The following is a 72089-nucleotide window of genomic DNA, read 5'->3' on the forward strand; positions in this document are numbered from 1 at the left end:
ACCTAGCATTAAATGATACGAGCGCTTGGTGAAAGACCTAACATTAAATGATACGAGCGCTTGGTGAAAGACCTAACATTAAATGATACGAGCGCTTGGTGAAAGACCTAGCACAGAATAGTACGAGCGTTTGGTGAATATAGAATATCATTTGACTAATGTTCAAGAACGAACGGATATACTACTACACAGATATACTTAAGTTTTATTTTAAAATACCAAGGAAAGGATATCCTTGGTGGAACGCCTGTACACAAATTGTACTATATGAAGACGCTCGTCCTCAACATAAATTCTTTCCAAATGAAAGAATCCAATTCTAAACGAGTCCCCTATAAAAGCCGAACGGTCAAAGACCATTCAGTAACGAACACACATTATCTTAGGAAAATTTCATACTTAAAAATCATTTATCTCAATTCATTTCTCAACATCTATTTTCATAAAATCAAACACCCATACCATAGTAAATAATCATACTTCATATAGTCAAAACATATCAACAATCATACTTCAGATACATTCAGCAACTCAACAAACATAACGTTCACAAATGGACCACTGATTCCTCTAAGAATCCTTCTACCCTCAACGCTCAACAATTCTCCAAAACTAAACCAAACAAAATGCCAGAATTGGGCTCAGAATGAGATTATGAGCTCATGCAAACAGAACTTGGTTTGCATGTTCCAGAACACGAACGACTAAAGGAGAAGAAGAACTTACCAATTCAGAACTCGAAACCGGTCGGTTCAAATTGAAGCTCTTGACACCGGTGGAGTAGCAACGGTGCCTGAATGGTGATCGGAGGAAGCAAAAGTGAGAATTTCTTATAGAGAAGATGAAGGAAATGTAGAGAGAAGGAGGAGAAAAATCAGATTTTCAGAATCTGGGAAAGAAGGGTGCATGCAGGGAGAGTGACGTGAATTTCTGAAAATCCAAGTTTTGCTTTCAACGTCAAAACGAGCGTCCGCTCATTTGCCAACACCTACCTTACGCCAGTTGAGTGTCGAACCCCTTCGCTTGACACATGGAATCCACTCAGAGGGGTTTTGAGTGCGTTTTTAATGAGGTCTGACATTTATAGATTTATGGTTTTTAAAAAAAAGTATTTTCGATTAAAATAGTATAATTGATAAATAATATTTTAAATAAATTAAATGAAATTATGTTGGAGTTTTTTTTATTTATATAGGCTAGTAAATAAAAATAATTTTTAATTCACATATGTTAAACTAACTTTATGTATCGGTGATTATCCATGCAACATATCGATTAATTGTTATATAAATGCTTCTATTATTATACCTGTAAAAGTAAGTATCGTTATATCTAAATATAAAGATATGTATATTTATATCTATAACATTCGTTATTTTAAATAAATCAAATCTGAATAATAAATACAAATTGAAATTTTTGAAAAGATTATTTTATATCCGTGAAAAGCTTTATGGAAGAAAAATTTTGGATATTGAAAAGATTGATAAAGGTTGATTATGAATTTTATAATAAACTAATAGTTAAGTTATCGTAGGAAAATGTTAAAAAGTTTAAAGTTATTTAAATTTTGATTATAAATATATGTTTTTATTTGTAGTTAGTGAACTAAAGTAATTTTAAAGAAAATTATTTACATCAACAATACTTTATGTAAAATTAGGAGGATTCTTTAAAGTCTTTAAATTTAAATTTTATAGACGGAAAGATGTTACTTGTAAAACCCTCAATATTTAGCAATAATAATTCGGTGTTAAATCAAATTAATGCACACTATAATCAATGCTTATCTCATTAAAACCCACTTCAAATCTGCTAAATCCTTCTGCTGGGCACAGAAACCAAGCCTCATCATTCTCTGAAGCACGCACCACGTCACACACTCAGAGCATTAAAAACGCACCAAGCGCTGCATGCACGCATGCCACTTGTCACGTTGGAAGTTTCGGAAGTCAGAGTGGAGGTGCAGGTGTCCGAAAATGAGAAGCTCGTTCGTCTGGAATTGGAAGGAACAAAAGTGAATTTCGAAAACCCTTCCTCTCACCTGCATCACTCATCTTCTTCCTCAGAAACCAAACCTTTCATCTTCTCCAACTTCTCTCTAAAACCAGCAAACTTCTCTCTACTGTAACCTCTCATTTTCTTCTCCAAACCCCATTTCAGAACCATAGGAACGTTTCCAGAGACGCAGACGTTAGTTTGGATCGAACAGAATTTGATTCTAAGCTGGTAAGTTCCTTCCTCTAGTAGTTCGTCCATTAGGGTTTCATTCTAAACCATGTCTTAAGTTCATGCATGGACTGTTTCTGAGCAATCTCTGATTTTGGTGTTTAGATAAAGGGTTAGATTTAGTAGAAGGAACTTAAGTGGCTGTTGCGTATAGAAGAGCTGTAGTTGAACGTGTGGAAGTCATATTTTTAGGGCGTACACTGCTATCCAGGTAAGGGAAGCTTATATGTTTAATTTATACTTGCATGTTGTGTAATCTGGATTGCATGTATTAAAAGCATGATGTTGGAGCTGTATGGATGACCACTGTTATGGAATATGATTTCTGATTTTGATTTATCTGTCATGAACGAGCACTGCTTGTATGTATTATATATGTTGTGGTGGTTTGAAATGTATGTTCATTTGATTATGTATGAACGGAGTATGGTTATTGCATAGTTGGAATGATTAAAATGTTGAGATCTGTATGATGATGATGTTTAAGGTGAATTAAATCTGGAATGAAAGTTATAAAGTTTATAAATTTGAAATCTGGAAAATTCTACTAAGGTTGAGAAATCTGAAATTTAAAACACTTCCCTATGATAAAAGACGCTCGTCATCGTACGGTCTTATACCGTTCGGTTTTCCTGGAAAATAACTTAGAATGGAATTCTTTCATTTGGAAAGAACTCTGCTCGAGAACGAGCGTCCCCATTTGAATGTTTGAGCGTTCGGTTCAGCTCAACTGTATATAAATATTTGAAACTTTATAAATACGTAAAGTTCGGCCTTATGTCGATCGTTCGTCTTTGATAGCGTTCGGCCTTATGTCGAGCGTTCGTCTTTGATAGCGTTCGGTCTTATGTTGAACGTTCGTTCTTAATAGCGTTCGGCCTTATGTCTAACGTTCGTCTTAAACGGCGCACGGTATTCTACCAAGCGTTCGTCCGAAATAGCGCTCGGTCTTATAACGAGCGTCCGTTCTAAATCGCGCAAGGTCTCATATCAAGCGCTCGTACTAATTGAATAATTATTTGATAAAAATATCGTTCGTTCTAAAGTATTAGACATTCATTCTCCGTACGTCCGTTAAATCTCTGGCCTTAGTTTTCATTATGCAACCATCTTCAAATATGATTCTAAGTATTCTTGACACTCCATTGTGTATTAAATCTGGTTCATGTTTTTATCACAAATATTTTCTAAGTACCAGTACATTTCAAGTCGAGTCAGTTCATCTAACTGGCCAAATAGAAAATTACGTTTGTTGTATATTTCCCTGAGTATCCAGTAACTTTATTTGGACGTTCGTCCTACTTCTTCAATGGATTGAGCGTTCGTCATTTTTGACTCCTGAACCTAATGATGTAAAAGATGATGGAATATGATAAATTAAAGTGTGAACACTATGAGAACTGAATTTATGATGTTGGATTTTGGACGAGCGTTCCAGGGAGGAACGTCTCATATATATATATATATATATTGAAAGATTGAATTGGTAAAGTATGACTGTGGATAGCTAATGCTGGCTTGGTCCATCCTGATATTCCGTGATGCTCATCTTCACGTAGAAGGGAGTAGTCATGTGTGGGAATGGCAGGAGGTTCTATTCCTTAGGGGTACTTTGGATAGAGCTAACCTCGAGTGGCAGCTGTTGAGGGTATCCCAGTTACTACATCACTCGGGTGCAAGGACGCCTGTAGCTACACGGTTCATACAGTCCGGACGGTCGTCTATTATTCATATAAATTACTATGTTACATTATGTTAAATTGTATGTTGTGCGTGTGCATCAAAATGTTGATTGTGCATGTTGAACGTGTGAATTAAATATTATAAGCTTACCCTTTCGTTTTCCTTGTGTTGTCAATTGTCCATGTACGTTCGTCCTGTCTTGCAGTGATCATCCGTTGTGGATGTGAGCAGATGGTGATGCGTCCCTTGAAGTCATGCTGGAAGAAGAAAATTTGGATGAGGCAAATCTGGTGGAAGTTGAAGTAAAGGCCGAGCCTTAGAGCGCTCGTTAGTTTAGTACTGTAAATGTTAGCGTAGTTTGAACGTTCGGCTAAGTGTTTTGTAAAGTCGTTCGTCCTATTGGTTTCTGTTCACTTTGAACGTACGCTATTTTTGTATTCAAGCCGTTCGGCTTTTGAATTCTGCTTTCTTAATGTAAAGACTGTTTACTGTTTACTGTTAATCGTAATTAATTCTGAATTATGGTAATTACTGTATGTTGGGATGATACATTACTAGAAAAAATCTTGTTAAAAATAGTCAACTATATGTCTTATTAAAAACAAGTTATTAACAAAATAAATAGATACTTAGCACTATAAAATAAAACATGATAAAAAAATAAGTCATTACTTAAATAGTAAAAAAAATTATTATACTATATTATGACCGTTTACTAATAGTAAAAAAAATAGTACATTTCAAAATATATATCTGGATTAATTCGAAAACTTGAAAAACATATTATGAATTTAGTAATGCATTTTAGATTGTGCAACTGTAAATATGCTTTTAAATTTCACAATTCAGATCAGGTGTGGACCTATTAGGCTTTTCCTACACCCTCATGGAGGTGTAAAAATAAAAGACGGGTGAAAAAAGTAATTCTTATATTTGTTGGAACAATTAGTATAAGGCCTTAGAGACCTATGCCCTTCGGCAAGAACACTCGACCCAAATTCCCTAGGTAGGGATTGATGAACTTGGTACCGATTTGGTTTTTATATTAATTTTAAACTAACCCACCATTATTTAAACATCTGTATTATGATAAATGAGATTATTAAATCTAAACTTCAACCAAATCAACTTATTTTAACTGGCTCAATATTTTATAGCTAAAATTGAATCATATAGTGATGTGTATTAAAATATTTAGTAATACATTAAATATCAAGGGGTGGTGGCGCAGTTGGCTAGCGCGTAGGTCTCATAGCTTTATCGAGTTATCCTGAGGTCGAGAGTTCGAGCCTCTCTCACCCCATCTTTCGTTTTAACGAATTGTTGTACTTATGGTTAACAATAAACTTTTTCTACTAAAGGTATTACTGGACTGCTGGTGGTAAGATCAATGCTTGCTAGATATTGCACGAGAGATGTGTTTCAAATGTTTCTTCACACCTTAATTTTTCTTTTTCTTTTTCTTTTTCTTTTTCTTTTTCTTTTTCTTTTTCTTTTTCTTTTCCTTTTTAGCTGGTATTATAAATGCACAAGGCTGGTTTTCAAGTCTAATCTAACACTTTCCCTTCTCATTCATGTCATTAATAAGTTTGTATGTATGCATGCCTTCTTAGAGTGGCATGTTTAAATGAAAGACTAACATGAATAATGATTTCTGTATTCTTATTGGCCATTTCTTATTCAATTCAAATCTTTACAAAACTTTCTCCCCTTACACCCCAAGAAAAACAGCCAGGCTCATCGATATTGGTCATAGTAAATATGCTCAAACTTGATTCCATATACAAAAATGGGGTCCTTAAGAAAGGGAATCTTTTATGGATTTTTGCATGCTGAATTTGAATATTTGTCTAGAGTCCCTGGAGCAAAATCAGGCACCTAGTTACCATTTTATGATCCAGAATAAACCATCCTTGCTTCAGAAAACAAAGATCAACTGAGCAATATAAAAATGAAGTGGTTGTCTAGCCAATCCTTTGTTCAACTGATATGGGAAGATAACTGCATTGTCCATGCATTCCAAAAGCTGATAAAATATAATATTAAATACTAAAATCAAAGAAAATAAACTGATTCAGCAATACACTTGGTATCCTAGAGACACAAGTTCACTATAAAAAAAGTACTCTGTCCAGAAACTACAAATAACCATACAAACATCCTAGTACACAATCTACTATCTTAAATACACACACGACTTTATCATGCCGTTTATAATACTTTCTAATACATTTCCTATTATACATACTTTTGAATTATAATGCATAATTTTCATTTTAGAGCAAGTTATTTTTAATAGCATATACTCTTATCCACTAATCCAATAATGGTAGAAGTTCTTAGTTCGGACCATATGAAGTTGTTCGGTCTTAGATGATACTCATCTTCCCATGACCTTTAAGTGCAAGGAAAACTAGATATTTCATTCCAATTGATCTCAACAGAATTATATACTGTAGAGTCACATGAGGATGTCTCCACTCCCCGAAAATCGTCTTGCAATATACTTTCTTGTTTCTGACTTGCTTCTTGGTTGGAAAATAGAAGATGTGTGTCACCATCTACAACATCATATGATGTTTTAAACCTTTTTGATGAATGGTATTCATCTGAATTAAGATATTCAGTACACATAGTTGAACTATCTTCAATACTATCGTCCTGCAATGATTTCAAAAGAAAATAAACAGATGAATTCATTGCTAAAAGTGCTCAAAAGAATATAACAATATCACAAACTCAAGAAAGAGTGCAGTTCTCAAGTCCTATGGTCTATGTAGGGGAAGAGATTCAGGAAAGGCAAAAACGGGTATAGAAATAGATTGCCTTATCTTAAGTCTCAATAATAACCCATCAATCGATCATGAATCAGAACAAAACATCAAAGCCAACTCAAACCAGACATTTTTTTTGAGTATCTTTCAAGAATCTAAACAAGAAAATCCTTCTACATTTTGAAAAATATGACAAAATTCAAATCACCATAAAGCACACTACAACTTTTAACTTACTAAATCAGCGTGAAAGTTCAGAAACGAAAGAAGATACACTCATCAATGTTATTTGGACTTTGCAGAATAAATATTTACCAGTTTAGGGACGATTTCTGCATCTATATAAGAGCTTTCGCAATATGCTCTTTTCAATGACTTTGATTGAGTGACTAAATTTTCATCAGCTAATAATGAATTCCAGAGTTCAAGTAGAATTTGTGTAGTTTCAAAAGGAATTTGCTTAGGATCTAATGGGGTCTGCATAGTTTCAAGAGGAGTCTGCATAATTTCAAAAGGGTTTTGTGTAGTTTCACAAGGAACTTCCATAGTTTCACAAGGAGTCTGCATAGTTTCACAAGGGATCTGCATAGTTTCACAAGGGATCTGCATAGTTTCACAAGGGATCTGCATAGTTTCACAAGGGATCTGCATAGTTTCACAAGGGATCTGCCTAGTTTCACAAGGGATCTGCCTAGTTTCACAAGGGATCTGCCTAGTTTCACAAGGGATCTGCCTAGTTTCACAAGGGATCTGCATATTTCAGAAGGAATCTGCCTAATGTTCTTTTCATTTCTAAAATAGGCATCGTCATCCTTCTCAAATTCAATTAGTAACTGTTCGATTGGGGAGATGCGTTTTTCCGTTTGATGTGTTGCCTGACAGATTGTTTCCATTCCGGTAAAAGTACCTCCCTGGAAAAGAAAAAGTCATATATATATATATATATATATATATATATATATATATATATATATATAATTAGAAGAAGAAGTATCAATTCTCGGCATGTTCGCATGTCACAGTGTATATATATGTTCATGAAAGATCCTTCAGCTTACAGATGGAACTCCTTCTGCTATTGCCTGATTTTCGTAGTCAGAAACCACGCTGCTACTGGATTCCTCTTCATCACAGATCAGTGCAGCAGTTCCTTCTTCGGTCGTTTTCCCAGGTTTCTTTATCAAGCAGCATAGCACAAAAGCATTCTGAAAAAATTGGAGTATAGTAAGCATTCATTTGCCACAATTCACAAAAGTAAAAGGCCAAGACAAATCAGGCAAACGTATGATGAAAATTAGTGACGAATTTTGGGTGTTCTTAGATAGAAAGACTCAATTAAAAACATCCAGCAAGTCACTCCGTAAGCTTTGTCGAGAAACTAATTATTACCAACAGTCAAGATTAAAGCACATAAGTCACATGAGATATTTTAAAATTTACAAACTGTTTTACTAGTCAAACCCAGGCTTCAAATACTCATCTGGGTTCGACTAGTTTACACTCCTACACACTGTAGTTTAGGACAGAGATTATTTCCAAGCAGAGTTACAAGTTTTTAAAAAAATGAAATACATACCTGGTTCTGGAGAAAGTTAGGAGCATGATATTCGTGAATAACCCAGTTGGAATTGACAGTGACACCTTTGGAAACATGACCACTCTGGAAAACAAGAGTCTTCTTGGTCCCAATGCCAGTGTTGGTGTCCCCTTTTCTAACATCACGGGGTTTTCCCGTTGGTTTCCAGAACCCACTCTTTGTTGTCCTTTTAAACCTTTTACTATTTGAGTACTTCAAATTAACAGGACTGAAGAAAAACCATTTTGAGTCTTTGAATGGTATTACTGATTTTGCTAACATCTCTATTTAAAACAGTAAAAGTTGAAGCAAAGATCAGAGCAAGAAAAAGGACAGTGTTGATTTCATGAAGAAGCATGGAGAGTTTGGCTTTCGATTATTACCTGGTATTTCCCAAGGATCCACATCGGAAAGATCTATGTCAGTCAAGACATGGACAAGGGGATCATCATCGAGCAACTTGTGTTTGAGGTAGAAGTCGACAAGTTCTTCATCTGTGGGACGAAAACCCATTCCTACAATCTCCATTGGTTTTTGTCAACACTTCACTTCACTGTGTTTGTGTTGTCTTATGAAACTGAATTTATAATGCCACGTTCACTGACTTAACTCCTTCGTTAAGAAGTTGTTGTCGGAAAATAATATTTCAAGATTCGTGTTTGAGGCATACTTTCAAACTTTATAAAAAGTTCCTAATATAACTCTATAAAATTAATTAACATATAATTTAAGTTAGATCACGCATTTATGTTAACTATTACTGAATAGCTCTAATAATGCATCTAAGTGATCTTATTAGTAGATTATTTTATAAGAAAATTCAACAAATATTTGAAATGTTATCGTGATTTTAAACCCAAATACATAAATATTTGAAATTTTTGTTTCTCAATGTGTGAAGTAACAGATACAATAAGAAATTCAGTGACTTGTATTGCACTAAAACCGCGTAAGAATGAGAATCTTTTCTCTCACAACCCACGGCACTTTCTACGAAATGGACAAAATGAAATTTAACATATTTTATCATTGGTTAGGGATATAATCTGTTATGAGTCTCTATCAGAAGGATCAATGGCTTTAAACCTTGGTCCCCAAGTTTCTCCCATGTCCCACCATTTCAATGTTCTTTCAAGACTACTGGTAGTGAATTTCTATGCATCTTTTTCTTTTTATTTTGGAGGTTTTTTATTAGAAGAGTCATGCATGTGCTAGCAGCCAGTGAACTCTAACTATCCATGTTATCACCTCAATTATTCTTTTCCCTTCCACGTTTTTTCAGTATATGCGTAAATACCTTTTCATATTCAGCTTTTCCCCCAGCAAGTTATTACTTTTTTATGCATTTTACTATGCAAAATTTATTATTATTACTTTTGATTTAGATTATAACAATAACTGCTTTTACATGTATTTATATTTTAAATAATCTCAATTTTATAAGGTTTACACTCTTTAAAATTAACTATTGATCAAATTATGTTTTCAATGTAGGGTGAGATTTGATGGAAATGAACTTTTCTATGAAGGTTCCAGAAAGAAATTGGTAACAGTTAGCATTGCTGAAAGTGGTAATATGAATTTATGAAACTGTGAGACTTGCTTCCCAAGTTTACCATTTCATCGAATCTTTTTAGTCAATTCTCCTTGTTGCCCCCACCATGTCCTTAAGGTGTTTGTATAGTGTTAGTTTCTTATGCTCCCCACTAGTTTTTGTCCCCTTAAAAATTGGTAACTCATTCCGTCAAAGGATAACTAGTTTTATGAGCATATGGTTATTGTTAGGGATGACAAAAACATGTGGGTGTTACTCCCTCCACCACCACATTTTCTCCCTCCACCTCCCCAATTCTATTACATATTTTTTGAATTACAAAACTAACCTTTTATAATTACAAAAATAACCTTTTTCCTTTTTAATCCTAATTATTTACTTTTATAATTAAACTAATAAATAACTTTTTATATAATTATAAAATTATTAAAGAATACAAAAAGTCATATATAAAAATATATATTATACAAAAACCCTAACGTGCAAAATAAAAAAAAATCTAAATATATACTAATAAGAATAAAGATCCTCAAAAATACATTATTAAAATACATCAAAATATATTCAAAAATAATATATAAAAAAATATAAATTATATTATTTAAATATCTCCAAAATTAATATAAAAAACTGTAAAATATAAACCGTAATCTTTAAACGGATGTGAGCATCCGTTTAAGGGAAAACGGATGTCAACATCCGTTTAAGCAAAAACGGATGTCGACATCCGTTTAAGGGAAAACGGATGTCGACATCCGTTTAACATCCGTTTTCCCTTAAACGGATGTCGACATCCGTTTACGGATGCTCACATTCGTTTAAAGATTATACTGTTTATATTTTAGGGTTTTATTACGCACCTTCACGCCCTCTCACGCCTTTGAACCATTACCTTGAAGCACCACCACAGTCACGGCTGAAGATGAATTGTTTTCTCCACTTTCAATCTTACTAAACACAAAGTCCACCATACTCTCACGTCACAATTATATAAAAGAGAAGAAGAAGTGGAACATGAGAGACAACCCAAAGATAGTGGAACGTAAGAGACAACCTGGGAAAAATAATAAAGAGAAAAAGGAAAGAATGATAAAGAGAATGAATGTACGTGAAATTTTAAATAATATTAACCCTAAAATTTTAATAAAGGTAAAATAGGAATTAAAAAATAAAGAAAAGGGTAAAAGGGGAATGGGGTGGTGGAGGAAGCAAGTTGTGGTGGTGGAGGGAGTAACACCCAAAACATGTTAACCTAGTCTATTTAAGCTCGACCCACCAATCCGACCAAAAGAATGGACTGGGCTCGACTAATCTTTGAATTAAAAATGGGTTAAAATTTACAATCCGGTCCACCGAACTATTGGGCTATTATGCCAATTTTGATTTTTTTTTCTGATGTAATATACATGGAAATTTATATGAAAACGAGTTAAAACGGATTGAAAAGGATTGTTGAGTTACAGGGTTTCCGAAATGTCGGACTATGATAATATAGTTAGACTATGTTAAAATGAAGTCTATGTTAATATAAAGGATCGTGATTTAGGTTTCAAATTTTTTTAAGGTTTAATGTCTCAATAGGTCCCTATTTTTGTTCAGAATTTGAAATAGGTCCCTTTATTTTTTGGCGTCTCAATTGGGTCTTTTTTTTGTTAATTTGATGCAAATAAATCCTTTCCGTCAATTTCATCAAACGGCGTTAATGAATGTGTGACGTGGCCTTACACGTGTCAATACTGTCCTCAGGCCACGTCACACATTCATTAACGCCGTTTGATGAAATTGACGGAAGGGTGTTGCTCCCTCCACTACCACACCTTTCTCCCTCCACCTCCCATTTACTATTTTGTCCCTAAGTAAAATTTTATTTTTAGGGTTATTTTTAATTTTACCCATTCACAACCTATTCCACTATGAGTAAAATATTTTTCTTTCATTTTAACATTATATTTCTTCCTCTCTTTCTTTTACAAGTTGCAATGGTTGGTGGTGGTGGAAAGAATTATCAAGCAGTCCCCATCTCGTGGTGTAGTGTCGTTCTCGTAGTACAGTGTGTGGAGTGGTGCAGTGTGTTGCTTGCTCAAGGTGCGTATTCAAATAAACCTTCAAATAAAACCCTAATATAAAAAACCTAACCTTTAAGACATCCTTCAACGGATGTCAAAATCCTTCAACGGATGTCAAAATCCTTCAACAGATGTCAAAATGCTTCAACGGATGTCAACATCCGTTTAAGGTAAAACGGATGTCGACATCCGTTTTTCCTTAAACGGATGTTGACATCCGTTTTTCCTTAAACGGATGTTGACATCCGTTGAAGGATGTCGCCTCCATTTAAAAGATACGTTTTTTATTTTAGGGTTTCTTTTATTAGTTTATTCTTTATTTTGGAAATATTTTAATAATTTAATTTAAATGTTTTGATTTATTATTTTTGAATATATTTTTAATGTATTTTAATAATGTAAGGAAAATGAAGAAGAAAGAAACGGAGAAGACAGATTGGGTTGCAGAGTAAAACGAAAGACAAATTATTAAACAAAAATGAGAGATGGAAAGATTGGGTGCAGGAATAAAGTAGGAGAACTAGGTTTGAAATAAATTAAAATAGTAAAAGTAAAAAATTTTAATCTTAGAATATAATTGGAATTAAAATAAATTGGGGAGGTGGAAGGAGAAAGGTGTGGTGGTGGAGGGAGCAACACCCTTGACGGAAAGGATTTATTTGCATCAAATTAACAAAAATAAGGACCCAATTGAGACGCCAAAAAATAAAGGGACCTATTTCAAATTCTGAACAAAAATAGGGACCTATTGAGACATTAAACCTTTTTTTAATAAAATTGAATTACTCGATTGTCGGACTGATCTGATTTGACTTATGGGTTGGCTTGTCAGGCTATCCAGTTTGACGGACCGGATTAGTTTGGGTTTCGAATTGAAAATGTTGTCCTTACTCAGTTGTTTTGGTCGAGTTGGCGGGTTGACATGTATCTTTTAGTCTAGGAGAGTTACTCTCTCCACCACACCCTTTACCTTTTTCAATTTTTTCTTAAAACCCTAATTTTTTACTCTCTTATTCACTCAACCGCACACCACCCCCACACTCTTACTTTCTCTCTTTCTCTCTTATTCTCCTCTTCTTCTTTCTTCAATTTCCCATTTTTGTCAAGGTTCTCTGTGAACATGTGTTTTTTGTGTACTGGGTGTTGTGCTAGGTGTTGCTATATGCCTTTGTTTTGTCTTAAATGAACAAGAAAAGAAACGCGAAAGGCGACAACAAATATGGGGTATCCGTAAAACACTTAAACGGATCTCGAAATTCGTTCACAGATATTGACATCCGTTTACCCTTCAACGGATGTCGATATCCGTCGATGGATTTTGAGATCTGTTTAAGTGTTCTACGATACCCCATGTCCATTTAAGGGTGGATCTGTATTCACACCTGAGAACCTGCTGTTTGACACCATCACTCACTGGACCACTTCAACCACCACAATAGCACAATTAGAGGGGAGAAGAAACAAGAGAAATCTGATTTCTGTGGGAATGCTTGGGTGTGGGGTGCATTGATACAGTGGGTGGATGTTGATGAAAATAAATACATTTTAACCACCACGAATTAAATATTTTATAGGGGCAAAAGAGAATTGAGGAGATGTAGGGAAGAATGTGTGGTGATGGAGGGAGTAACACTCTTAGTCAGGTTGACAGGCTGACTCGCGAGGCTTGGCCTTTTTAAACAACCAGGGCTCATTGATATTGGTCATAGTCAATATGCTCAAACTTAAGATTCCAGATACAAAAATGGGGTCCTTAAGAAAGGGAATCTTTTATGGATATCTGCATTCTGAATTTGAATATTTCTGTGGAGCAAAATCAGGCACCTAGTTAACATTTTATGATCCAAAATTAACCATCCTTGCTTCAAAAAACAAAGATCAAGGGAGCAATATAAAAATGAAGTAGTTGTCTAGCCAATCCTCCGTTCAACTGATATCGGAAGATATCTGCATTGTTCATGTATTCCAAAAATTAATAAAATATATTATTAAACGCTAAAAGCACAGATAATATATTGATTGAACAACACACTTGGTATCCTAGAGACAAAAGTTCACTACAAAATGTACTCTGTCCACAAACTACAAATAACCACACACTTCCTAGTTACACAATCTGCTATCTTAAATATACACGACTCCATCATGCAGTTTCTTATACTTTCTAATAGATTTGCTATTATATATTCTTCTAAATTTTATTGCATTATTGTCATTTTACAATTTGTTATAAAGTGGCTATTACAGAGCAAGTTACTTTTAATAACATATACTCCTATAATTAAGTACCACTAATCCATTAATGGAACTATGTTCTTAGTTCTCATCATATGAAGTTGTTTGGTCTTGTCTGATTTTGATCTTTCCATGACCTTTAAGGGCAAGGAAAATTAGATATTTCAATACTATTGATCTCCCAAAGGTTTATTTGTTGTAGAGTAATAACATGATGTCTCCATTCCCCAGAAATCATCTTGACATATACTTTCTTGATCCTCTTGATTTGCTTCTTGTTAGAAAATTGAAGACATGTGTCAGCCATGTCCAATATCATATGAAGTTGTTTGATCTTGTCTTATTTTAATCTTTCCACGACCTTTTATGGGCAACGAAAATTAGATATTTCAATGTTATTGATCTTCAAAGGGTTTATTTGTTGTAGAGTCATAGCATGATGTCTCCACTCCCCAGAAATCATCTTGACATATACTTTCTTGATTCTCTTGATTTGCTTCTTGGTTAGAAAATAGAAGACATGTGTCACCATGTCCACTATCATATGAAGTTGTTTGATCTTGTCTAATTTTGATCTTCCCATGACCTTTCAAGGGCAAGGAAAACTAGATATTTCAGTACTATTGATCTCCAAAAGGTTTATTTGTTGTAGAGTCATAACATGATGTCTCCACTCCCCAGAAATCATCTTGACATAAACTTTCTTGATTCTCCTGATTTGCTTCTTGGTTAGAAAATATAAGACATGTATCAACATGTCCACTATCATATGATGTTTTAAGCCTTTTTGTTGAATGATACTTGTCTGAATGAAGATATTCAGTACACATAGTTGGAATATCCTCAATATTAGCATCCTGCAATGATTTGGAAATAAATGAACAGATGAATTCAATTCTTGAAGTACTCAAACAAATACAACAATATCAATAATGGAAAACAGCGGTATTTGTTCCCTCCTCTGCTAACCCAAAATGGGCACTATGCGGAAGCGTAAAAATAAAAGTGTATGCGTAGGGAAAAATAACACCAGAAATTTTAACGTGGAAAATCTTCTCGGAAAAAACCACGGGACCTAGTTCAGAAAATTATCTCCACTATGAAAGTAGGATTAGAGTGTTTCTCTCACTCTCTAAGGATCTTTCAATAAATCTCACCCTCTCGGATAGTATAAAAAAAAACTCTCTTTTGCACACTCACAGTTTCTACTACACAGTGTTTTTCACCTCTCGGTGATGTTTCACTCTTCACAGTAGTACCTGTGGCTTTCTCTCTTTCTCCTCTTGAATTCTTTATTCACCGTTTGATTCTTGGTGAGTTGTGTTTTGTTGCACATTTTGCATTCATTTTATAATGAATGAAGGAAGAAAGGACAAGAAACATAGTTGGTGCATTGGAGCAATTTACGGAGCTTTAGTGAAGGTGGAAGACATTCTTCCTCAATATATGGTATATGAAAACATTGACCCTTCTTTTCCGTATGTGGATGAGTCCCATTTTTGTTTTTATCCAACAATCACAAACTAAAGAAAAAGTGTAGTTCTAAAGTCCTATGGTTTATGTAGGAGAAGAGATGCAAGGAAAGGCAAAAATGGGTATAGAAATAGATTGCCTTATCTAAAATTTCAATAATAATCCATCAAACAAAAAGTATCAAAGCTAACGCAAATAAGACATTTCAGTTGTATCTTTTAAGAATCTAGTGGAGAAAATTTATATACATTGTGAGAAATCTGACAAAATTCAAATCACCATAATGCACAATGAAATTTTAACTTAGTAAACCATGAAAGTTCAGAAAAGAAGGGAGATGCACTCATCATCAATATTATTTGGATTTTGCAGAATAAATATTTACCAGTTTAGGGACGACTTCTGCATCCATACATGTGCTTTCGCAGCGTGTTCTTTTCAGTGACTCTAATTGAGTGAAGCAATTAAGAAAACTGAACATGTTTTCTTCATCAATAATAAAACTCGCATGAGAATTCGGCAACTCCTCTTTCTTTATGGTTTCAAAAAGAGTTTGCGTAGTTTCAAATGAATGTTGCACAGTTTTAGATGCTATCTGTGAATTTTCATATGGAATTTGGGTAGTTTTAAATGTAACTGAGTTATTTTCAAATGGAGTTTGCAAATCTTCATTTGGAATCTGGGTAATTTCATACTGAGTACTTTGAAATGGAATCTGGTTATTATCAAAAGTCTGAAAATTTTCATATGGAAATCAGGGTATTGTCAAATGGAATCTGGATATTTTCAAATGATGTCTGTGAATTTTCATATGGAATTTGGGTAATTTCATATGGAATTTGGGTAATTACATATGAATTTTGGAGACTTTCAAATGGAGTTTCCAAATTTTCATGTGAAATTTGGGTAATTTGAGATGAAATTTTGGTAATTTCAGATGAATTCTGGATACTTCCCAAGGTTCCACATCGCAGAGATCTATGTCAGTCAAGACATGGACACGGGAATCATCACCGAGCAACTTGTGTTTGAGGTAAAAGTCGACAAGTTCTTCATCTGTGGGACGAAAACCGTATCCTACGATATCTGTTAGATTTGGGGAACACATGAGTTCAATGTTTTCATTGTTTGCGTTTGTGCTTATGTTAGGGAACTGAATTTATCATGCCACATTCACTTCAATGTTCTTTCAAGACTATTGGTAGTGAATTTCCACGCGTCTTTTGCTTTATTTTGGAGGTTTGCTGTGCTGCTCACTTCTAATCATGAACGTGACTCCAAAGTTTGAAATACTTTTTAACAATATGGAAGAGTCATGTGATTGTTGGGTTTGGAATAAATTTAAATGGATTGTAGTTAATGAATTCGTCGTTCGAGTCTTATGGACAGATAATGTATTAGTCGTTGGAGATGGTAATTAATGGATTAGTCGTTTATAATAGTTTATAGTCACTTTTGTTTGTTTTGAGTACCACAGTAAAAAATATGTGATAAATTGGATAGTTGAATGCATGAATGAAACAACAAGAGGTGAATCAAGTTTTTTCACAACATTACAAAGTGGTCTCAAGAGTCAGTTTACTTAAGTGTTTTAAAAAAGAGAGAGCTGATATGGCCAGAGTCCCTACCCAAGTTCACAAAAGCAGTCAACTATGATAATTTGAGTCTTCAAATGAAGTCCTTCTTTGTTCTAAAGGCAATTGGGAGGTGTTGGAAAATGGTCACGAAGCATGGGATATATTGGAGAAGGCGTACGAAGGCGATGTTTGAATGAAGCAGGTGCGACTTCAAACACTCAAGGGCGAATTAGAGAACAAGAGGACGAAGGAGACAAGAGGAATTTCCGAGTACATTAATGTATGAATGAAACAACAACCGTCACAGTTTTTCCCAATAAGGGTTGTTGTCTGGAGTACAACTCCAAGTACAAATAGTGAACTCCAATTATTCTTTTGTCATCACCTCAATTATTCTTTTCCCTCCTAAGCTTTTTCAGTATCTGTGTAAATGGCTTTTCATATTCAGTTTTTCCTCCAACAAGTTATTACTTTTTCTATGCATTTTACTGTGCAAAATTTATTTTTATTGCTTTTGATTTAGAGTATGACTATAACGTTTCTACATGTAATTATTTTTAAAATTATCTAGACTTTAAAAGGTTTACACTCTTTAAAATTAACTATTGACTAAATTTTATTTTTCAATGTAGGGTGAGATTTGATGGAAATGAACTTTGCTATGAAGGTTCCAGAAAGAAATTGGTAACAGTTAGCATTGCTGAAGCTGGTAATATGAATCTATGCTGTGCATTCTCTTTGTTGTTCCACCACGTCCTTAAGGTGTTTGTACATGGTTGGTTTGTTATGCTCCCCACTAATTTTTTGTCCCTTTAAAAATTGGAAAATCTTTCTGTCAAAGGATAAACAGTTTTATGAGCACAAGATTACAGTTTATGTTAAGATACCACAATACTGGTAGGAGTTAATTGTTATTCCTTTTTCACATGTTGCAAGGATCTGCAATAAGGAGAATTGAATGAGGATTTGACTCCCTGAGAAAGAAAAATAATACAATTGAGATGGTAATTAAGTTTGAGTTGTTATATACCAGTTGATTATTTCACTCTTTTCAATTGTGGATTTCTTACGTGTATCTTGGTGAATGAAGGTTGGATGTTGGAGATGGCAAAGAAGTGAATCTAGAAGCTTGTTTCACTACATAGCATATACAAAAATCACGTATGATAATACTTGTACTAATTCTAAACTTCAACAGTTGCATCTTGTTACCTGACAATCACACTGGTGCGTTCTATGCACTGTGAACTTCACCTGTGATGGCTTTATATTAAATGTTTCAAAGCTGTTCCTTGAATTTTGTAGAAAGAAAAGGATTTTGACTATAGAAATTGATATTTGAGTTTGTTTCTCTAGCATAGTAGTTTTTAATACTTCATTTTAATGTTGTTGAGTTGGTTCTAACTATTGTCCGATTACTATTCGGTCTTGATTCCATCTTGAGCTTACTAACTCCATTATTCTTCATTATACTTTATGTCAAATGGGGAAATCCTTCAAAAGGCCCTTTATCACCAACTTTTAAGCTCATCCCATGACTGCACATTACAATTGATTGTTGTGTACTTCTTAATTGGAGTTATTTCAACTACTTTTGTTAATCAAAGGTCTAGCCAGAGTTATTTTGAGTCTGATACATAAAAAAAGATCACTTGTAGTTCATCAATTCCTTTAAATTATGGTTCTTAAAAGTATTTTACTCGTAAAAAACTTGTACCCTTGAAAGAAAAAATATTGGCTGGGGATTGTTAATTTTGTTGACAGAAACTCTGCTCAAAGATGATTCCATTTACTGATACTGGTCACATATGTTTACATTGAGAATCAATTTCAGAACTCATGCATAGTTCTAAAATAAAATTCTGGACTGAAATGAATTTGCAGATATATGTCAATCACCTTCAACAAATCAAAATCATTTTTTTTAAACCAATCCTACCCACCAAAACATCTTCAGTACTGGCCACATAGACTTGGTAAGATATGTTTCAATATGAATGGACACTGCTTTTAAGAACCACCAACTAGATTAGCTACAAATAAGAAAGTTCATCTAGGTTCAAAATAAAAAAAACAAAACAAAATTTGTTTAGCCTTAAGGTTTCTGTTATCACAGGTTTAAATAGAAAACTCCTATTAAATTTGATTTCCAAATATTACGGTGTCACCAAAATAGTCCCTCAAAGTCACCTGCTTTGTCTTTATGGAGAACTAGACTGGAGCCACAAAAGGACACACTTGATAACGATTATATATTTTTGAAACACTAATTTGGTGATTAAGAATATTTGAAACACTGTTGTGCTATTGTGATCTTAGACAACAACATTAGGGGTTTGTATCATATTTTAATACAAAGGTATTAAGATCGCAATTGGAAAATTAATAACTTATAAAAGGCAACAAATGTGCTCACATATTTCACTTTAATGACAAAGATGCATTGAGCATGCATCAATGCAAAATACAAGTGAACTGCGTGTCTTAACCTATCTTACAATGATGAAATTCTTAAAACGGTTTTCGACGTTATCAAACTAGAAGAAAAGGAACTATGGTAACACTCACCATCAGCCCTTCACATACACTACATGTACTTAAAGTGATAATAATTCAAAACTAACGTGATAATACACATAAAACCCCTTAAAACTACGTTGTCATCTACGTTGTCTTGATGACGTTGTCTCCATATAGATGAAAGAACCTTTACTGTTGTTATCAGAAGATTGATGGCTTCCGGTTCTTCTGATTCACAATGAAAAAATCCTTCCGAGCCTACAAAATACATCAAGTGCAGCACGGTGTATCAATAGTATGTTACAGTGAAAATCAGTTCAAATGAAGCATCTGCCTCATTCGTCAAGAAAGTAATCTTCATTTTTCTAATGAATCTGTTTGATTTTCTCACCTCTACATGGAATACTGCATTGTTTGAAACCTTCCTCTGTGATGATTAGAAGAAAGAAAATATGCTCTTCTTTTTCTTCTTCTTTTTCTCTTGGTTTGTTTCATGGACGGAAGATGGCACACCTACACCTTCCTTGATATCCACGTCTGATAATTCAGAATCAAACCCTTTTGATGAATGGTATTCATCTAAGTTAAGATATCTATTAAACACTGTTGAAATATTCATAATATTATCACCCTGCAATGATTTCAGAAGGAAATAAACAGATGAATTCAAAATGTTCAAAATAAAGAAATCAAATCTAAAGTAATAGGACAGTTCAGAAACAAATGGAGATGCTCATTGTATCATTGGAAAAATTTGGACAATATATCTTTACCTGTTCGTAGACGACCTCAGCATCCGTATCATTACTCTGATGGTATACCTTTCTCAATGACTCCGATGGGGTGAAAGTATTGTAGAAGGTATTTATATTTTGTTCATTGTTAAAATAACCGTCATGAACAAAAATATTATTCAGGAATTCCTCTTCCTGGGTAGTTTCATATGAAATATGCTCAATGTTAGATTCATTTCTAAAATAGGCATCGTGATATGAGGAGTTTGGAAAAGACGTTTCGTCTTGCTGTAAGGTCGTTCCCATTCCAGAAAAAGTACTTCTCTGAAAATACACACAAGTATCAATTGTCAGCATTTTCACATGACAGAGTGCTAATATGTTCGTGAAGAATGTTTCAGCTTACCGAATGAATGCCTCCTGCTATTGACTGATTCTCATAGCCAGGAACCATGATTCTACTGCTCTCCCCTTCATCACCTCCAACTTCAGTTGTTCCCCCAGGTTTCTTCATCAAGCGACACAAAGCGAAAGTCCTCTGCAAAATAGATCATAATCAGAAGTTATTCCATACAATTCGAAGAAATGAAAAGCCAAAACGAATCAAGAAATGCTAAAGTGACGTGATCATTGGAACTTCTTATAAATGCTAAAACTTAAAATATCCACTGATATACGTCAAAGGCTATAGAACAATGAAGAAAAATCAAGAAAGACTATTTGCAGTCAGTGTTAAAATTCTCCAAAACGCATACCAACCTGGCTTTCGTGAAAGGTAACAGCATGGTATTCATGAATAACCCAGTTGGACTTCTCAGCACGTGAAACGCGGCCTTTGTAGTAAACGAGAGTCTTTTTTGTGGCAATGAGAATGTTGGAGTCGGAGCTCCTAATCTCACGATCTTTTCCAGTGGGTTTCCAGAAGCCACACTTGGTTGTCCTGTTAATCCTTTTACTGTTTGAATACTTGAAACCAACAGGACTGAAGAAAAACCATTCTCGAAAATCGAATTGCACGTCTGATTCCCCGAATAACACTGTTTCAAACAAGAGAAAAAGTAAACATCAGTGAAGAAATCATAAGAGAAAGATAAAGAACAAGTGATGGTTGCATGAAGATGCATGAAGTGTTAGAGGTTTAGATTATTACTTGGTACGTCCCAAGGTTCCACTTCACAAAGGTCGATGTCGGGGATGACGTGGACTTGTGGATCATCACCCAGCAACCTGTGTCTGAGGTAATAGTCGACAAGTTCTTCTTCTGTGGGTCTGAAACCAAAACCTATAACATCCATTGTAGTTGTAACAAAGATAGGAAGATGAGAAGCAAAGGTGGTGAAGCAGCTATTAACAAAGCTCAGTGTTTGTTTTGTGTTGTGTTGTGTTGTGTTGTGCTGTGGCAATGAATTTATAATGCAAAAAAGTCATTGACTGACTTTACTCCTTAGCTGACAAGTTACAAAAAGGAAAAGCATAGGAACTTATGTTGTGCTGTTTAGTGATGTGACGAATATATAATATGTAACAAATGAAAACGGAACATTCTAGAGGTTATATATAATAATAATAATCAACAATATCCTAATAATCCCAAACAAAAATTATGTTTGGATATCATGACCAGGAAACATTTAAATTTTCACCTCACTGTAATATTTACTTGCTTTAAGAACAATTTATTTTGCATTATGATTTTCCACATAAATATATATATATATATATATATATATATATATATATATATATATATATATATATATATATATATATATATATATAATTTTTCTTTACATAATTATATGGTAAATAATGAAGAAGTTAAGAACAATAAACTTCTGCCCACGTCACTTTCTAATAATTTTTTTTTAAAATCTAAATACGCATGTTATCCCGTTGTGGTTAATATGAGAGTAGATTTGTGCACGAAATTTCCTTTAAAGAATTTTAAAAGAGAAAAAAAAAATAGACGCTAAAATTAACTTATATTACAATTAAAATTTTAATATATAAACTAATGTTAACTCTATGTTTTGTGGTTTATTATTTTATTCTCGATACTTCTTTTTTCCATGACCAATCATTTCAACTCCTTGCTCTTCCAACGACAAAAAATAGACAGAAAATTGTTTAATTAAATATGGCCACTTTTGCTTTTCTTATTGTTATGGTCCCCTTTACTGAGAACTTGGTCACAAAGTTTGATAACCTTTTCAAGATTTGAGTAGAGTCATGCAAACTTATAACATTTTGGTATTGCATCACTGTGAAACTTGTTCTCAAAGGTTTTTCGTTGTTCCTACCATATCCACTGTCCCACCAATCCAAGTCATTGTATTTGTCCTTAATGGTGTGATTTGTTATGGTCCCTCAAACTTCTGTACAAAAAAACGCGGAAACTCATTCTGTCAAATGATTTCATAATAGCCACCATAAGATCCAAGTTTCAGTTATATCCTTTTTCTCGATGCTTTTTGATACAAAATTCTTCTTAAAAAAATACAAATATTTTTTTCAGATAATAAATTTTATTCCTTTTATATGCCATATATGCTCCCAAATAATTTATTTATCGGTACAATTTTCATATAAATTTATTCGTTAAATACTCTAATCTTATAAAAAAATATCAGATATGGAACAAAATTCAGAATGCTTTTTCTCGTATGCTTTTCGATACAAAATTCTTCCTCTTCTTAAAAAAAATATAAATATTTTTTTCAAATAGTAAATTTTATTCTTTTCATATGCCATATATGCTCCCCAAGTAATTTATTTATAGGATCGGTACAATTATTACCAATGAAAATAAGAATAAATCCAAAATCAAAGAAAATAAATATAATTATTTAAAAAAAATCATTTAACACAAAATTGTCAATCAACATTGTAACATCCAAAAATATAGTTGTAAATTATACTTAAGGATCCTTACATTTACAATAAATAGAACAGTTACAGAATAAAATTTACTTACAGTTATCCTGCATTAACCAAAAATATAAAACTTTAAAGAAACATATACGGCTGCTATTACCCGTACAAACCGAATGGAAAACAAGCATCACATTAGAGCGAACGGTCTCAAACTATTTCAGGAATAGGTACAAGACCGAACGGTCTTACTCTAATAGAAATCATCCTCTCCTGCCGGCGCCTGTTCCAGAATACCTTTTGCACCCTCTGCTCACACCCACAGGGTGATCATTGCAAGGACAAAACGACCGAACAGACAACATGACAAGACAGGAAAATAAGGGTAAGCTAGTGTAATTTAATTAACTATGTTAACATATAATTCAGACACCCACATAATACGATTATACATATATAGAAATCATAAAAACATGTTTTAACCGACCACTTTACACTGACTGTCCGGACTAGTATGAATATGAGCTATGGCCGATCGTGCACTCGTGGGTGGTAACCTGGGAAAACCATCAGTATTACCGCAGCATAGAAAAACCCTTGAGCTTGCCACACGAGGTTAACCCGTTATACCTCACCTTAGGTCAAGGTAATACATACCGTCCAGGCTAGGGTCTCCTGCTATTCTCACCACATGCATCACCATTCTCTACTTGAGACTCAGTGACCATTAGAATTTCAGGATGAACGCCAATACTAAGCTTTCCCTATTCATACTTTTACCACAATACAACTAATCACTGAGACATTCGTCCTTGGAATTCTCTTTTGGATCCATAATATAATTTTCACATCATGCTTTCTCATCCCATCACAATTATCATATCATAACTTAATACCATCACACTTTCACATTACAGTAGAATTATAATCATTCCTCATCCATTACATCTTTAAATAACTTCAAACCGAACATTAAAACAACATCTCCATGAAGCATAACTGACTTGGAAAATATCAGCAATTATTATAAACAAAACTTGACGGTAGAACACCTCATATCTACGAACCTGACCGAACGGGATATTGTTTCTCTATGGTGAACATGACCGAACGGTCATGTAAAGAGTAAGACTCAAGCATGAGTCGAACACAGTTTTAGGGCCGAATACTAGAACAACTAAAAACTAGAGTAAAATCGAACGTTTTTATCTTATGCCGAACACTATCTGCTTGGACCGAATTGGTGGAGACCGAACGGTTTCTCACTTCCCAAAGGACAGGACCGAACGATTCATAACAGATAAGATTGAAGGAGTGACCGTACACTATTTAGGACCGACCACTAAGAGAGACCTCATTAACAGGTAAGGCCCATCAGAGGCCGAACGTAGTTAAGACCGAACACCAATACCAAACCGAGTATCAGTGCAAGACCGAGCGTTATCACTAGCCTAACGGCTAGTACAAGATCGAGCGCTATCACTAGCCTAACAACTAGTACAAGACCGAGCGCTACTAAGGCCGAACGGTCATGAACTGGGAGGACTTCAAAGACACTGAATCCAATTAATAACCGAATGCAGAAGAAGAAGACCGAATCGTCCAAATCAGAGCATGGCCGAGCGGTTAACCACGAACCCTCAGTTTTCTGCATAATTCTGCAGAAACTTCTGCATAATTCTGCAGAAACTTCTGCAGAATTATGAACACATCAAATTTTACCAAAACTAAACATTTTTACAAACTTCTAATCCTCCAAACATGAATCATACACATTTTTAAACTAAACTAAGAATACCTAAACCTTTCTAACATCATTTAGAGAGTTTCATCTCAGATTTGAGAGTCAATTATGCAAAATCATCAACTCAAGGACCGAAAATCAGATTTCCTACTTTTTTTTACAGTTTTGAGTAATTCAAAGGCTCTAACTAGTTCTAAACAACTTGTCCACAATCTCTCTATAGACCAAAACTACGTCGAACACAAATTCCCCAATTTCACTACTCCAATTCATAGAAATTCACAAGGCCCAATAATAAAACACCACAGTAGCAAATCAACATTTTCACAGCATATGACAATTCATGGGACAATGTCGAGCACACCAAAAATCCAATTTCATACACATGCAGGATCATCAAACAACATTTTCATACTCAGAAAACTGTAATTAAATTAACTAGCTTCCCTTACCTCTTGACCGAACCGAACAACAATTGTTCTTTTCCAGACTTTGCTTCCTCCCCAGAAAATCTCAAGAACACCTATATTTCACCAGTTGGTGAGGAAAGACCAACCCAAATTACCAGAAAAGTGATCTGAATTAAGAAGAAGAAGCGGATGAACACATGCAACCAGAAACTTGGCTTGCATGTGCCCGAAAATAGAATTTCTAAAAAGAGGATGAACTTATCAACTCTAAGCTTGATTTTGATTGGTGGAAAAGAAACTCTTGACTCCCAAAATTTCTTAGACTATGGCTGGTTGAAGAAAAGATGAAAGGAGATGAAGAATTTCTAGAGAGAAGGAGGAGAAAAGAAGAGGTTTGAGTTTTAGAGAGATACAACTTCAGAGACAAAATGAGATGAGCTGAGATATTGGGAAATTCTATAAAATGCTCAATCTCTTTTAGTTGAGACATTTGTCCTTCCCTTCCAGGTGTAAATTTTAAGGGTTTGACAAACATAATTATTTAATAAGTTAATTAATTCATCAACATACAAAAGAAATTTAAATTTTTATATTAAAACTCATTCATAATCTGTGTGATTAAGGACCTTTGACACGCTTTTGTTCTTTGACAGATCTATCATGTAGTGTTATCAAAATGAGTTAGAACCTGCGGGTCAATCCGACCTATACCATGGTTTTGGACCGAGTAGGGTTTGAAAAAAATGAATTTTTTTCATACGGGCCAATTTTCAACCTGGCTCACTTAGAATTCGGCTCACCGGGTTGAACCTGTGGTGAGCCGAGTTTGCTCACCAACCCACCTAGTTTAATTTAATTATTTATTATTTTGTGTTTCAATATTATTAGTTAACATTTTTTTATTGTATTGTAAATGAGAATAAAGAAAAAGATGTTTGAAGAGACTAAAATATTATAAATTTATGACTCTAATCTTATAAATGGATCAATGACACAAAAATTATCAATATTATAATCTTATTTATTCACTTTTTGGGTTTGCTTTTGGATTACATTTGAGTTGTAGGTTAATTTTTTTTTAATTGTCTTTGGAATTTAACATCATTTTAGAGTAACATGATTTAAATTTGAATTACAAAAAAAATTACAATTTTTTTAAAAATTAGAATTTTTTTGGATTTAAAAAAACTTGTAATTAAGTGAATCAGTGAGTCAATCCATTTAACCCACTAACCCGTAGTAAGCCAGGTCGAGTTTGAATTTTTTCAACTCGTTAATAAATAAACTGGATTGAGTTGGCTCACTAAGTAACCAACCCGTGGTGAGTCAGACCGGATTGAGTTGGGGGTGTTGCTCCCTCCACCACCCCAAGTACTTCTGCACCTCCCCACTATTTTCTTTTATTCCAAAAATACTCTACATCTCCCCACTATTTTCTTTTATTTCAAAAATACCCTACACCTCCCCAGTATCCTCAACAATCTTTTTCTTTCTCTCTCTGCATTAATGGAGCATTATCTTTCTCTTTCTCTCTCTACATTAATGAAGCATTCATATGGCTTAGATTTAAACATGTGAGATATTGCAAAATATAAAATTGAGAGGAAACTTCAATATTAGTGCTTCTACCACTTCCATTTTATAAACTTAAAGGTTAGATGCGAATACAAAATAATAAACATAATAATATTAATAGTAAATAATATATTAATATTATTATTATATACTAACTTTATAATGACGAAAGAACTAAATAAATACCAAATCTTTAACAAATAACTTTTCTTTTATATTCTAAGTATTTAATAAATTATTTATCTAATAAATTAAATACTTTATTCAAGTTATTTGAGTCAAACATGTCGGTAAGTTAAAACATAATATAATGTTAAAAATTATAGATATTAAATGTAAAAAAAAACACACATATATATAAACATTTTTCTAGAAATTTAGAACAAAATTTTACCATTTATTAAGTGATTTGAAGAAAAAAAATATATTGAACAGTGAAAATAAGATTGAATCAAGCTTATTTAAGAGAAAGTGTAAATAAAATTTTGCAATATATCACAAGTTTAAATCTGAACCATGTGAATGCTCCATTAATGTGGAGAGAGAAAGAGAAAGATTATTGAATATAGTGGGGAGGTGTAGAGTAATTTTGAAATAAAAGAAAATAGTGGGGAGGTGTAGAGTATTTTTGGAATAAAAAAAAATAGTGAGGAGGTGCAGGAACACTTGGAGTGGTGGGGAGTGGAGGAGGGAGCAACACCCTTGAGTTAAATGACCTATTTTGAAAGCACTATAACGCAGTTCTTAAATCAAAATCACAATACATATACTCTATCCCATAGAAATTATGACTTTTTTAATCATCTTTTTCTTACAATAGTTTAATGTATATGAAACACAACAATTTAATATATTTTATTAGAAACAAGCTTTAATACATTTTAAGCACAACGATTTAATACATATATTAACCTCAATAATAATTCATATGCACAACAATATTAAATACAATAAAATTCACATTAACAACGATAATTGTAAAACTCCACCAACTGAAATATAAATATAATGAATAACAAAAAATGTTTTTATAATAAAAAACAAATACACCATAAACTATCAAATATATAATATAATTATTATTTCCTTTAAATTAACAAGATCGTCTAGAACATTCTATTTTGAAGCTTATCTAAATCGTAAAAGAATAGTAAAAGATTCAAATTTCTGCTAAAGATAATACTAGACTTATGATCCAGAATAAACCATCCTTGCTTCATAAAACAAAGATCAACTGAGTAATATAAAAATGAAGGGATTGTCTAGCCAATCCTTTGTTCAACTGATATGGGAAGATAACTGCATTGTCCATGCATTCCAAAAGCTGATAAAATATATTATTAAATAATAAAATCAAAGAAAATAAACTGATTCAGCAATACACTTGGTATCCTGGAGACAAAAGTCACTACAAAGAAGTACTCTGTCCAGAAACTACAAATAACCATACAAACATTCTAGTACACAATCTACTATCTTAAATACACACGATTTCATCGTTTATAATACTTTCTAATACATTTCCTATTATACATACTTTTGTATTATAATGCATAATTGTCATTATGCAATTTCTAGTAAATTGACTATTTCAGAGCAAGTTATTTTCAACTCAAGAATTACGGTGATGTTTTGTTAGTAGATTTGTTATTTCAAAATTAAAATACAAATGGATTATCTTAAAATAGAATTAAACACCAAACCTACAAAGATTTGAGAGAACAGGATCAATTTTTGAAGTTATTTAAGCTTAGTTACTGAATTTCTTAAACTGTCAAGTAGCACCAAAGAAATTGAGTTGAGAATCCAAGAGTTTCACCACAGAAATGAATACGCTCTAAAAACATGAATTCAATGGATAAATAGAATAGTAAAAGATTCAAATTTCTGCTAAAGATAATACTAGACTTATGATCCAGAATAAACCATCCTTGCTTCAAAAAACAAAGATCAACTGAGCAATATAAAAATGAAGTGGTTGTCTAGCCAATCCTTTGTTCAACTGATATGGGAAAATAACTGCATTAGCCATGCATTCCCAAAGCTAATAAAATATATTATTAAATACTAAAATCAAAGAAAATAAACTGATTCAGTAATACACTTGATATCCTAGAGACAAAAGTTCACTACAAAAAAGTACTCTGTCCAGAAACTACAAATAACCATACAAACATCCTAGTACACAATCTAGTATCTTAAATACACACGATTTCATCGTTTATAATACTTTCTAATACATTTCCTATTATACATACTTTTGTATTATAATGCATAATTGTCATTATGCAATTTCTAGTAAATTGACTATTTCAGAGCAAGTTATTTTTAATAACATATACTCTTATCCACTAATCCAATAATGGTACGAAGTTCTTAGTTCGCACCATATGAAGTTGTTCGGTCTTAGATGATACTGATCTTCCCATGACCTTTAAGTGCAAGGAAAACTAGATATTTCATTCCAATTGATCTCTTCAGGATTATATACTGTAGAGTCACATGAGGATGTCTCCACTCCCCAAAAATCGTCTTGAAATATACTTTCTTGTTTCTGACTTGCTTCTTGGTTGGAAAATAAAAGATCTATATCACCATCTACAACATCATATGATGTTTTAAACCTTTTTGATGAATGGTATTCATCTGAATTAAGATATTCAGTACACATAGTTGAACTATCTTCAATACTATCGTCCTGCAATGATTTCAAAAGAAAATATAAACAGATGAATACGTTGATAAAAGTGCTCAAAAGAATATAACAATATCACAAACTCAAGAAAAAGTGTAGTTCTCAATAATAGCTCGTCAATGACTCATGAATCACAAGAACGCATCAAAGCCAACTCAAAAAAGACATTTTACGTGAGTATCTCTTAAAAATCTACTTGAGAAAATCCCGATACATTGTGAAAATTCTAACCAAATTCAAATCATAATAATGCACTCTGAAATTTTAACTTATTAAATCAAAATGAAAGTTCAGAAATGAAAGGAGGTACACTCAGTATTATTTGGACTTTGCAAAATAAATATTTACCAGTTTAAGGACGACTTCTGGATTTATGCAAGTGCTTTCACAATATGTCCTTTTCAATGATTTTGGGAACTCAAAAGGAGTATGCGATGGGGTATGTGTATTTTGAAATTGAATTTTCCTACTTTCAAAAGGAATCTTCCTAGATGCTAAAGGACTTGTAACTCCAAATGGAGTCTGCATAGATCCTAAAGGAATATGCGTAGTTCCAGATGGAGGATACATCATTTCAGGTGGAGTATGCGTAGCTCCTAAAGAAGTCGGCATAGCTTCTAAAGGAGATTGCATAGTTTCTAAAAGAGCCTCCAGTGTATCAAAAGGAGTCTCCCTAGTTTCAAATGAAGCTTGTGTAGTTTCAAATGAAGGTTGTGTAGGTTCAAAAAGAGTTAACATAGATCCTGGATTTTGGGTAGATCCTAAAGAAGTATGCATAGTTTCAAATGGAGTCTGTGCATATGGGATATGCCTATTGTTGATTTCCTTTATAAAATAGGCATCGTTAGATGGGTTTGGGAAAGATGCTTCATCCTGCTCAATATCAATTAGAGACTGTTCTGTTGGGGAGATGTTTATTTCTGCCTGATATGTTAACTGACAGATTGTTTCCATTCTGCTAAAAGTATCTCCCTGAAAAAAAAATGTAAATATATATATATAAAATGACAGAAAGAAGCATAAATTTTCGGCATGTTCGCATGTCACAGTGTATATATGTTCATGAAAGATGCTTCAGCTTACAGATGGAACTCCTTCTGCTATTGCCTGATGTTCATTGTCAGAAACCACACTTCTACTGGATTCCTCTTCATCAGAGATCAGTGCAGCAGTTCCTCCTTCGGCCGTTTTCCCATGTTTCTTTTTCAAGCGGCATAACACAAAAGCATTCTGAAAAAATTGGAGTATGGTAAGCATTCATTTGGCACAATTCACAAAAGTAAATGGCCAAGACAAATGAGGCAAACGTATGGAGAGAAATTGACAGTCTTCGATGAGAATTAATGATGAATTTTGAAAAGATCAATTAAACACATTCTATAAGTCACATGAGAGGTTCTCCTTAAGTTTTGTCGAGAAACTAATTACTACAAACAGTCAAGATTAAGCACATAAGTCAAATGAGATATTTTGAAATTTACAAACTTTTTTCCCAGTCAAAGTCAGGCTTCAAATACTCATCTGGGTTCGACTAGTTTACACTCCTTCTATACACTGTAGTTTCGGACAGAGATTATTTCCGAGCAGAGTTGCAAGTTTCTTAAAAAATGAAATACAAACCTGGCTTTGGAGAAAGTTAAGAGCATGATATTCGTGAATAACCCAGTTGGAATTGACAGCAACACCTTTGGAAACATTACCACTTTGGAAAACAAGAGTCTTCTTAGTCCCAATGACAGTATCGGTGTCCCCTGTTCTAACATCACGGGGTTTTCCCGTTGGTTTCCATAACCCACTCTTGGTTGTCCTTTTAAACCTTTTACTATTTGAGTACTTCAAATTAACAGGACTGAAGAAAAACCATTCTGAGGTTTTGAATGCTATTACTGATTTTGCTAACATCTCTACTTAAAACAATAAAAGTTAAAGCAAAGATCAGAGCAAGAAAAAGGACAGTGTTGATCTCATGAAGAAGCGTGGAGAGTTTGGCTTTCGATTATTACCTGGTATTTCCCAAGGTTCCACGTCGGAAAGATCTATGTCAGTCAAGACATGGACAAGGGGATCATCATCGAGCAACTTGTGTTTGAGGTAAAAGTCGACAAGTTCTTCATCGGTGGGACGAAAACCCATTCCTACAATCTCCATTGGTTTTTCTAAACACATGTCTTCAGTGTTGAATGAAGAAAGAAGGTTGGATGATGAAACAGGGTGCTATATATATATAAGATTAGTATTTTTAAAAAAGTCCTGTATAGAATTATATGTCCTATATAGTATTATTTGTCCTATATATATATTTATACCGGTTAGTGTTTTCAGTGTTTGTGTTTGTGTGGTGGAAATGAATTTATAATTGCACATTCATTGACTTGACATGACTCCTTAGTTAAGAAGTTGTCGTTGGAAAGTACATTATAATAATACAAAACTCTTTTTTCAAGAATCGGAATGTGAGGTAAACTTTCAAACTTTATAAAAAGTTCGTAAAATTATTCTATAAAAATAATTAACATATGTATTTTAACTTAGATCACGCACTTATAGTTCAAATATATTGCATCTAAGTGATCTTATTGGCAGGTTATTTTATAAGAAAAATCAACATATAAAGGCTAAATATATGAAATGTTATCGGGATTCTAAAATCAAAATTGTTAAGTAACAGATAGATACAGTAAATATGAAGTCACTGTATTGTACTAATACCGCGTGAGAATGAGAATCTTTTTCCTAACTCAGCACTTTCTAATAAATGGACAAAAATATATTTAACAAATTTTCTCATTCGATAGGGATATAATCTGTTATGAGTCTCTGTGAGAAGGATCAATGCCTTTCAAAGTTATTTGAGCCTTGGTTCCAAGTTTCTTCCGTGGCCCACCATTTTAATGTTCTTTCAAAACTATTGGTTAGTGAATTTTGGAGGTTAGTTATACTCATCACTACCAATCAAGAACATGACTCCAAAGAAGTTCTTTTCACATCCACGTTTTTTCAGTATCCGCGTAAGTGACTTTTCATATGAAGGTTCCAGAAAGTTAGCATTGCTCAAAGTGGTAATATGAATTTATGAAACTGAGACTTGCTTCCCAAGTTTACTTTTTGATCCCTTCATTCATAATATCTTTTTAATCAATTCTCTTGGTTGCCCCCACCATGTACTTATGGTGTTTGTACAGTGTTGCTTTCTTATGCTCCTCACTAGTTTTTGCACCCTTATAAATTGGTAACTCATTCTGTCAAAAGCATAAACATTTTTATGAGCACATGATTACATATTATTTTAAGATACCACTACTATGAGACTCCCTAAAAAAAATAATAATAACTTTTTTGGGTATAGGCCAGCATGTGGCGAATACTGACGATTCACAGATTGTTTGTCCATGTTATTTGGGTGTTCATGCCGCATGTTGTAGTCAATTGGGTACTGAGTCTAGTCTTTTATTCTGGTTGGATGAACATTAGAAGATATTTTATTATTATAAATATTTTAGATATCTTATATATTAATCTAATACATCATTTTTATTATATTCAAAACAGTTGAATTAAGCTTAGAACTTTGACATGCATTATCCTTTCAATAAAATTCCAGGTAGCCTTCATTTTTTAATATTTTTTTATGAAGATTGTTGAGAATATAAAACAAAACTCTTAATTGTCTTAACTGTTTTACTGTTACAGTTAGATGTGCATTCATTTATTGTTATATACATTGTCTTGTACTTTCATTGTTGGTTAATGAGAATACACTCACTCGTTTCTCTCCTTCTCTGTCTACTGTAAAACGCTCTGCATAATATTGTTGTCTTGGAATAATAGTGGTATCAGAACTGAAGATTTGGTTCAAGAAGAAAGAAGTGGTGTGATGGCCGGATCAATTCATAGTAATCTCCCGATATTCGATGGCAAGGATTATGATGACTGGTGTGGTAAAGAAGTGGTGTGAGGCTATCCTTGGGTTTCAAGAAGTTGACGATGTGGTAAAGAAAGGACTTCAAGAACCTTTGAAAGGTGATACTAAAGAAGTGAAGAAGCAATACAAAGAAAATAGACGACTTGATTGCAAGGCAAGAATGCTACTGCATCGATGTGTTTCTTCTACGATTTTTCAGAAAGTATCAAAAGCAACCACGACCAAAGAAGTCTGGGATATTCTACAAGATGGGTATGGAAACTCTGGAAAGGTAAAAAAGATTCGTTTGCAATCTCTACAGCGACAGTACGAGCTCCTCTGCATGGGCGAGCAAGAGACGGTGATGGAGTATATTGGAAGAATTCAAGTTGTAGTCAATGCCATGAGAGCATGCAACAAAATCGTGAAGGATAAGAAGATCGTTGAGAAAATACTCCGAACCTTGACACCGCAATACGATCACATTGTGATCGCTATAGAGGAATGCAAGGATCTTGAGGCGATGAAAGTGGAAGAGCTGCAGAACTCACTCGAAGCACATGAACAAAGATTAATTGAAAGGAAGAATGCAGAGAAAATCATGACACAATGAACGAGTCAGGCGTTGCAAACGAGAAGTAATCAAAACTTCAAGAATTGTGGTAGAGGTAGAGGGAGATCACGTGGTGGACGTAGCGGAGGAAGAAATATAAAATTCTCAGATCAAAACGGTGAAGATAATGGTGGTGAACAGAAGGAAGGAAGTAACAGAAGAGGTAGACACTCGAGAGGAAGACGAAGAAAAGGGTTCGACAAAAGAAATATACAGTGCTATACCTGTAACAAGTATGGGCACTATTCTTCAGAGCGCTGGCACAACGAATCCTCCAAGAAGGTCAAGAATGAAGAAGCAGCTAATTTGGCTGAGGACGCTTGCGATTTGGAATGGGATCATGTAGTGTTTATGGGTGTTTCAGATAAACTTGAAGAAAAGGGCATCTGTAGTGTGATAGTGGAAGACAGGTGTTGTTGTAAGGTTGATTTTGAGTTGCAACCAGAAGCAGCGCGTCATGCAGAGACGCGTAAGAAGTGCACCGAACACACGTCGCTTGCAAAGAAGGTGAGCCATGCAGCGAAAGGTACAAAGGTTGAACGCGTTATGCTGTCCAACAATAACAGTGATCACGCTGAGAATGATATGTGCAGGTATTTAGATACTGGGTGCTCTAATCATATGACCAGAAGAAGAGAGTGGCTTGTAGATCTTGATCCAAGAAAGAAGAGCAATGTGAGATTTGCGAATGATAGCACTGTGACGGCAGAAGGAGTTGGTAGAGTGTTGATCACCTGCAAGAACGGAGGAGTAACTTACATGGACGATGTGTTATATGTTCCAACGATGAAGAGTAACCTGTTAAGCCTTGGGCAGCTCCTGGAGAAAGGCTATACCATGTCCATGCATCATAACCTCATAGATGTTTTTGATAAAAGGCAATGTTTGGTGATCAAGGCTCCACTTGCCAAGAATAGGACACTCAAGGTGAACCTGAATGCGGCTGCAATACAATGTTTGTCTTCGGTGAATGTTGAAGAAGAGAGCTGGATATGGCACTATAGATTCAGACACTTGAATTTCAAAAGTCTGAACTTATTAAGCAGCAAAAAACTAATAAAAGGTGTGCCCCTGATAAATATTCCTAAGAAGATCTGTGAAGGATGCGCTATGGGGAAGCAGACCAGATTGAATTTTAAGAAGGCAGCACCTAAGTGTGTTAAGCAACCACTCGAGGTTGTCCATTCAGATGTCTGTGGTCCTTTCGAAGTAACGAATCTTGGAGGTAATAGATATTTCCTACTCTTCGTTGATGAATGGACTAGGAAGTTATGGATTTATTTGCTAAAAGAAAAGAAAGAAGTCTTCTCATGTTTTGTAAAATTTTGTGCCATGGTGGAGAGGCAATCGACCCTACGAATAAAGATCTTCAGAACTGACGGAGGTGGAGAATTCAACTCTGGGGAGATGAGCAAGTTCTGTGATGAAAAGGGAATCACACACGAAGTTGTAGCTCCTTACACGCCTCAGCACAACGGCTTGGCCGAGAGAAGGAATAGAACTCTGGTTGAAATGACCAGATGTTTGCTTAAAGGGAAAAACTTACCACACAACCTATGGGGAGAGGCTATCACCACAGCAGCTTACCTGTTGAACAGATGCCCAACGAAGGCTTTAGCAGCCTGCACACCAGAAGAGGCGTGGACTGGGATCAAACCGTCAGCAAATAACTTGAAGATCTTTGGCTCAGTATGTTTTAAACACGTTCCAAACGAGAAGAGAAAGAAACTAGGAGATAAAAGCGAAGTCTATATACTGGTAGGCTTCCATTCTACTGGCGCATACAGACTATATAGCCCAAAGAAGAATGAGATAGTAATCAGCAGAGATGTTTTGATAGAAGAATCAACAATGTTTAATTGGATGGAAACAGAGACAAGTCCAATCTATAGAGATATTATGTCCAGTTGGCTTGAGGAGAAGAGATCTGATGAAGTCGAAGAGGTAGCAGCTGATATGGAAGTAAACAATAGGAGATCTCAAAGAACTAGATTTCCTTCAACGAGGCTTGCAGATCACGAGGTGTTCATGGATAATGAGATAGCAAAATCAGGTGACCTTGTTCATTCCGCAATCTTGGTTGATGCTGAAACACTTACATGGAAGCAAGCTATCAACATGAAAGAATGGAAAGAAGCAATGATAGAGGAATTGAGAGCTATAGAGAAGAACAAAACGTTGGAAATGATGGAACTTCCTCGACACAAACAAGCAATTGAGGTGAAGTGGGTGTTCGAAAAAAAGTATAAACCAGATGGTAGCATAGCTAAGTTGAAAGCTAGATTGGTTGCTAAGGGCTTTCTGCAAAAGCCTGGAGTTGATTTCACTAAGGTGTTTGCGCCAGTTGCAAGGTTGGAGACAGTGAGACTTGTTGATGCTGTTGCGAATCTAAAAGGTTGGGAAACATGCCAAATGGACGTGAAATCAGCTTTCCTTAATGGACCTTTACAAGAAGAAGTATACGTGAAGCAGCCACCTGGATTTGAGAAGAAAGGTGAGGAGTGGAAAGTGTATAAACTAAACAAAGCTTTGTATGGGCTGAGACAGGCACCTCGAGCTTGGAACACTCACATAAACTCTTGGCTCATTGAATTTGGATTTTAGAAGTGCACAGTTGAGTTTGAGATCTATGTGAAACAGGTTGAACAACAAGGTGTTCTATTGGTTTGTTTGTATGTAGACGACCTGCTTGTAACAAGAAGTATAGCAGAAGCTATCGAAGGATTTAAAACAAGAATGAAAGAAGATTTTGAAATGACCGACCTTGGTAGTTTGGGTTACTTCCTTGGACTAGAATTTCTGCGAACTACTGATGGAATGCTTGTGCATCAAAGAAGATATATTAGTGAAGTCTTGAAGAGATTTGGCATGGAAGGCTGCAACAGCGCGAACGTACCAGTGTTGGCTAATACCAAGTTGTCTATCCAAGATGATGACAAAAAGGCTGATGCTACCTTGTTTAAACAGATTGTAGGATCACTCAGGTATGTGTGCAATAGCAGACCAGATATTAGTTATGGTGTTGGGCTGGTAAGTAGATTCATGAGTGATCCCAGACAATCTCATCTCTCCACTGCGAAACATATATTGCGCTATCTAAAAGGAACAATTGATTTTGGCCTCTACTTTCCCAAGAAGACTAACGAAATGACTGGGGTGTTAAAAGCTTGGAGTGATTCGGATTGGTGTGGAGATCAAATGGATAGAAAGAGCACATTCGGCTATGTAGTTAAGTATATGGGAGCGTCGTTTTCCTGTTGTTCAAAGAAGCAGAGTGTTGTAGCACTCTCATCATGCGAAGCTGAGTATATTGCTTCAGCCGAGACTGCATGCCAGTGTGCTTGGCTAGAGACAATTCTGGATGAGTTGAAGATTGAATGCTGTAAGCCAATCCAGCTATTGATAGACAACAGATCAGCTATAAACCTATCTAAAAATCCCATCTCACATAGTAGAAGCAAACATATACAGACCAAATTTCATTATCTGAGAGAACAAGTTGGCAAAAGAAGACTGGAACTAGTGTACTGTCCTACAGAAGATCAAATAGCAGACATCTTCACCAAAGCTCTAAGGCAAAGCAGATTTGAGAAGTTAAGAGATTGTCTTGGAGTTAAATCTATAAGGAGTTTAGTTTTAGAGAGGTGTGTTGATAATATAAAACAAAACTCCTAACTGTCTTAACTGTTTTACTGTTACAGCTAGATGTGCATTCATTTGTTGTTATATACATTGTCTTGTACTTTCATTGTTGGTTAATGAGAAATACACTACACTCGTTTCTCTTCCTCTTTGTCTACTGTAAAACTCTCTGCATAATATTGCTGTCTTGGAACAATAAAGATTTGCTTAAAGATCTTCTTTATTGGATAAGAAAACAACAATGTCATTGACTGCATATTGAACATCTGACCTGACAGACATACCATCATGTTTTTGAACAGCAACAAAAACACTTTCTGTACTGATCACATAGGCTTACTCAGATACGTTTCAAATGAATGCACACTGCTTTTAAGAAGCACCAACTAGATTGGCTACAAATAAGAAACTTCATCTCAGTTCAAAAAAAACATGGTAATACAAGAAAAAGGAACTATGGTAACACTCACCATCAGCCCTTCACATATATTACATGTACTTAAAGTGATAATACTTCCAAACTAACGTGATAATACACACATAAAAACCATTAAAACTACGTTGTCTTGATGACGTTGTCTCCATATAGATGAAAGAATCTTTACTACTGTTATCAGAAGATTGATGGCTTCCGGTTCTTCTGATTCACAATGAGAAAATCGTCCGAGCCTACAAAATACATCACGTGCAGCACGGTATATCAATAGTATGTTAAAGTGAAAATCAGTTCAAATGAAGCATCTGCCTCATTCGTCAAGAAAGTAATCTTCATTTTTCTAATGAATCTGTTTGATTTTCTCACCTCTACATGGAATACTGCATTGTTTGAAACCTTCCTCTGTGATGATTAGAAGAAAGAAAATATGCTCTTCTTTTTCTTCTTCTTTTTCTCTTGGTTTGTTTCATGGACGGAAGATGGCATACCTACACCTTCCTTGATATCCACGTCTGATAATTCAGAATCAAACCCTTTTGATGAATGGTATTCATCTAAGTTAAGATATCTATTAAACACTGTTGAAATATTCATAATATTATCACCCTGCAATCATTTCAGAAGGAAATAAACAGATGAATTCAAAATGTTCAAAATAAAGAAATCAAATATAAAGTAATAGGACAGTTCAGAAACAAATGGAGATGCTCATTGTATCATTGGAAAATTTTGGACAATATATCTTTACCTGTTCGTAGACGAGCTCAGCATCCGTATCATTACTCTGATGGTATACCTTTCTCAATGACTCCGATGGGGTGAAAGTATTGTAGAAGATATTTATATTTTGTTCATTGTTAACATAATCGTCATGAACAAAAATATTATTCAGGAATTCCTCTTCCTGGGTAGTTTCATATGAAATATGCTCAATGTTAGATTCATTTCTAAAATAGGCATCGTGATATGAGGAGTTTGGAAAAGACGTTTCGTCTTGCTGTAAGGTCGTTCCCATTCCAGAAAAAGTACTTCTCTGAAAATACACACAAGTATCAATTGTCAGCATTTTCACATGACAGAGTGCTAATATGTTCGTGAAGAATGTTTCAGCTTACCGAATGAATGCCTCCTGCTATTGACTGATTCTCATAGCCAGGAACCATGATTCTACTGCTCTCCCCTTCATCACCTCCAACTTCAGTTGTTCCCCCAGGTTTCTTCATCAAGCGACACAAAGCGAAAGTCCTCTGCAAAATAGATCATAATCAGAAGTTATTCCATACAATTCGAAGAAATGAAAAGCCAAAACGAATCAAGAAATGCTAAAATGACGTGATCATTGGAACTTCTTATAAATGCTAAAACTTAAAATATCCACTGATATACGTCAAAGGCTATAGAACAATGAAGAAAAATCAAGAAAGACTATTTCCAGTCAGTGTTAAAATTCTCCAAAACGCATACCAACCTGGCTTTCGTGAAAGGTAACAGCATGGTATTCATGAATAACCCAGTTGGACGTCTCAGCACGTGAAACGCGGCCTTTGTAGTAAACGAGAGTCTTTTTTGTGGCAATGAGAATGTTGGAGTCGGAGCTCCTAATCTCACGATCTTTTCCAGTGGGTTTCCAGAAGCCACACTTGGTTGTCCTGTTAATCCTTTTACTGTTTGAATACTTGAAACCAACAGGACTGAAGAAAAACCATTCTCGAAAATCGAATTGCACGTCTGATTCCCCGAATAACACTGTTTCAAACAAGAGAAAAAGTAAACATCAGTGAAGAAATTATAAGAGAAAGATAAAGAACAAGTGATGGTTGCATGAAGATGCATGAAGTGTTAGAGGTTTAGATTATTACTTGGTACGTCCCAAGGTTCCACTTCACAGAGGTCGATGTCGGGGATGACGTGGACTTGTGGATCATCACCCAGCAACCTGTGTCTGAGGTAATAGTCGACAAGTTCTTCTTCTGTGGGTCTGAAACCAAAACCTATAACATCCATTGTAGTTGTAACAAAGATAGGAAGATGAGAAGCAAAGGTGGTGAAGCAGCTATTAACAAAGCTCAGTGTTTGTTTTGTGTTGTGTTGTGTTGTGTTGTGCTGTGGCAATGAATTTATAATGCAAAAAAGTCATTGACTGACTTTACTCCTTAGCTGACAAGTTACAAAAAGGAAAAGCATAGGAACTTATGTTGTGCTGTTAAGTGATGTGACGAATATATAATATGTAACAAATGAAAACGGAACATTCTAGAGGTTATATATAATAATAATAATCAACAATATCCTAATAATCCCAAACAAAAATTATGTTTGGATATCATGACCAGGAAACATTTAAATTTTCACCTCACTGTAATACTTTACTTGCTTTAAGAACAATTTATTTTGCATTATGATTTTCCACATAAATATATATATATATATATATAATTTTTCTTTGCATAATTATATGGTAAATAATGAAGAAGTTAAGAACAAGAAACTTCTGCCCACATGTCACTTTCTAATAAATATATTTTTTAAACTAATATGAAAGTAGATTTATGCACGAAATTTCCATTAAACAATTTTAAAAGAAAAAAAATAGACGTTAAAATTAACTTATATTACAATTAAAATTGTAATATTTAAACTAATGTTAACTCTATGATTTGTGGTTTATTATTTTATTGTTGATATTTCTTTATTCAATGACCAATCATTTCAATTCCTAGCTCTTCCAACAACAAAAAATAGACAGAAAATTGTTTAATTAAATATGGCCACTTTTGCTTTTCTTTTGGTGGTTTATTGTTATGGTCCCCTTTACTGAGAACTTGGTCACAAAGTTTGATAACCTTTTCAAGATTTGAGTAGAGTCATGCAAACTTATAACATTTTGGTATTGCATCACTGTGAAACTTGTTCTCAAAGGTTTTTCGTTGTTCCTACCATATCCACTGTCCCACCAATCCAAGTCATTGTATTTGTCCTTAATGGTGTGATTTGTTATGGTCCCTCAAACTTCTGTACAAAAAAACGCGGAAACTCATTCTGTCAAATGATTTCATAATAGCCACCATAAGATCCAAGTTTCAGTTATATCCTTTTTCTCGATGCTTTTTGATACAAAATTCTTCTTAAAAAAATACAAATATTTTTTTCAGATAATAAATTTTATTCTTTTTATATGCCATATATGCTCCCAAATAATTTATTTATCGGTACAATTTTCATATAAATTTATTCGTTAAATACTCTAATCTTATAAAAAAATATCAGATATGGAACAAAATTCAGAATGCTTTTTCTCGTATGCTTTTCGATACAAAATTCTTCCTCTTCTTAAAAAAAATATAAATATTTTTTTCAAATAGTAAATTTTATTCTTTTCATATAAATTTATTCGTTAAATACTCTAATCTTATAAAAAAATATCAGATATGGAACACAATTCAGAATGCTTTTTCTCGTATGCTTTTCGATACAAAATACTTCCTCTTCTTAAAAAAAATATAAATATTTTTTTCAAATAGTAAATTTTATTCTTTTCATATGCCATATATGCTCCCCAAGTAATTTATTTATAGGATCGGTACAATTATTACCAATGAAAATAAGAATAAATCCAAAATCAAAGAAAATAAATATAATTATTTAAAAAAAATCATTTAACACAAAATTGTCAATCAACATTGTAACATCCAAAAATATAGTTGTAAATTATACTTAAGGATCCTTACATTTACAATAAATAGAACAGTTACAGAATAAAATTTACTTACAGTTATCCTGCATTAACCAAAAATATAAAACTTTAAAGAAACATATACGGCTGCTATTACCCGTACAAACCGAATGGAAAACAAGCATCACATTAGAGCGAACGGTCTCAAACTATTTCAGGAATAGGTACAAGACCGAACGGTCTTACTCTAATAGAAATCATCCTCTCCTGCCGGTGCCTGTTCCAGAATACCTTTTGCACCCTCTGCTCACACCCACAGGGTGATCATTGCAAGGACAAAACGACCGAACAGACAACATGACAAGACAGGAAAATAAGGGTAAGCTAGTGTAATTTAATTAACTATGTTAACATATAATTCAGACACCCACATAATACGATTATACATATACAGAAATCATAAAAACATGTTTTAACCGGCCACTTTACACTGACTGTCCGGACTAGTATGAATATGAGCTATGGCCGATCGTGCACTCGTGGGTGGTAACCTGGGAAAACCATCAGTATTACCGCAGCATAGAAAAACCCTTGAGCTTGCCACACGAGGTTAACCCGTTATACCTCACCTTAGGTCAAGGTAATACATACCGTCCAGGCTAGGGTCTCATGCTATTCTCACCACATGCATCACCATTCTCTACTTGAGACTCAGTGACCATTAGAATTTCAGGATGAACGCCAATACTAAGCTTTCCCTATTCATACTTTTACCACAATACAACTAATCACTGAGACATTCGTCCTTGGAATTCTCTTTTGGATCCATAATATAATTTTCACATCATGCTTTCTCATCCCATCACAATTATCATATCATAACTTAATACCATCACACTTTCACATTACAGTAGAATTATAATCATTCCTCATCCATTACATCTTTAAATAACTTCAAACCGAACATTAAAACAACATCTCCATGAAGCATAACTGACTTGGAAAATATCAGCAATTATTATAAACAAAACTTGACGGTAGAACACCTCATATCTACGAACCTGACCGAACGGGATATTGTTTCTCTATGGTGAACATGACCGAACGGTCATGTAAAGAGTAAGACTCAAGCTTGAGTCGAACACAGTTTTAGGGCCGAATACTAGAACAACTAAAAACTAGAGTAAAATCGAACGTTTTTATCTTATGCCGAACACTATCTGCTTGGACCGAATTGGTGGAGACCGAACGGTTTCTCACTTCCCAAAGGACAGGACCGAACGATTCATAACAGATAAGATTGAAGGAGTGACCGTACACTATTTAGGACCGACCACTAAGAGAGACCTCATTAACAGGTAAGGCCCATCAGAGGCCGAACGTAGTTAAGACCGAACACCAATACCAAACCGAGTATCAGTGCAAGACCGAGCGTTATCACTAGCCTAACGGCTAGTACAAGATCGAGCGCTATCACTAGCCTAACAACTAGTACAAGACCGAGCGCTACTAAGGCCGAAAGGTCATGAACTGGGAGGACTTCAAAGACACTGAATCCAATTAATAACCGAACGCAGAAGAAGAAGACCGAATCGTCCAAATCAGAGCATGGCCGAGCGGTTAACCACGAACCCTCAGTTTTCTGCATAATTCTGCCGAAACTTCTGCAGAATTATGAACACATCAAATTTTACCAAAACTAAACATTTTTACAAACTTCTAATCCTCCAAACATGAATCATACACATTTTTAAACTAAACTAAGAATACCTAAACCTTTCTAACATCATTTAGAGAGTTTCATCTCAGATTTGAGAGTCAATTATGCAAAATCATCAACTCAAGGACCGAAAATCAGATTTCCTACTTTTTTTTTACAGTTTTGAGTAATTCAAAGGCTCTAACTAGTTCTAAACAACTTGTCCACAATCTCTCTATAGACCAAAACTACGTCGAACACAAATTCCCCAATTTCACTACTCCAATTCATAGAAATTCACAAGGCCCAATAATAAAACACCACAGTAGCAAATCAACATTTTCACAGCATATGACAATTCATGGGACAATGTCGAGCACACCAAAAATCCAATTTCATACACATGCAGGATCATCAAACAACATTTTCATACTCAGAAAACTGTAATTAAATTAACTAGCTTCCCTTACCTCTTGACCGAACCGAACAACAATTGTTCTTTTCCAGACTTTGCTTCCTCCCCAGAAAATCTCAAGAACACCTATATTTCACCAGTTGGTGAGGAAAGACCAACCCAAATTACCAGAAAAGTGATCTGAATTAAGAAGAAGAAGCGGATGAACACATGTAACCAGAAACTTGGCTTGCATGTGCCCAAAAATAGAATTTCTAAAAAGAGGATGAACTTATCAACTCTAAGCTTGATTTTGATTGGTGGAAAAGAAACTCTTGACTCCCAAAATTTCTTAGACTGTGGCTGGTTGAAGAAAAGATGAAAGGAGATGAAGAATTTCTAGAGAGAAGGAGGAGAAAAGAAGAGGTTTGAGTTTTAGAGAGATACAACTTCAGAGACAAAATGAGATGAGCTGAGATATTGGGAAATTCTATAAAATGCTCAATCTCTTTTAGTTGAGACATTTGTCCTTCCCTTCCAGGTGTAAATTTTAAGGGTTTGACAAACATAATTATTTAATAAGTTAATTAATTCATCAACATACAAAAGAAATTTAAATTTTTATATTAAAACTCATTCATAATCTGTGTGATTAAGGACCTTTGACACGCTTTTGTTCTTTGACAGATCTATCATGTAGTGTTATCAAAATGAGTTAGAACCTGCGGGTCAATCCGACCTATACCATGGTTTTGGACCGAGTAGGGTTTGAAAAAAATGAATTTTTTTCATACGGGCCAATTTTCAACCTGGCTCACTTAGAATTCGGCTCACCGGGTTGAACCTGTGGTGAGCCGAGTTTGCTCACCAACCCACCTAGTTTAATTTAATTATTTATTATTTTGTGTTTCAATATTATTAGTTAACATTTTTTTATTGTATTGTAAATGAGAATAAAGAAAAAGATGTTTGAAGAGACTAAAATATTATAAATTTATGACTCTAATCTTATAAATGGATCAATGACACAAAAATTATCAATATTATAATCTTATTTATTCACTTTTTGGGTTTGCTTTTGGATTACATTTGAGTTGTAGGTTAATTTTTTTTAATTGTCTTTGGAATTTAACATCATTTTAGAGTAACATGATTTAAATTTGAATTACAAAAAAAATTACAATTTTTTTAAAAATTAGAATTTTTTTGGATTTAAAAAAACTTGTAATTAAGTGAATCAGTGAGTCAATCCATTTAACCCACTAACCCGTAGTAAGCCAGGTCGAGTTTGAATTTTTTCAACTCGTTAATAAATAAACTGGATTGAGTTGGCTCACTAAGTAACCAACCCGTCGTGAGTCAGACAGGATTGAGTTGGGGTTGTTGCTCCCTCCATCACCCCAAGTACTTCTGCACCTCCCCACTATTTTCTTTTATTCCAAAAATACTCTACATCTCCCCACTATTTTCTTTTATTTCAAAAATACCTTACACCTCCCCAATATCCTCAACAATCTTTTTCTTTCTCTCTCTGCATTAATGGAGCATTATCTTTCTCTTTCTCTCTCTACATTAATGAAGCATTCATATGGCTTAGATTTAAACATGTGAGATATTGCAAAATATAAAATTGAGAGGAAACTTCAATATTAGTGCTTCTACCACTTCCATTTTATAAACTTAAAGGTTAGATGCGAATACAAAATAATAAACATAATAATATTAATAGTAAATAATATATTAATATTATTATTATATACTAACTTTATAATGACGAAAGAACTAAATAAATACCAAATCTTTAACAAATAACTTTTCTTTTATATTCTAAGTATTTAATAAATTATTTATCTAATAAATTAAATACTTTATTCAAGTTATTTGAGTCAAACATGTCGGTAAGTTAAAACATAATATAATGTTAAAAATTATAGATATTAAATGTAAAAAAAAACACACATATATATAAACATTTTTCTAGAAATTTAGAACAAAATTTTACCATTTATTAAGTGATTTGAAGAAAAAAAAATATATTGAACAGTGAAAATAAGATTGAATCAAGCTTATTTAAGAGAAAGTGTAAATAAAATTTTGCAATATATCACAAGTTTAAATCTGAACCATGTGAATGCTCCATTAATGTGGAGAGAGAAAGAGAAAGATTATTGAATATAGTGGGGAGGTGTAGAGTAATTTTGAAATAAAAGAAAATAGTGGGGAGGTGTAGAGTATTTTTGGAATAAAAAAAAATAGTGAGGAGGTGCAGGAACACTTGGAGTGGTGGGGAGTGGAGGAGGGAGCAACACCCTTGAGTTAAATGACCTATTTTGAAAGCACTATAACGCAGTTCTTAAATCAAAATCACAATACATATACTCTATCCCATAGAAATTATGACTTTTTTAATCATCTTTTTCTTACAATAGTTTAATGTATATGAAACACAACAATTTAATATATTTTATTAGAAACAAGCTTTAATACATTTTAAGCACAACGATTTAATACATATATTAACCTCAATAATAATTCATATGCACAACAATATTAAATACAATAAAATTCACATTAACAACGATAATTGTAAAACTCCACCAACTGAAATATAAATATAATGAATAACAAAAAATGTTTTTATAATAAAAAACAAATACACCATAAACTATCAAATATATAATATAATTATTATTTCCTTTAAATTAACAAGATCGTCTAGAACATTCTATTTTGAAGCTTATCTAAATCGTAAAAGAATAGTAAAAGATTCAAATTTCTGCTAAAGATAATACTAGACTTATGATCCAGAATAAACCATCCTTGCTTCATAAAACAAAGATCAACTGAGTAATATAAAAATGAAGGGATTGTCTAGCCAATCCTTTGTTCAACTGATATGGGAAGATAACTGCATTGTCCATGCATTCCAAAAGCTGATAAAATATATTATTAAATAATAAAATCAAAGAAAATAAACTGATTCAGCAATACACTTGGTATCCTGGAGACAAAAGTCACTACAAAGAAGTACTCTGTCCAGAAACTACAAATAACCATACAAACATTCTAGTACACAATCTACTATCTTAAATACACACGATTTCATCGTTTATAATACTTTCTAATACATTTCCTATTATACATACTTTTGTATTATAATGCATAATTGTCATTATGCAATTTCTAGTAAATTGACTATTTCAGAGCAAGTTATTTTCAACTCAAGAATTACGGTGATGTTTTGTTAGTAGATTTGTTATTTCAAAATTAAAATACAAATGGATTATCTTAAAATAGAATTAAACACCAAACCTACAAAGATTTGAGAGAACAGGATCAATTTTTGAAGTTATTTAAGCTTAGTTACTGAATTTCTTAAACTGTCAAGTAGCACCAAAGAAATTGAGTTGAGAATCCAAGAGTTTCACCACAGAAATGAATACGCTCTAAAAACATGAATTCAATGGATAAATAGAATAGTAAAAGATTCAAATTTCTGCTAAAGATAATACTAGACTTATGATCCAGAATAAACCATCCTTGCTTCAAAAAACAAAGATCAACTGAGCAATATAAAAATGAAGTGGTTGTCTAGCCAATCCTTTGTTCAACTGATATGGGAAAATAACTGCATTAGCCATGCATTCCCAAAGCTAATAAAATATATTATTAAATACTAAAATCAAAGAAAATAAACTGATTCAGTAATACACTTGATATCCTAGAGACAAAAGTTCACTACAAAAAAGTACTCTGTCCAGAAACTACAAATAACCATACAAACATCCTAGTACACAATCTAGTATCTTAAATACACACGATTTCATCGTTTATAATACTTTCTAATACATTTCCTATTATACATACTTTTGTATTATAATGCATAATTGTCATTATGCAATTTCTAGTAAATTGACTATTTCAGAGCAAGTTATTTTTAATAACATATACTCTTATCCACTAATCCAATAATGGTACGAAGTTCTTAGTTCGCACCATATGAAGTTGTTCGGTCTTAGATGATACTGATCTTCCCATGACCTTTAAGTGCAAGGAAAACTAGATATTTCATTCTAATTGATCTCTTCAGGATTATATACTGTAGAGTCACATGAGGATGCATCCACTCCCCAAAAATAGTCTTGAAATATACTTACTTGTTTCTGACTTGCTTCTTGGTTGGAAAATAAAAGATCTGTATCACCATCTACAACATCATATGATGTTTTAAACCTTTTTGATGAATGGTATTCATCTGAATTAAGATATTCAGTACACATAGTTGAACTATCTTCAATACTATCGTCCTGCAATGATTTCAAAAGAAAATATAAACAGATGAATACGTTGATAAAAGTGCTCAAAAGAATATAACAATATCACAAACTCAAGAAAAAGTGTAGTTCTCAATAATAGCTCGTCAATGACTCATGAATCACAAGAACGCATCAAAGCCAACTCAAAAAAGACATTTTACGTGAGTATCTCTTAAAAATCTACTTGAGAAAATCCCGATACATTGTGAAAATTCTAACCAAATTCAAATCATAATAATGCACTCTGAAATTTTAACTTATTAAATCAAAATGAAAGTTCAGAAATGAAAGGAGGTACACTCAGTATTATTTGGACTTTGCAAAATAAATATTTACCAGTTTAAGGACGACTTCTGGATTTATGCAAGTGCTTTCACAATATGTCCTTTTCAATGATTTTGGGAACTCAAAAGGAGTATGCGATGGGGTATGTGTATTTTGAAATTGAATTTTCCTACTTTCAAAAGGAATCTTCCTAGATGCTAAAGGACTTGTAACTCCAAATGGAGTCTGCATAGATCCTAAAGGAATATGCGTAGTTCCAGATGGAGGATACATCATTTCAGGTGGAGTATGCGTAGCTCCTAAAGAAGTCGGCATAGCTTCTAAAGGAGATTGCATAGTTTCTAAAAGAGCCTCCAGTGTATCAAAAGGAGTCTCCCTAGTTTCAAATGAAGCTTGTGTAGTTTCAAATGAAGGTTGTGTAGGTTCAAAAAGAGTTAACATAGATCCTGGATTTTGGGTAGATCCTAAAGAAGTATGCATAGTTTCAAATGGAGTCTGTGCATATGGGATATGCCTATTGTTGATTTCCTTTATAAAATAGGCATCGTTAGATGGGTTTGGGAAAGATGCTTCATCCTGCTCAATATCAATTAGAGACTGTTCTGTTGGGGAGATGTTTATTTCTGCCTGATATGTTAACTGACAGATTGTTTCCATTCTGCTAAAAGTATCTCCCTGAAAAAAAAATGTAAATATATATATATAAAATGACAGAAAGAAGCATAAATTTTCGGCATGTTCGCATGTCACAGTGTATATATGTTCATGAAAGATGCTTCAGCTTACAGATGGAACTCCTTCTGCTATTGCCTGATGTTCATTGTCAGAAACCACACTTCTACTGGATTCCTCTTCATCAGAGATCAGTGCAGCAGTTCCTCCTTCGGCCGTTTTCCCATGTTTCTTTTTCAAGCGGCATAACACAAAAGCATTCTGAAAAAATTGGAGTATGGTAAGCATTCATTTGGCACAATTCACAAAAGTAAATGGCCAAGACAAATGAGGCAAACGTATGGAGAGAAATTGACAGTCTTCGATGAGAATTAATGATGAATTTTGAAAAGATCAATTAAACACATTCTATAAGTCACATGAGAGGTTCTCCTTAAGTTTTGTCGAGAAACTAATTACTACAAACAGTCAAGATTAAGCACATAAGTCAAATGAGATATTTTGAAATTTACAAACTTTTTTCCCAGTCAAAGTCAGGCTTCAAATACTCATCTGGGTTCGACTAGTTTACACTCCTTCTATACACTGTAGTTTCGGACAGAGATTATTTCCGAGCAGAGTTGCAAGTTTCTTAAAAAATGAAATACAAACCTGGCTTTGGAGAAAGTTAAGAGCATGATATTCGTGAATAACCCAGTTGGAATTGACAGCAACACCTTTGGAAACATTACCACTTTGGAAAACAAGAGTCTTCTTAGTCCCAATGACAGTATCGGTGTCCCCTGTTCTAACATCACGGGGTTTTCCCGTTGGTTTCCATAACCCACTCTTGGTTGTCCTTTTAAACCTTTTACTATTTGAGTACTTCAAATTAACAGGACTGAAGAAAAACCATTCTGAGGTTTTGAATGCTATTACTGATTTTGCTAACATCTCTACTTAAAACAATAAAAGTTAAAGCAAAGATCAGAGCAAGAAAAAGGACAGTGTTGATCTCATGAAGAAGCGTGGAGAGTTTGGCTTTCGATTATTACCTGGTATTTCCCAAGGTTCCACGTCGGAAAGATCTATGTCAGTCAAGACATGGACAAGGGGATCATCATCGAGCAACTTGTGTTTGAGGTAAAAGTCGACAAGTTCTTCATCGGTGGGACGAAAACCCATTCCTACAATCTCCATTGGTTTTTCTAAACACATGTCTTCAGTGTTGAATGAAGAAAGAAGGTTGGATGATGAAACAGGGTGCTATATATATATAAGATTAGTATTTTTAAAAAAGTCCTGTATAGAATTATATGTCCTATATAGTATTATTTGTCCTATATATATATTTATACCGGTTAGTGTTTTCAGTGTTTGTGTTTGTGTGGTGGAAATGAATTTATAATTGCACATTCATTGACTTGACATGACTCCTTAGTTAAGAAGTTGTCGTTGGAAAGTACATTATAATAATACAAAACTCTTTTTTCAAGAATCGGAATGTGAGGTAAACTTTCAAACTTTATAAAAAGTTCGTAAAATTATTCTATAAAAATAATTAACATATGTATTTTAACTTAGATCACGCACTTATAGTTCAAATATATTGCATCTAAGTGATCTTATTGGCAGGTTATTTTATAAGAAAAATCAACATATAAAGGCTAAATATATGAAATGTTATCGGGATTCTAAAATCAAAATTGTTAAGTAACAGATAGATACAGTAAATATGAAGTCACTGTATTGTACTAATACCGCGTGAGAATGAGAATCTTTTTCCTAACTCAGCACTTTCTAATAAATGGACAAAAATATATTTAACAAATTTTCTCATTCGATAGGGATATAATCTGTTATGAGTCTCTGTGAGAAGGATCAATGCCTTTCAAAGTTATTTGAGCCTTGGTTCCAAGTTTCTTCCGTGGCCCACCATTTTAATGTTCTTTCAAAACTATTGGTTAGTGAATTTTGGAGGTTAGTTATACTCATCACTACCAATCAAGAACATGACTCCAAAGAAGTTCTTTTCACATCCACGTTTTTTCAGTATCCGCGTAAGTGACTTTTCATATGAAGGTTCCAGAAAGTTAGCATTGCTCAAAGTGGTAATATGAATTTATGAAACTGAGACTTGCTTCCCAAGTTTACTTTTTGATCCCTTCATTCATAATATCTTTTTAATCAATTCTCTTGGTTGCCCCCACCATGTACTTATGGTGTTTGTACAGTGTTGCTTTCTTATGCTCCTCACTAGTTTTTGCACCCTTATAAATTGGTAACTCATTCTGTCAAAAGCATAAACATTTTTATGAGCACATGATTACAGATTATTTTAAGATGGAAAATGTTATTTGGACAACATATTTATAACACTGTTTTGACAACGCCACGTGTCAGCGCTTCATTGGCTCAGTAATTTGAAATTAAAACAGAGAAAGGGTTACGGGGCGAGGGGTATTTTGGGATTTCCAGGTTAAACTTTTAAGAATTGGGTTTGGCGGTTTAGGGTGGGAAAGACGTTCGTTCAACCCTTCCAGTGTCTCGCTCTCTCGTTCTCTCGCTCTCTCGCTCTCTCGCTCTCTCGCTCTCTCGCTCTCTCGTTCGTCTTCGAAACTTCCATTCCTCCTTCTTCAATACGTGCGTTGAAACCTTGGATATTCTGTGTGGCTGTGTGTTCAATCTTTACTGTAGTCGGTCTGTCGTCCACAAGGAAACCCTTCCATCTTGTGTGTCGCTCTGTCCTCCATCTTGCCCTTGAAACAAGATTTGAAAACATGGACATGGTCATCACTACAAGGTTTGATGCGTTGCAATCGCGCGTTGGGAACATTGAACAACAACTGCAACACTTCCAAAGTGCTTCTGAAAACAATCCTCAGACTTAAAATTGGTTGTTTAGGCTTTATTTTCTGCATTATAAAGAACTATGTACCACAGTTCCTACTTTGATAATTTCAAGTCTTTAATTTAATGAAGTTGTTTACTTTAAAACTGGTTCCTCAATTCTCGACATTTATTATGTAATGTTCAATTTATGATACACTTAATACCATTGCAGTTGTGAGTAAAACACCAATACCACTAACCAATACCACTTAATGACATTGCAGTTGTCTGTAAAACTAAAACACTGTTGTAATCGTTTACAGTGGCCTGGTAAACGATTACACGAGAGAAATCACTGTTTTGTACAAAAAGTTGAACTGAAGTAGTCAGCTGTGGTGTCATGGGTGATCATTGGCAAAAAATGTTACTTTCAGGCACAAGTCCACTTGTATTTACTTGGTGTTGGTGTTTCAGTCGAGGTAGAGAGTGGAAAGTGATGGGAGGTGACACCAAGAAGTGGAGAAGAAGCCATTCTTACTTAGGGGACCAAGTTGGACAAGTGTAGAGCCAATCTGTAGAAAAAACACTATGGTAATCGTATACAATTTCCTTGTAATCGATTACAGTGTGAAAGAAGGTGTAAACTTGATTTCCAAGGCATAATTTGAAAGGTCTTTGAGTATAGATTCCAACAAAACAAGAATCAACTCATTTGGAGTTCGGTGGAGAAAGATATGAGCAAAAGAACAAGCAAAGGTGAGAGTTGGCAAAAATATATGAAACGCTAACTTGAAACAATAAACTGTACCAACTCAGATGTCCAAAAATTACAAATTAGTAGTCATTGGAAAGATTTTTGAGTCTAGTTTCTAATAAAAAAAGAATCACATCATTTGGAGGTCGGTGGGAAAATTTATCAGTAAAATAGCCAGCAAAGGTCAAAGTTGACAGCATGTTATCTCACCCAAGTTGCTCACCTCATAAACATTGTTTCTTTCCTCCATCATGGGGTGCCAAAACATCACTTCCTACCACTGAAACACAAGGAACAGCCTAAGACAAGTGCAAAAGTGCCTAAAAGTCACTTCTTTTCCCAATGGTGACCCCTGTTCACCTGACTAAGTACCTGTATTGGACTTTCTGTACAAATTCCAATTTTCTCTCGGGTAATCGTTTACAGTGTCCTTGTAATCGATTACAGTGTCAAAGAAGGTGTAAACTTGATTTCCAAGGCATAATTTGAAAGGTCTTTGAGTCTAGATTACAACAAAACAAGAATCAACTCATTTGGAGTTCGGTGGAGAAAGATATGAGCAAAAGAACAAGCAAAGGTGAGAGTTGGCAAAAATATATGAAACGCTAACTTGAAACAATAAACTGTACCAACTCAGATGTCCAAAAATTACAAATTAGTAGTCATTGGAAAGAGTTTTGAGTCTAGTTTCTAATAAAAAAAGAATCACATCATTTGGAGGTCGGTGGGAAAAGTTATCAGTAAAATAGCCAGCAAAGGTCAAAGTTGACAGCATATTATCTCATCCAAGTTGCTCACCTCATAAACATTGTTTCTTTCCTCCATCATGGGATGCCAAAACATCACTTCCCACCACTGAAACACAAGGAACAACCTAAGAAAAGTGCAAAAGTGCCTAAAAGTCACTTCTTTTCCCAATGGTGACCCCTGTTCACCTGACTGAGTACCTGTGTTGGACTTTCTGTACAAATTCCAATTTTCTCTCGGGTAATCGTTTACAGTGTCCTTGTAATCGATTACAGTGTCAAAGAAGGTGTAAACTTGATTTCCAAGGCATAATTTGAAAGGTCTTTGAGTCTAGATTCCAACAAAACAAGAATCAACTCATTTGGAGTTCGGTGGAGAAAGATATGAGCAAAACAACAAGCAAAGGTGAGAGTTGGCAAAAATATATGAAACGCTAACTTGAAACAATAAACTGTACCAACTCAGATGTCCAAAAATTACAAATTAGTAGTCATTGGAAAGAGTTTTGAGTCTAGTTTCTAATAAAAAAAGAATCACATCATTTGGAGGTCGGTGGGAAAAGTTATCAGTAAAATAGCCAGCAAAGGTCAAAGTTGACAGCATGTTATCTCACCCAAGTTGCTCACCTCATAAACATTGTTTCTTTCCTCCATCATGGGGTGCCAAAACATCACTTCCCACCACGGAAACACAAGGAACAGCCTAAGACAAGTGCAAAAGTGCCTAAAAGTCACTTCTTTTCCCAATGGTGACCCCTGTTCACCTGACTGAGTACCTGTGTTGGACTTTCTGTACAAATTCCACTTTTCTCTCGGGTAATCGTTTACAATGTCCTTGTAATCGATTACAGTGTCAAAGAAGGTGTAAACTTGATTTCCAAGGCATAATTTGAAAGGTCTTTGAGTCTAGATTCCAACAAAACAAGAATCAACTCATTTGGAGTTCGGTGGAGAAAGATATGAGCAAAACAACAAGCAAAGGTGAGAGTTGGCAAAAATATATGAAACGCTAACTTGAAACAACAAACTGTACCAACTCAGATGTCCAAAAATTACAAATTAGTAGTCATTGGAAAGAGTTTTGAGTCTAGTTTCTAATAAAAAAAGAATCACATCATTTGGAGGTCGGTGGGAAAAGTTATCAGTAAAATAGCCAGCAAAGGTCAAAGTTGACAGCATGTTATCTCACCCAAGTTGCTCACCTCATAAACATTGTTTCTTTCCTCCATCATGGGGTGCCAAAACATCACTTCCCACCACGGAAACACAAGGAACAGCCTAAGACAAGTGCAAAAGTGCCTAAAAGTCACTTCTTTTCCCAATGGTGACCCCTGTTCACCTGACTGAGTACCTGTGTTGGACTTTCTGTACAAATTCCAATTTTCTCTCGGGTAATCGTTTACAATGTCCTTGTAATCGATTACAGTGTCAAAGAAGGTGTAAACTTGATTTCCAAGGCATAATTTGAAAGGTCTTTGAGTCTAGATTCCAACAAAACAAGAATCAACTCATTTGGAATTCGGTGGAGAAAGATATGAGCAAAAGAACAAGCAAAGGTGAGAGTTGGCAAAAATATATGAAACGCTAACTTGAAACAATAAATTGTACCAACTCAGATGTCCAAAAATTACAAATTAGTAGTCATTGGAAAGAGTTTTGAGTCTAGTTTCTAATAAAAAAAGAATCACATCATTTGGAGGTCGGTGGGAAAAGTTATCAGTAAAATAGCCAGCAAAGGTCAAAGTTGACAGCATGTTACCTCATCCAAGTTGCTCACCTCATAAACATTGTTTCTTTCCTCCATCATGGGGTGCCAAAACATCACTTCCCACCACTGAAACCCAAGGAACAGCCTAAGACAAGTGCAAAAGTGCCTAAAAGTCACTTCTTTTCCCAATGGTGACCCCTGTTCACCTGACTGAGTACCTGTGTTGGACTTTCTGTACAAATTCCAATTTTCTCTCGGGTAATCGTTTACAGTGTCCTTGTAATCGATTACAGTGTCAAAGAAGGTGTAAACTTGATTTCCAAGGCATAATTTGAAAGGTCTTTGAGTCTAGATTCCAACAAAACAAGAATCAACTCATTTGGAGTTCGGTGGAGAAAGATATGAGCAAAAGAACAAGCAAAGGTGAGAGTTGGCAAAAATATATGAAACGCTAACTTGAAACAATAAACTGTACCAACTCAGATGTCCAAAAATTACAAATTAGTAGTCATTGGAAAGATTTTTGAGTCTAGTTTCTAATAAAAAAAGAATCACATCATTTGGAGGTCGGTGGGAAAAGTTATCAGTATAATAGCAAGCAAAGGTCAAAGTTGACAGCATGTTATCTCACCCAAGTTGCTCATCTCATAAACATTGTTTCTTTCCTCCATCACGGGGTGCCAAAACATCACTTCTCACCCTATACTCACACTTAAACAACAAAATCAAGTTAAAACCATGGGATTTATGCCAATCATACTGGTTTTCACAATGGTCGCCCACGTTAACCTAACTAACTACCTCTGTTGGACTTTTTGTACAAAACCTTATTTTCTCTCGGGTAATCGTTTAGGAGGGAGTTGTAAACGATTACCACAGCCTTTCTTCAGCACTCTCAGTCATCCCTTGCACAAGTTGCTCCCCCCACTCATGAGGGGTCACTCCACACTCCTTGGGGGCATAATCACATCACCAACCACCCTCTCCCACCACTGAAACACCAGGACCAGCCTAAGACAAGTGCAAAAGTGCCTAAAAGTCACTTTTTTTGACAATGGTCACCCCTGTGAATCTGACTGACTACCTGTGTTGGACTTTCTGTACAAAACCTTATTTTCTCTCGGGTAATCGTTTACCAGGCACTTGTAAACGATTACCACATCCTTTTTTCAGCACTCTCAGTCATCCCTTGCACAAGTTGCTCCCCCCACTGATGAGGGGTCACTCCACACTCCTTGGGACACAATCACATCACCAACCACCCTCTCCCACCACTGAAACACCAGGACCAGCCTAAGACAAGTGCAAAAGTGCCTAAAAGTCACTTTTTTTGACAATGGTCACCCCTGTGAATCTGACTGACTACCTGTGTTGGACTTTCTGTACAAAACCTTATTTTCTCTCGGGTAATCGTTTACGAGGGAGTTGTAAACGATTACCACAACCTTTCTTCAGCACTCTCAGTCATCCCTTGCACAAGTTGCTCCCCCCACTCATGAGGGGTCATTCAACACTCCTTGGCCTCACAGGACATCACCCCCACTCAAATTATGATTCAAATGAACTGGTTTTCTCATAAGTCACCCATGTTACCCATAATGACCACTCAAACACCAACATCTTACAAACAAGCCTGCAACTTAGCAAACACAAAACTTTACCACATTCTAAAATCCACAAACCCACAACTCATAATAACAATGGTATTCAAAAAATAAAATGAGACCAACTCAAACAAAAACTCAAATTTTATATCATTCAAATAAATCCGATACATTACACTTTGTTTTCTTAATCTATTTACAATGATTACAATGATCATTTACTTTCCATTAATCAACTAAATACACATATCACTCATTTTTTATTCTAAGCACTACGGTTCCGGTGTATGGAGTCCTAAGTGCTCTTCCCTTGTAACGCATTCGGGATCCAACCCTAACATACGTCTTCAAAGGTTGTTCATTTCCGTCGTCGGACAATGGTCACCAGACCTTGCCATTCAGCACGATAACTTGTACGAAAAACACCACCTTTACGAAAATGGAGGGAGACAACACCACGCACACAGAACAATCACATACAAAGCTAAGTCAAGAGGCACGAAACACGTTCAGGAGACGGGACCTTCACGAGACGATAACTTCGTTTCCAATGAAACAGAGAAAGGGGTATTTTCGGATTTTCAGTTAAAAGAAGGGTTACGGACTTCCATTTCGAAGGTTTTTATAAAATATTTTTTTTAAACCAAACCAATGAAAACAGGACACGTGGCGTTGTCAAAAAAGTGTTAAGAAATGGTTGTTGGAATATCGCGGTCCTTTTAAGATACCACTACTATGAGACTCCCTAAAAAAAATAATAATAACTTTTTTGGGTATAGGCCAGGCATGTGGCGAATACTGACGATTCACAGATTGTTTGTCCATGTTATTTGGGTGTTCATGCCGCATGTTGTAGTCAATTGGGTACTGAGTCTAGTCTTTTATTCTGGTTGGATGAACATTAGAAGATATTTTATTATTATAAATATTTTAGATATCTTATATATTAATCTAATACATCATTTTTATTATATTCAAAACAGTTGAATTAAGCTTAGAACTTTGACATGCATTATCCTTTCAATAAAATTCCAGGTAGCCTTCATTTTTTAATATTTTTTTATGAAGATTGTTGAGAATATAAAACAAAACTCTTAACTGTCTTAACTGTTTTACTGTTACAGTTAGATGTGCATTCATTTATTGTTATATACATTGTCTTGTACTTTCATTGTTGGTTAATGAGAAATACACTCACTCGTTTCTCTCCTTCTCTGTCTACTGTAAAACGCTCTGCATAATATTGTTGTCTTGGAATAATAGTGGTATCAGAACTGAAGATTTGGTTCAAGAAGAAAGAAGTGGTGTGATGGCCGGATCAATTCATAGTAATCTCCCGATATTCGATGGCAAGGATTATGATGACTGGTGTGGTAAAGAAGTGGTGTGAGGCTATCCTTGGGTTTCAAGAAGTTGACGATGTGGTAAAGAAAGGACTTCAAGAACCTTTGAAAGGTGATACTAAAGAAGTGAAGAAGCAATACAAAGAAAATAGACGACTTGATTGCAAGGCAAGAATGCTACTGCATCAATGTGTTTCTTCTACGATTTTTCAGAAAGTATCGAAAGCAACCACGACCAAAGAAGTCTGGGATATTCTACAAGATGGGTATGGAAACTCTGGAAAGGTAAAAAAGATTCGTTTGCAATCTCTACAGCGACAGTACGAGCTCCTCTGCATGGGCGAGCAAGAGACGGTGATGGAGTATATTGGAAGAATTCAAGTTGTAGTCAATGCCATGAGAGCATGCAACAAAATCGTGAAGGATAAGAAGATCGTTGAGAAAATACTCCGAACCTTGACACCGCAATACGATCACATTGTGATCGCTATAGAGGAATGCAAGGATCTTGAGGCGATGAAAGTGGAAGAGCTGCAGAACTCACTCGAAGCACATGAACAAAGATTAATTGAAAGGAAGAATGCAGAGAAAATCATGACACAATGAACGAGTCAGGCGTTGCAAACGAGAAGTAATCAAAACTTCAAGAATTGTGGTAGAGGTAGAGGGAGATCACGTGGTGGACGTAGCGGAGGAAGAAATATAAAATTCTCAGATCAAAACGGTGAAGATAATGGTGGTGAACAGAAGGAAGGAAGTAACAGAAGAGGTAGACACTCGAGAGGAAGACGAAGAAAAGGGTTCGACAAAAGAAATATACAGTGCTATACCTGTAACAAGTATGGGCACTATTCTTCAGAGCGCTGGCACAACGAATCCTCCAAGAAGGTCAAGAATGAAGAAGCAGCTAATTTGGCTGAGGACGCTTGCGATTTGGAATGGGATCATGTAGTGTTTATGGGTGTTTCAGATAAACTTGAAGAAAAGGGCATCTGTAGTGTGATAGTGGAAGACAGGTGTTGTTGTAAGGTTGATTTTGAGTTGCAACCAGAAGCAGCGCGTCATGCAGAGACGCGTAAGAAGTGCACCGAACACACGTCGCTTGCAAAGAAGGTGAGCCATGCAGCGAAAGGTACAAAGGTTGAACGCGTTATGCTGTCCAACAATAACAGTGATCACGCTGAGAATGATATGTGCAGGTATTTAGATACTGGGTGCTCTAATCATATGACCAGAAGAAGAGAGTGGCTTGTAGATCCTGATCCAAGAAAGAAGAGCAATGTGAGATTTGCGAATGATAGCACTGTGACGGCAGAAGGAGTTGGTAGAGTGTTGATCACCTGCAAGAACGGAGGAGTAACTTACATGGACGATGTGTTATATGTTCCAACGATGAAGAGTAACCTGTTAAGCCTTGGGCAGCTCCTGGAGAAAGGCTATACCATGTCCATGCATCAGAACCTCATAGATGTTTTTGATAAAAGGCAATGTTTGGTGATCAAGGCTCCACTTGCCAAGAATAGGACACTCAAGGTGAACCTGAATGCGGCTGCAATACAATGTTTGTCTTCGGTGAATGTTGAAGAAGAGAGCTGGATATGGCACTATAGATTCAGACACTTGAATTTCAAAAGTCTGAACTTATTAAGCAGCAAAAAACTAATAAAAGGTGTGCCCCTGATAAATATTCCTAAGAAGATCTGTGAAGGATGCGCTATGGGGAAGCAGACCAGATTGAATTTTAAGAAGGCAGCACCTAAGTGTGTTAAGCAACCACTCGAGGTTGTCCATTCAGATGTCTGTGGTCCTTTCGAAGTAACGAATCTTGGAGGTAATAGATATTTCCTACTCTTCGTTGATGAATGGACTAGGAAGTTATGGATTTATTTGCTAAAAGAAAAGAAAGAAGTCTTCTCATGTTTTGTAAAATTTTGTGCCATGGTGGAGAGGCAATCGACCCTACGAATAAAGATCTTCAGAACTGACGGAGGTGGAGAATTCAACTCTGGGGAGATGAGAAAGTTCTGTGATGAAAAGGGAATCACACACGAAGTTGTAGCTCCTTACACGCCTCAGCACAACGGCTTGGCCGAGAGAAGGAATAGAACTCTGGTTGAAATGACCAGATGTTTGCTTAAAGGGAAAAACTTGCCACACAACCTATGGGGAGAGGCTATCACCACAACAGCTTACCTGTTGAACAGATGCCCAACGAAGGCTTTAGCAGCCTGCACACCAGAAGAGGCGTGGACTGGGATCAAACCGTCAGCAAATAACTTGAAGATCTTTGGCTCAGTATGTTTTAAACACGTTCCAAACGAGAAGAGAAAGAAACTAGGAGATAAAAGCGAAGTTTATATACTGGTAGGCTTCCATTCTACTGGCGCATACAGACTATATAGCCCAAAGAAGAATGAGATAGTAATCAGCAGAGATGTTTTGATAGAAGAATCAACAATGTTTAATTGGATGGAAACAGAGACAAGTCCAATCTATAGAGATATTATGTCCAGTTGGCTTGAGGAGAAGAGATCTGATGAAGTCGAAGAGGTAGCAGCTGATATGGAAGTAAACAATAGGAGATCTCAAAGAACTAGATTTCCTTCAACGAGGCTTGCAGATCACGAGGTGTTCATGGATAATGAGATAGAAAAATCAGGTGACCTTGTTCATTCCGCAATCTTGGTTGATGCTGAAACACTTACATGGAAGCAAGCTATCAACATGAAAGAATGGAAAGAAGCAATGATAGAGGAATTGAGAGCTATAGAGAAGAACAAAACGTTGGAAATGATGGAACTTCCTCGACACAAACAAGCAATTGAGGTGAAGTGGGTGTTCGAAAAAAAGTATAAACCAGATGGTAGCATAGCTAAGTTGAAAGCTAGATTGGTTGCTAAGGGCTTTCTGCAAAAGCCTGGAGTTGATTTCACTAAGGTGTTTGCGCCAGTTGCAAGGTTGGAGACAGTGAGACTTGTTGATGCTGTTGCGAATCTAAAAGGTTGGGAAACATGCCAAATGGACGTGAAATCAGCTTTCCTTAATGGACCTTTACAAGAAGAAGTATACGTGAAGCAGCCACCTGGATTTGAGAAGAAAGGTGAGGAGTGGAAAGTGTATAAACTAAACAAAGCTTTGTATGGGCTGAGACAGGCACCTCGAGCTTGGAACAGTCACATAAACTCTTGGCTCATTGAATTTGGATTTTAGAAGTGCACAGTTGAGTTTGAGATCTATGTGAAACAGGTTGAACAACAAGGTGTTCTATTGGTTTGTTTGTATGTAGACGACCTGCTTGTAACAGGAAGTATAGCAGAAGCTATCGAAGGATTTAAAACAAGAATGAAAGAAGATTTTGAAATGACCGACCTTGGTAGTTTGGGTTACTTCCTTGGACTAGAATTTCTGCGAACTACTGATGGAATGCTTGTGCATCAAAGAAGATATATTAGTGAAGTCTTGAAGAGATTTGGCATGGAAGGCTGCAACAGCGCGAACGTACCAGTGTTGGCTAATACCAAGTTGTCTATCCAAGATGATGACAAAAAGGCTGATGCTACCTTGTTTAAACAGATTGTAGGATCACTCAGGTATGTGTGCAATAGCAGACCAGATATTAGTTATGGTGTTGGGCTGGTAAGTAGATTCATGAGTGATCCCAGACAATCTCATCTCTCCACTGCGAAACATATATTGCGCTATCTAAAAGGAACAATTGATTTTGGCCTCTACTTTCCCAAGAAGACTAACGAAATGATTGGGGTGTTAAAAGCTTGGAGTGATTCGGATTGGTGTGGAGATCAAATGGATAGAAAGAGCACATTCGGCTATGTAGTTAAGTATATGGGAGCGTCGTTTTCCTGTTGTTCAAAGAAGCAGAGTGTTGTAGCACTCTCATCATGCGAAGCTGAGTATATTGCTTCAGCCGAGACTGCATGCCAGTGTGCTTGGCTAGAGACAATTCTGGATGAGTTGAAGATTGAATGCTGTAAGCCAATCCAGCTATTGATAGACAACAGATCAGCTATAAACCTATCTAAAAATCCCATCTCACATGGTAGAAGCAAACATATACAGACCAAATTTCATTATCTGAGAGAACAAGTTGGCAAAAGAAGACTGGAACTAGTGTACTGTCCTACAGAAGATCAAATAGCAGACATCTTCACCAAAGCTCTAAGGCAAAGCAGATTTGAGAAGTTAAGAGATTGTCTTGGAGTTAAATCTATAAGGAGTTTAGTTTTAGAGAGGTGTGTTGATAATATAAAACAAAACTCCTAACTGTCTTAACTGTTTTACTGTTACAGCTAGATGTGCATTCATTTGTTGTTATATACATTGTCTTGTACTTTCATTGTTGGTTAATGAGAAATACACTACACTCGTTTCTCTTCCTCTTTGTCTACTGTAAAACTCTCTGCATAATATTGCTGTCTTGGAACAATAAAGATTTGCTTAAAGATCTTCTTTATTGGATAAGAAAACAACAATGTCATTGACTGCATATTGAACATCTGACCTGACAGACATACCATCATGTTTTTGAACAGCAACAAAAACACTTTCTGTACTGATCACATAGGCTTACTCAGATACGTTTCAAATGAATGCACACTGCTTTTAAGAAGCACCAACTAGATTGGCTACAAATAAGAAACTTCATCTCAGTTCAAAAAAAACATGGTAATACAAGAAAAAGGAACTATGGTAACACTCACCATCAGCCCTTCACATATATTACATGTACTTAAAGTGATAATACTTCCAAACTAACGTGATAATACACACATAAAAACCATTAAAACTACGTTGTCTTGATGACGTTGTCTCCATATAGATGAAAGAATCTTTACTACTGTTATCAGAAGATTGATGGCTTCCGGTTCTTCTGATTCACAATGAGAAAATCGTCCGAGCCTACAAAATACATCACGTGCAGCACGGTATATCAATAGTATGTTAAAGTGAAAATCAGTTCAAATGAAGCATCTGCCTCGTTCGTCAAGAAAGTAATCTTCATTTTTCTAATGAATCTGTTTGATTTTCTCACCTCTACATGGAATACTGCATTGTTTGAAACCTTCCTCTGTGATGATTAGAAGAAAGAAAATATGCTCTTCTTTTTCTTCTTCTTTTTCTCTTGGTTTGTTTCATGGACGGAAGATGGCATACCTACACCTTCCTTGATATCCACGTCTGATAATTCAGAATCAAACCCTTTTGATGAATGGTATTCATCTAAGTTAAGATATCTATTAAACACTGTTGAAATATTCATAATATTATCACCCTGCAATCATTTCAGAAGGAAATAAACAGATGAATTCAAAATGTTCAAAATAAAGAAATCAAATCTAAAGTAATAGGACAGTTCAGAAACAAATGGAGATGCTCATTGTATCATTGGAAAATTTTGGACAATATATCTTTACCTGTTCGTAGACGAGCTCAGCATCCGTATCATTACTCTGATGGTATACCTTTCTCAATGACTCCGATGGGGTGAAAGTATTGTAGAAGGTATTTATATTTTGTTCATTGTTAACATAATCGTCATGAACAAAAATATTATTCAGGAATTCCTCTTCCTGGGTAGTTTCATATGAAATATGCTCAATGTTAGATTCATTTCTAAAATAGGCATCGTGATATGAGGAGTTTGGAAAAGACGTTTCGTCTTGCTGTAAGGTCGTTCCCATTCCAGAAAAAGTACTTCTCTGAAAATACACACAAGTATCAATTGTCAGCATTTTCACATGACAGAGTGCTAATATGTTCGTGAAGAATGTTTCAGCTTACCGAATGAATGCCTCCTGCTATTGACTGATTCTCATAGCCAGGAACCATGATTCTACTGCTCTCCCCTTCATCACCTCCAACTTCAGTTGTTCCCCCAGGTTTCTTCATCAAGCGACACAAAGCGAAAGTCCTCTGCAAAATAGATCATAATCAGAAGTTATTCCATACAATTCGAAGAAATGAAAAGCCAAAACGAATCAAGAAATGCTAAAATGACGTGATCATTGGAACTTCTTATAAATGGTAAAACTTAAAATATCCACTGATATACGTCAAAGGCTATAGAACAATGAAGAAAAATCAAGAAAGACTATTTCCAATCAGTGTTAAAATTCTCCAAAACGCATACCAACCTGGCTTTCGTGAAAGGTAACAGCATGGTATTCGTGAATAACCCAGTTGGACTTCTCAGCACGTGAAACGCGGCCTTTGTAGTAAACGAGAGTCTTTTTTGTGGCAATGAGAATGTTGGAGTCGGAGCTCCAAATCTCACGATCTTTTCCAGTGGGTTTCCAGAAGCCACACTTGGTTGTCCTGTTAATCCTTTTACTGTTTGAATACTTGAAACCAACAGGACTGAAGAAAAACCATTCTCGAAAATCGAATTGCACGTCTGATTCCCCGAATAACACTGTTTCAAACAAGAGAAAAAGTAAACATCAGTGAATAAATCATAAGAGAAAGATAAAGAACAAGTGATGGTTGCATGAAGATGCATGAAGTGTTAGAGGTTTAGATTATTACTTGGTACGTCCCAAGGTTCCACTTCACAGAGGTCGATGTCGGGGATGACGTGGACTTGTGGATCATCACCCAGCAACCTGTGTCTGAGGTAATAGTCGACAAGTTCTTCTTCTGTGGGTCTGAAACCAAAACCTATAACATCCATTGTAGTTGTAACAAAGATAGGAAGATGAGAAGCAAAGGTGGTGAAGCAGCTATTAACAAAGCTCAGTGTTTGTTTTGTGTTGTGTTGTGCTGTGGCAATGAATTTATAATGCAAAAAAGTCATTGACTGACTTTACTCCTTAGCTGACAAGTTACAAAAAGGAAAAGCATAGGAACTTATGTTGTGCTGTTAAGTGATGTGACGAATATATAATATGTAACAAATGAAAACGGAACATTCTAGAGGTTATATATAATAATAATAATCAACAATATCCTAATAATCCCAAACAAAAATTATGTTTGGATATCATGACCAGGAAACATTTAAATTTTCACCTCACTGTAATACTTTACTTGCTTTAAGAACAATTTATTTTGCATTATGATTTTCCACATAAATATATATATATATATATATATATATATATATATATATATATATATAATTTTTCTTTGCATAATTATATGGTAAATAATGAAGAAGTTAAGAACAAGAAACTTCTGCCCACATGTCACTTTCTAATAAATATATTTTTTAAACTAATATGAAAGTAGATTTATGCACGAAATTTCCATTAAACAATTTTAAAAGAAAAAAAATAGACGTTAAAATTAACTTATATTACAATTAAAATTGTAATATTTAAACTAATGTTAACTCTATGATTTGTGGTTTATTATTTTATTGTTGATATTTCTTTATTCAATGACCAATCATTTCAATTCCTTGCTCTTCCAACAACAAAAAATAGACAGAAAATTGTTTAATTAAATATGGCCACTTTTGCTTTTCTTTTGGTGGTTTATTGTTATGGTCCCCTTTACTGAGAACTTGGTCACAAAGTTTGATAACCTTTTCAAGATTTGAGTAGAGTCATGCAAACTTACTAACATTTTGGTATCTGTTTGAAACTTGTTTTCAAAGGTTTTTCGTTGCTCCTACCATATCAGCTGTCTTTTTCTATTTACTTGTGACTTTTGAGTCAATTTTTCTTTCTGGTTGGTCCCACCAATCCAAGTAATTGTATTTGTCCTTAATGTTGTGATTTGTTATGGTCTCTCAAACTTCTGTACAAAAAAAAACAAGGAAACTCATTCTGTCAAAATATGATTTCATAATAGCCACCATAAGATCCAAGTTTCTTTTATGTCCTTAGGCTCATTTATAAATGGTAGTTTCTTATATGGCTTACCCTTCTAATTCATCTCAGAGTAGATAACATTTGTGTGTGATGCCCCTTAGATTTGCATGTTATTAAGAGGATATATATTAACCTGAATATATATAGATTTCTATACTGGTTATTAAGCATTTCTTTCATTATAGCCCAAATCTTATTAAATTTTTCATAGTAGATGTGTGATGCCCCTTATATTTGTATGTTAAGAGGAAATATATTAACGTGAATATATAGATTTCTATATATAATGGTTATTAAGCATTTCTTTTATTGCAGCCCAAATCTTCATAAATATAAGAAAAAGTGCAAAGGATAAAAACAGCAAGAAAATGTCATCGTTCAAAAGAATAACCTATGGGTAAGTCTATATGAGTCAGAAGGATAAAACTAGTAAAAAAACGTTATCGTTCAGGAATAACCTATGGGTAAGTTTATATGAGATTGTGTTAGACTAAGTCAAATAAGTCGTTTAAATTGGGTTTAGATTTCATTTAAGTCAAGTCAAGGTTGATAGAATTTAAGTCAAGTATTAAATATATTTTATGTTATGCTTGAAAATTGAGTCTAGTTACTCAGAATCGAAAGTTGAATTAAGTCATTTCAGATCAAAATTTGATTTGAGTCGGTTCGAATGAAGGTTAAACTAAATCAATCAGATCTCAGTCAAAGAGAGTCAAGTTGGTGGGTCAATCAATCCAAGTCAAAGGTTAAACAGAGTTTGCTTAGGTCGAAAAACTAATCAAGTTCATACAAATTAAAAGTCAAAATAAATTAATCTATGTTAAAGAACGACTCAAGTCACCCTAGATCAAAGGTGAGTCAAGTTGGTATGGTCCAAAGTTAAATCAAGATGGTTTAAACAAAAGTCAAACAAAATTGATCAAACTAAAAATTTAAGTTGAGTTTAACTAAATTAAAAAATGTGTCAATTATAACCTATGATTGTAACATGAAACTAAAAAAAATGTTCATCCCACTATTTTATTAATTAATTATTATTATTATTATTTTATTTATCAAACATAATAGACTTAATGTTTTTTTTCCTACAAAACAATCTCAATTAAGATCAGTCCAAAATCAAACAAAATAAATATAAATATTTTTAAAAATGAACTCAATCAACATAATTATTTAATAAGTTAATTCATCGAGATATAAAAAAAGACCAAAATCTTTAAATTTTATATCAAAACTCATTCATTCTTAAATCAAAATCACATAAAATATACTCTATCCCAGAAAAGTCACAATAATTTAATATATTTTATTAGACACAACATTTAATACATTTTAGGAACAACAATTTAATACATAGATTAGACCCAAGAATAATTCATATTAACAACAATAATAAATCCAATAAAATTCACGTTAACAGTAAAACGCAACAACGGAAAATAAGATAATAAATAACCAATAATGTTTTTTCCAACAAAACAATCTCAAAATAAATGCTTTTTCTCGTATGCTTTTCGATACAAAATTCTTCTTCAAAAAAAAAAATACAAATATTTTTTTCAAATAGTAAATTTTAGGTTTAATTGCTTCCTTTGTCCCCAGTTTGGTTGAATTGTGTCAAATTCATCCTCATTTTTAAAAAAGTTTCATTGTCGTCCTCACGTGGTGTAAAAGTGTCAATTGAATCCAAACATAGAAAAAATTTGTGTCAATGTAGTCATCTTCGTTAAATACACACTAACGGTGTTAAGTGACTGATTATTTGGCATTAGAGAATTAAAACGTGGCAAATAAGTGACAGACGTGTAGTGGCTAAATATTCAAGGATTATAACTAACCAGAGCCAGACGAAAAAAGCAAACCAATGAGAAAAAATAAATAAACAGGGCTAAACCCAGAAGAAGATCATCATCGTACCCAGAAAAACCCTCACTTAGCAATCACCAACCACTTACCCCCAAGAGAAAAAAAAACGATTTTTCATGAAAAAAGAAAAAGAGAGGAGGAAAGGTAACAGCCAATGACAGGCCACCAACCTTTCGCAGCAGTGATCACCTTAAATTCAAATAAAAAAATTAAAATTTAACATAGGAAGGAAGATGACAGTTAAAAACAAAACCCAGAAAAAAGGGTGATAGGAGAAAACCCACAGGGTGTTGGCGTGCTGGATGTCAGCTTCAAGGACTTTCAAGGAGTCCTTGAAAGACTTACGCATGGAAGCTACGTACATCGCAGCGATCACACCACAAAAAAACAACAAAAAAGGAAAAGTCTGTGAAATGGAAGAAGAGACGAAGAGAGAGATTGGTTTGGTGAATGAAACCCTTTTGGGCTATATGTCTGGCTCTAGTTTCTGGTAGAGTCACAGAGACAGTGAAGAGAAAGTAGAAGAGAGGGAAGAGAGAGAAAGAGGTGCTTCGTGTTGCTTCTATGCTGTTCTTGAAAGCCAAGACGGTGGGATTGTCAGGACACGTGTTCGCATCAGCACCGTCGCCCTTCCATTATTCATTGACACGTCATTACCACTTAACACCGTTAGTGTGTATTTAACGGAGATGACTACATTGACACAAATTTTTTCTATGTTTGGATTCAATTGACACTTTTACACCACGTGAGAACGACAATGAAACTTTTTAAAAAATGAGGATGAATTTGACACAATTCAACCAAACTGGGGACAAAGCAATTAAACATAAATTTTATTCTTTTCATATGCCGTATATGCTCCCCAAGTAATTTATTTATAGGATCGGTACAATTATTATCAATGATAATAAGAATAAATCCAAAATCAAACAAAATAAATATAATTATTTAAAAAAAAATCATTTAACACAAAATTGTCAATCAACATAATTATTCAATAAGATAATTAATTTATCGACATACAAAAGAAATTTAAAATTTTATATTAAAACTCATTCATAATCTTTGTGTGATTAAGGATCTTTAACACGTTTTTGTTCTCAGATTTATCATGTAGTGCTGTCAAAATGGGTTAGAACATTTGGGTATATCCGGCCTACCATGGTTTTGGACCGAGTAGGGTTTGAAAAAAATGAAATTTTTTCATATGAGCCAATTTTCAACTTGACTCACTTAGAATCCGGATTGAACCCGTGGTGAGCGGATTCGCTCACCAACCCACCTAGTTTAATATAATTATTTATTATTTTGTGTTTCAATATTATTAGTTAACATTTTTTATTGTATTGTAAATGAGAATAAAGAAAAAGATGTTTGAAGAGACCAAAATATTATAAATTTATCCATTAAATACTCTAATCTTATAAATGGAACAATGACACAAAAATTTTTAATATTATAACCTTATTTATTCACTTTTTAGGTTTGCTTTTGAATTACATTTGAGTTGTAGGTTATTTTCTTTTTATTTTGAATTGTCTTTGGAGTTTAATATCATTTTAGAGTAAAAATTTTTAAATTTGAATTAAAAAAAATTATAATTTTTTTTGGATTTAAGAAAAATTATAATTAAGTGAATTAGTGAGCCAATCCGTTTAATCCACCAACCCGTAGTAGGCCAGGTTGAGTTTGAATTTTTTTCAACTTACTAATAAATAAGCTGGATTGGATTGGCTCACTCAGTGACCAACCCATAGTGGGTCAGGCCGGATTGGGCTGGATGACCCATTTTGATAGCACTATAATGTAGTTCTCAAATCAAAATCACATAACATATACTCTTTCCCACAAAAATTATGAAATTATGACTCTTTTAAAAATCTTTTTCTTACAATAGTTTAATGTATATGAAACACAACAATTTAATATATTTTATTAGACAAAAGCTTTAATACATTTTAAGCACAACGATTTAATACATATATTAACCTCAAGAATAATTCATATGCACAACAATATGGAATCCAATAAAATTCACATTAACAACAATAATAGTAAAACTCAACCAACTAAAATATAAATATAATGAATAAAAAATAATGGTTTTATAATACAAAACAAATACACCATAAACTATCAAATATATAATATATAATATAATTATTATTTCCTTTAAATTAACAAGATCGTCTAAAACATTCTATTTTAAACCTTATCTAAATCCTCTAGCCAAATAATGTTTATTATAAAGATAGTCTAGAATAATTTGCTAAACGATATATAACTAAACATTATCCTAAACAGTGTAAAGAACAAATTATCCTAAATGATATAAAGAATAAACTATCTTAAACACTATAGAGAACAAACTCTCCTAAATGCTATGATTTGATATATGAATAATACTTTTTTGTCTGTTGTGTAGTCTTTCTTTATCTGTGTATATCCTATCAAGGACAAAGTTCTTTATTCAAAGTTCTATGCTGATTTAGAAAGACGTTAAGACATACAAAGACATTATAAGATTGTTTCTTTGTAGCTTTCTATCCGACCTATACGTATAATTGAAACACAAGAAAATGGTTTGAATAGTGTTTTAAAACTTTTTCAAAACTAATGTTTAATGTTACTTTACAGTGGTTAGAAGGTTTGCACTAGTAATTTAAACACTTAGGTTTAGAGAGTGTTTGGAAGGAAAACTTGTCTAAACAAAAGGTAATAAAACACACTTTGATTTTACACTGGTTTACTCAAACTAAGCTACGTCCAGTTCTCCCTTAACATTCTAATAAGAGGTTTCACTAAAAACGAGTTTAATCACTCTTGATTTACAACACTAACCCACTGGTTAGACGAGTTTAACCACTCTTGGTATCAACATTAGATAAACTATTTAGAACGTTTAACTCCATTGAGTTAAACTTTACAAGTGTTTGAATTCACTTCTAAATATAAAAACAATAATGTGTTTTTGAGATATTACAAAACAGAAGGTTACTCTTATATAGAAGATATATGAACAATACAATGAACTTCTAAAAATTTCTAAAAGATCTTTACACAGATGAGTCTTAAAAAGAATAGCTTGGAGAAAGCAAAGAGCGTATGATATTCTTGATAGCAAAAATTCTTCATCTTCTTTTCAGCAGTTCTTCTAGGTGTGTAGTGATAGAGTTAGAAGTTATGTTGCATCCTGATAGAGCAAATGTGTTGTGTACGGATGAGACAAACAAAAAGCATGTATGAAACATTCTTTAAATACCCTTCATGTCTCTAAATGTTCTTATGATTCTGCGCATACTTTTGAATAAAGGTGACAATCTGCACAAAAAAAGATGACACAACACAATAGAGAAAAGAGTAATGGATTGTGCATGCATTTTAAAGCATTAGACGACCTAAGCATTTAGGCAATGATACAATTACCATTGTTTGATGCTAAGTCTATTATGAGTAACTTATCAAGGCGTTTAGGATATTTAGCCTTTAGCGAAATTTTTTGTATCCTAGACGGTCTAACTTTTTTATCACACGCTTTTGCGATTAGACATTCTGTTAGGAACTCTATAGCATATAACACTTAACATGCATATGTTAAACGCTCTTATATTATTAGACAATGTAGTAGTTAGATGTTCTTATATTGTTTAGGCATTTTTAAGGAGTAACGTTTAACACTTCTAGTAGATGTTCTGGATGATTAAATACTTATTTTGTGTTAGAAGTTTTGCTAAACTTCAAAAAAATGTTTGCTTAGACGATCTTGTCTTAAAAACAACAACACAGTTTTCTCTGCATAAGCATTGTAGCATTTGACAATGTACAAAAGGCTACAATAACTCTATCAAAATTCGATGCTCTAGATTAACATATCTTTTTCCAATTCGCCTATAAATTGAAGATTGCATGAAAAAGACAATAACAACAATTGCACATATTCTTATGTTGTCAAAATTCTCTGCCTTTGATAGTGCGTCGTCTAGCATTGAAAATATTTCTTTGTAACAAGTTTTTTAGATTTATATTGTTTCAATCATATCCTCTCTACTTGTTTTAAAAACACATATTTGTTTT

General features: G+C 34.4%; 5 protein-coding genes, 1 non-coding gene and 1 pseudogene across 7 annotated transcripts; 1 reads left to right on the forward strand and 6 right to left on the reverse strand.

Moving 5' to 3' along the window:
* Positions 1-5128: 5128 nt before the first annotated feature.
* On the forward strand, positions 5129-5215 carry TRNAM-CAU (transfer RNA methionine (anticodon CAU)). Its single transcript is given in 2 exon segments — positions 5129-5166; positions 5180-5215. It is a non-coding gene; the product is annotated as a tRNA-Met (tRNA).
* A 710-nt stretch (positions 5216-5925) lies between these two features.
* Positions 5926-8875, reverse strand: LOC124848414 (uncharacterized; annotated as a pseudogene). The gene is made up of 5 exons (XR_015783031.1): positions 8646-8875; positions 8263-8546; positions 7745-7891; positions 7002-7597; positions 5926-6573 (listed from the first exon to the last, which is right to left on the reverse strand). The product of XR_015783031.1 is annotated as an uncharacterized LOC124848414 (transcript).
* A 10683-nt stretch (positions 8876-19558) lies between these two features.
* On the reverse strand, positions 19559-21817 carry LOC148191441 (NAC domain-containing protein 6-like). The gene is made up of 6 exons (XM_088101829.1): positions 21573-21817; positions 21182-21459; positions 20829-20960; positions 20462-20746; positions 20080-20319; positions 19559-19946 (listed from the first exon to the last, which is right to left on the reverse strand). Exons 1-5 carry the CDS (start codon positions 21715-21717, stop codon positions 20125-20127), a joined length of 1035 nt encoding a protein of 344 aa, XP_087957955.1. The 5' UTR covers positions 21718-21817; the 3' UTR covers positions 19559-19946; positions 20080-20124.
* Positions 21818-29057: 7240 nt separating this feature from the next.
* Positions 29058-32005, reverse strand: LOC148191442 (uncharacterized). The gene is made up of 5 exons (XM_088101828.1): positions 31721-32005; positions 31338-31621; positions 30801-30947; positions 30066-30689; positions 29058-29720 (listed from the first exon to the last, which is right to left on the reverse strand). Exons 1-5 carry the CDS (start codon positions 31881-31883, stop codon positions 29457-29459), a joined length of 1482 nt encoding a protein of 493 aa, XP_087957954.1. The 5' UTR covers positions 31884-32005; the 3' UTR covers positions 29058-29456.
* Positions 32006-38101: 6096 nt separating this feature from the next.
* Positions 38102-40404, reverse strand: LOC124845215 (uncharacterized). Its single transcript, XM_088101830.1, has 6 exons — positions 40169-40404; positions 39778-40055; positions 39425-39556; positions 39058-39342; positions 38676-38915; positions 38102-38542 (listed from the first exon to the last, which is right to left on the reverse strand). The coding sequence occupies exons 1-5, from the start codon at positions 40311-40313 to the stop codon at positions 38721-38723; spliced, it is 1035 nt and encodes a 344-aa protein (XP_087957956.1). The 5' UTR covers positions 40314-40404; the 3' UTR covers positions 38102-38542; positions 38676-38720.
* Positions 40405-47719: 7315 nt separating this feature from the next.
* Positions 47720-50664, reverse strand: LOC148191443 (uncharacterized). Its single transcript, XM_088102602.1, has 5 exons — positions 50383-50664; positions 50000-50283; positions 49463-49609; positions 48728-49351; positions 47720-48382 (listed from the first exon to the last, which is right to left on the reverse strand). The coding sequence occupies exons 1-5, from the start codon at positions 50543-50545 to the stop codon at positions 48149-48151; spliced, it is 1452 nt and encodes a 483-aa protein (XP_087958728.1). The 5' UTR covers positions 50546-50664; the 3' UTR covers positions 47720-48148.
* A 12100-nt stretch (positions 50665-62764) lies between these two features.
* Positions 62765-65072, reverse strand: LOC148191444 (uncharacterized). Its single transcript, XM_088102365.1, has 6 exons — positions 64858-65072; positions 64467-64744; positions 64114-64245; positions 63747-64031; positions 63365-63604; positions 62765-63231 (listed from the first exon to the last, which is right to left on the reverse strand). The coding sequence occupies exons 1-5, from the start codon at positions 65000-65002 to the stop codon at positions 63410-63412; spliced, it is 1035 nt and encodes a 344-aa protein (XP_087958491.1). The 5' UTR covers positions 65003-65072; the 3' UTR covers positions 62765-63231; positions 63365-63409.
* Positions 65073-72089: the final 7017 nt, after the last annotated feature.

The sequence above is a fragment of the Vigna umbellata genome, chromosome 11 (genome assembly GCF_029865625.1).
Source record: "Vigna umbellata cultivar VRB3 chromosome 11, Vumbellata_1.0, whole genome shotgun sequence".
NCBI classification, from domain to species: domain Eukaryota; kingdom Viridiplantae; phylum Streptophyta; class Magnoliopsida; order Fabales; family Fabaceae; genus Vigna; species Vigna umbellata.

What these genes read in the sequence shown, in the direction of transcription:
- LOC124845215 (XM_088101830.1), bottom strand. Translation starts at nt 40,313, where the DNA reads ATGGATGTTATAGGTTTTGGTTTCAGACCCACAGAAGAAGAACTTGTC. An exon ending in GGAACCTTGGGACGTACCAA is followed by an intron (nt 40,056 to 40,168) that starts GTAATAATCTAA and finishes TGTTTGAAACAG; the next exon opens with TGTTATTCGGGGAATCAGAC. An exon ending in CTGAGCTCGTCTACGAACAG is followed by an intron (nt 38,916 to 39,057) that starts GTAAAGATATAT and finishes AAATGATTGCAG; the next exon opens with GGTGATAATATTATGAATAT.
- LOC148191441 (XM_088101829.1), bottom strand. Translation starts at nt 21,717, where the DNA reads ATGGATGTTATAGGTTTTGGTTTCAGACCCACAGAAGAAGAACTTGTC. An exon ending in TTACCTTTCACGAAAGCCAG is followed by an intron (nt 20,961 to 21,181) that starts GTTGGTATGCGT and finishes TCTATTTTGCAG; the next exon opens with AGGACTTTCGCTTTGTGTCG. An exon ending in CTGAGGTCGTCTACGAACAG is followed by an intron (nt 20,320 to 20,461) that starts GTAAAGATATAT and finishes AAATCATTGCAG; the next exon opens with GGTGATAATATTATGAATAT.
- LOC148191444 (XM_088102365.1), bottom strand. Translation starts at nt 65,002, where the DNA reads ATGGATGTTATAGGTTTTGGTTTCAGACCCACAGAAGAAGAACTTGTC. An exon ending in GGAACCTTGGGACGTACCAA is followed by an intron (nt 64,745 to 64,857) that starts GTAATAATCTAA and finishes TGTTTGAAACAG; the next exon opens with TGTTATTCGGGGAATCAGAC. An exon ending in TAGCAGGAGGCATTCATTCG is followed by an intron (nt 64,032 to 64,113) that starts GTAAGCTGAAAC and finishes GTGTATTTTCAG; the next exon opens with AGAAGTACTTTTTCTGGAAT.
- LOC148191442 (XM_088101828.1), bottom strand. Translation starts at nt 31,883, where the DNA reads ATGTGTTTAGAAAAACCAATGGAGATTGTAGGAATGGGTTTTCGTCCC. An exon ending in GGAACCTTGGGAAATACCAG is followed by an intron (nt 31,622 to 31,720) that starts GTAATAATCGAA and finishes TGTTTTAAGTAG; the next exon opens with AGATGTTAGCAAAATCAGTA. An exon ending in CAGAAGTCGTCCTTAAACTG is followed by an intron (nt 29,721 to 30,065) that starts GTAAATATTTAT and finishes AAATCATTGCAG; the next exon opens with GACGATAGTATTGAAGATAG.
- LOC148191443 (XM_088102602.1), bottom strand. Translation starts at nt 50,545, where the DNA reads ATGTGTTTAGAAAAACCAATGGAGATTGTAGGAATGGGTTTTCGTCCC. An exon ending in TTAACTTTCTCCAAAGCCAG is followed by an intron (nt 49,610 to 49,999) that starts GTTTGTATTTCA and finishes CAATTTTTTCAG; the next exon opens with AATGCTTTTGTGTTATGCCG. An exon ending in TAGCAGAAGGAGTTCCATCT is followed by an intron (nt 49,352 to 49,462) that starts GTAAGCTGAAGC and finishes TTTTTTTTTCAG; the next exon opens with GGAGATACTTTTAGCAGAAT.